The sequence below is a fragment of the Piliocolobus tephrosceles genome, chromosome 15, assembly GCF_002776525.5.
Source record: "Piliocolobus tephrosceles isolate RC106 chromosome 15, ASM277652v3, whole genome shotgun sequence".
Classification (NCBI taxonomy): domain Eukaryota; kingdom Metazoa; phylum Chordata; class Mammalia; order Primates; family Cercopithecidae; genus Piliocolobus; species Piliocolobus tephrosceles.
Window position 1 is genome coordinate 23,870,407 of NC_045448.1, and position 68,031 is coordinate 23,938,437.

Genomic DNA, 68,031 nt, shown 5'->3' on the forward strand with positions numbered 1-68,031 from the left:
CAGAAATCTGAATCCCACCCAGAGAACCTCATTTTTAATGTTTCTATGTTTAATTTTAGGCATTGTACTTAAGAAATAAAATGTCACATATCGTGTGAATTATTTGCATTATGTCAGCCTGGAATCAACAACCGGATGCAAGAATTTCATGAAGTTAGAGTGAATGATACTCTTCAAGGGTACTGGGCCTAATCTATGCTATATATTTTAATTTAATTTATTAATCTAGTACAATACTAATAGCTAATGCCCGCTGTTTGTTCCCATGCATTAATTGATTCATCACTGCATTCAATTATACAGTAAAATAGGCACCGAACACTTATTATGGGCATGATGCTGTAAAAGGCACATGTTACTTACCAACCATCATCCTTAATGTTAAGGTTTCTGAGGTTCTGCAGAGGTCAAGGGCACACAGACTAGTAATTTACTTTGAGAAACCAATTGCCTTAAGGAACCTTTTTACACACACAAAAAAAGTTATCAAGCCTAGATGAACTTAGTGGAAAATTTGTTCCCTGAGTTTGTATGTAATATACTGATATGATCTCACTATGTGTTCCCACCCAAATCGCATCTTGAATTGTAATCCAAATTATAATCCCATGTTGCAGGAGGGACTTCTTGGGAAGTGACTGAATTATGGGGGCAGGTACCCTGTGCTGTTCTCCTGATAGTGAGTTCTCACGAGATCTGATGGTTTTATGAGGGGCTTTAACCCACTTCGCTCTACAGGTCTCTCTTTCTTCTCCATCCTGCTGCCATGTGAAGGAGGACATGTTTGCTTGCTCTTATGCCATGACTGTAGTTTTCTGGGGACTCCCCAGCCCTGTGGAACTGTCAGTCAATTAAAACTCTTTCCTGTATAAATTACCCAATCTTGGGTATTTCTTCATAGGAGCATGAGAAGGAATTAATGCATATACAAACACTGGATGATTGTATATCTGTATTGTCCAGCAGGGTAGTGACTAGCCACAAGTCAATGTTGAATGCTTGAAATGTGGCTACTTTTAATTGAGGTGTGTTGTACGTGTACAACATACATGTAATTCTGAAGACAGTGCAAAAATAGCATAAAGTATGCCATTTATAATTTTAAATGTTAAAATAAGGTTTGAGACATATTGAATTAAGTAAAACATTATCACAATTGATTGTCTTTCTTTACTTTTCTCACGTGGCTATCAGACCATTTTTTAAACTCTTATTTTAGGTTTGAGGTTACATGCAAAGGTTTGTTACATAGGTAAATATGTATCACGGGGGTGTGTTGTACAGATTATTTCCTCACTCAGGTTTTAAGCCCAGTACCCAATAATCATCTTTTCTGCTCCTCTTCCTCTTCCCACCCTTCCCTTCAAGTAGACCCCAGTGTCTATTGTTTCCTCATATATATGGGTTGCATTATAGTGCTATTGGCCAGCAATTGTAGAGATTTGTATCCATAGCAGATATCGTGGGTTTGCTCACACGTCTATTCCTATGATATATTCCTATAATGTAAAAGCTAAAACTAAATCTACTATCTCTAAAATTTCTTGCAGCTGTGGTTTCAGAGATGATGTACCCCCATGAATCACAAGCACAAGCAAGAGGCTGAGATTAAGACTACAGAGGAGAAATACAGACTATGGACACCCACTTTTTTGGTCCAAATCATAAAAATAGTGACAGGGTTCTGAGCTAGCAGCTGCATCAATGGATTGCCAATCCCACAGGCAAATGTCCAGATTATGGCAGAATAATCAACCTCCTTCGTGGCTCATTTCTATTGTATAACTCCAGGAATTACTCTTAGAATGTCCTTTTAGCCTTGCCAACAATTGTATAAGTCATTTGAGAACCTTTAAAAATCCTATGTCTTCTTAAATTACCTAAAGTTGATTCTGTTCTCTGCAAATTGAGCACTTCCCAAAGCAGCATTGGTGGAATAGGCATTATTCAACTAACACTAAATATGCAAGTTAAAGCACACATACATATAAATCACTTGTTAATATCTGTTTCTCTGTTGTCTCTTACAGGCACAGACAGGTACAGAAGAGCATTTAATAAGCATTGAATGCATTTATATAAAATAAAGAAATATAATCAAGCAAATGACCTGTTATAATTTTAGTGTGACTTCTTTAGTACTAAAGTTTAAGTCATGATCAAATCAACTCTAAAGTATTGCAAAAATCACATTATTTTCTATAATGTGTATACCAATATATTTTTTCTTAAGAAGTAAGTCATCAGCTGGGCTTTGAGTATTCTTACTTATATCAGAAGTGTAGTTTGTTATCTCTTTCCATTTTCATGACTATACACATTGCTTTTGATATGACAGAACTAATTCAAACCTTTTAGAAATGGCGGCAGATTTTCAGATAAGGACATGACCCTGATTTATCTACCTAAGGGCTTGGAACCTTGGTTTATCATTTAGTTCATGGCTTGGCACATTATCAAGAAAATCAGAAAATATTCTGTGAAAGTCCCATAAAGTTCTCATAAAGCTAAATCTAGCCATGATCCAGCATTTGTAGGTGAAACAGAGGGCAAATGTGTTAAGTATGGAGCTGGACTGCTCTCCTGCTGGCCAAAGTCTAAGACACAACTTCCTTGGGACCCTAAGTGCTGCAGGTCGGAAAAAGCACCAGACGATGCTGTACAATCAAAAACAACAACAATGCCAGCTCTGAAGGGTTGTCTGTTTAATGTTCCCAGATAATTAGCTCTAAAAGAGGACTCTGAATTTTCTGTGCTTTTTCAGCATGTAAATTTTTAGCTTTCCAAATCAGTGGTAATCATACTAATAACTACTTTGTGAAAATAGAAGAGATGTACTTCTGTAACCACTTGCAGTCTCAGTCTGGCCACTTTTCTGCATAACTCTTTTCTATTTTTACCTACTATTCCAATTGTGATGTCATCGCCCCACTCCTCACACATTTACTGCCTACCCTCCATGAAGTAGAAAGGGTGAGCAGAAGAACTGCAAAAATGTCAGTGTGCAGATTTTCTTGCTTTTAAGAGGTCTGACTTTATAAAGGGGAAGAGCAACAGAGTGGCTAGAAGAAGATGCAGTATTAAGTGAGAGATTTTTGGTGAGTCCCTGAGTGTGAGTTCACATGCATGTACATGTTAAGATCAGAGATAAACAAGTACATAAGATTGATAAGAATGACCCAAAAGAAAGATAGTATGAAGATGCAGAAGAGAGGAAATGAAGATTTGGGGAATTGAGTTTGACCACACTTAAGTCATTGTCCTCACCGTAGGCAATGCTGCTATAAGGCTCTATTTAACTCAGAGAGATAAAACTTTATGAAATAGAATTTTATAAAAGCCATTTATCTCTACAGAGACCTAACTCAGCCCTTAGGCATGATTAATACTCCAGTGGACCTGACCCAAAGTGAAACCATTAAAGCCAATATGGTTCATATGTTGGAATGATTCATTCCTACAGGAAATAGAGGAATAAGGAGAATTATATAAATAAAATGATCAATCCAAAAGAGGAACTGGAAAGTTTAAAACTCATCTTTAGCTGCCAGTGGAGGCTATCCATTGATCTTAGCATACATAGCACTGATATCAATTAATCTCTTAATGTAGAGCAATACTTCTCTCTGATCTCATAGATCTAGTCCCTACCTGGATTCAATGATGCCGTGAGAAAGCACTTCAGCTTTAATAGCAACTCACAGAGGCATAACAGCTGCCAGTAAAGTCCTCGGAGACCTCTCGCCTTATTGCCATTACTCATCCTGAGTAGACGGGCTGTGTGAAGCATCTCTTCTTTCATGGCAGATTTTAAAAGCGTAATATTTTGATTTTGTTTTTTGGGGGGTTGTTTTTGACTCTCAATTCACACCTCATGTCCCTCTTTTGGGTCCTCTGGAATCTTCACTAATCTCCAAAAAGTCAGCATACTGGGAAAACCTCCAGATCACTTTAAAATATCTATTCAATTAGGATTGCCCCACCCACCTCGTAACGATGGATATTTTATCCCTTTACAAACCAAAGTCCCATTCATTATTGCAGTGGCTTGAAACTGATGTTAGGAAGAAAGTAGTGTTTTGAAATCTTTTTGCAGTATGGCTGATTTTTAAGGAAATTTTGTCTGCCACTGGACATTCTCAGAGACTTGAACATTTTTGATTATAAATGCTGTAAAAGGGATTCCTATTCTTGGTGGGAGGTTGGACTAGACCCCTGAGGTCTTTTCAATCTCTAAAATTGGAAATTATGAGTAACCTGTGGACCACTCAACTTTCTCAGTGTAATACATGTTTTTAAAGAGAAGGCTGAGATGATGAATATAGAGTTAGGTTTCAGGGGCCCATTCCCAGCTCAGAAACTGTTGGAGGGAAGACAGATCATATTTCTATTGCTATTTCCACACCTGACTTAACACCAGCCCCAGGAAGACAATAATATATCATCTTTTTACTCAGTCAGGGTCAGATAAAGTCTATAAAGTTCAACAAAATGCCAGAGCTATCGTCATTTTTCTCTTCTCAATGTACTACCCAAGTCTCTGGGATCTTGACTCAATTACAATATAATTTAGGGTCAGGAGAAGAAGAGAACAGGACTGTTGTTAGTCCTGAAATTGGAATAGAGTTGTTCTATGAGATATTAGCAATTGTGGACAGTTAAACTATTTTAAGTTAACATCTCTACCTCCCTGGCATTTAGCTGTTGGTAGAATGTGTTCTATTGTGGTAGCAACAGCTGCAGCAGCTGTGAGGAAATCACAGCCACCAACCAACCACTGGATAAATCAAGGACTGAAACTGGGATGAAAAAGTAAGTACTTAACAGCTCTGGACTCAACAGGTGTCCTTAAGATGGACTAGAAGGAGGAAGGAGCAATGTTACAGAGGAAGTCACAAGAAAATGGGTAAGCCTTTATATAATAGCCCTAATAAGATTTCCTTCTTCAGAAAACATGTAATTTGCTTTCCTTTTCCAGACAAGGTACTTGAGATATCTTATCCATTATTATCCAAGGCCATTTCTTTAGCAGATGAGAAATGACATATCTCAGTTTGACTCAAGATCACTCAACCCAGCATTATGAACAATTCCTTATGTTTTCTGAGCATAATTATTTCCTGTGGAGATGCAATAAGCAGCAGCTTTCAGAAATAACTCAGTCCTAACTCAGGCCTGCATGGGGTGGGTGATACTGGCGCTCTCCAGTGTAATTTGAAATTTAAAATAATCTCACTTGGGCCTGGATTTCTGTAACTATTATAAGAATGTATTTTAGTTCATGTGGCTTAGAATTTGAAAACTTGGTCAAGAGACTGGAAAATCTCAGAGAGAGTGTTCACACTTGGACCCTTCCCATTCTGTCTCACCAGTGAATTTCCTTATAGAAAGATATTAACAAGAATACAGAGCACTTAAGAGTTGTAAAGGGTTCTTCTAGAAACTGAGCAGGGGAGCCAGAGAGAAAGGTAGAGTGGGTCAGTAGGTGTAATATAGTTAACTTGAATAAATGTGAAAACCTGTGAATGTTTTGGGTAGCATTTTTCCAGAGTGTGCTGGTGGAAATCCCACCTGAGAAAAATCAATCACACAAAACACATGAATAATAGCAGCATTTATAAATATCCTCTAGATTATTAGTAAAAATAACTCTATTGAGCAAGCTTAAAGGAGAAACAAAAGCAATATATTTCTTCAGTGAACAGAGAACCACTTAAGTGCCCAGTAAGGCCAGTGTACCTGGAATGCTGACTTCCTCCTTGGCTGATGCCTCTAGGATGGCCCCCCTGTGATCTGAATTCCTACCTTATTTTTCCTTTTCTCCTACTCCAACAAGATCAGTGTACTTTACTATCATAGTCATGCATCAAGTAACAGGGCAAGGGCATGTGCAGAGGGGACCATCTCTGGCAGGTAGGATTGGCAGGAGGCAGTGTACTTAAGCATGGACAAAAAAAAATTGCTAAAGTTTTTAGTGAAAATCACACACTCTATAGAACAATTTATTTCTAATATGGATTGAGAATGTTGAAATGTAAGGAAATTTTCAGAACCACAGATAGTAAATTAGGTTGCTTAAATTTTGGCTAAGATTCTCAAAGATAATATCTTCTGGCAGATTCACAGGCAGTATAGAAAATGATTTGTTTCACCCCTTCTAATGATCTATTAGTTCCATTCTCTATCTTTACAGTATGTACCTTCTTGAGATCTAAGACATTGTTTCTAACAGCCTAACAAATGTATTATAGCAAACATTAGGAGAAAACAAGATCAGGTATTTATGTTTTAAAGAAAATAAGTTTAAGGACTCTGCTCTTCTGTCATATTTCATCCAAAGCAGAGGTTGGAGTTAAGCTTTTTTCTTTTTGGTAGTCAGAGACATTTAGAATTAAACTCAGAATCTCTTTCAAGAACAGATTTGATTTCAAAGATGCTGCACAGCCTCTATTTTATTAAATGTGATCTTGCAAGCACCTGCAAACTTCTGAAAAATTACTATACCTCAAATCTCCCAAATCCAGTGTGCCTTTACAAAAAGAGAGATAGAGATTAAGGACACTCTAAGTACTACATTGCCAGCAAAACACATAAAAGTGAAAGAGCATCACCTAAAGCCAGTCTGGTCATGGTTGAATTGCCACCCCAAATTAGTATTCATGAGGGTCTCCCTGACAAATGGAGTTATTATCCACAGATGCTGTAAACATAAATCACGAGGATATCATCAATAATGTTGTATTCTCTTTGTCCTCATTGTGTTTACAGATCTTGCTTTGAACAGCACATAAATACTTGGAGCATATTGTGGGAAACATGCCACTCATCTTATTAGGTTTCTCTGGCTCCAAGCTCTGACGCTGATCATCCCGACAGTGTTTGCCAACAACAAAAGAAGCCTATTGATCACATTACTTCTCTCTTTGGCAGCCTTTCTGCCCACGATTACCTTGCATCACTTGCCTTAAGCCAAATGTCATGGAACAACTTACCAGGGATGTATCTATCTAATACAGCAAAATAAATTACTATGAGTATAATTAGAGGAAAATCTTTTGGTATTGTGAATTGTTTACAATTCATAATTTTATTTCTTGGCATTAATGAACAGTCAAAATCAAAACTTACTTTGGAAGCTCCAGATCCATAAAATTGTACTCATTTACAATTTATTTTCTGAACAGTTTGCAGAGTCTCAAATATCTTGGAAACTGACCCATCAATCATTCTCAGAATCATTCTATGTATGAACAGTTTTCTCTGCTGGTATTTTCATTCTATAACAGAGTATCTCTATTGAAGTTTCCTGATAATTTTTCATCTGTGTCATAGCCTTCATTTCTCTTTAACTTATTTTGGATAGATACTATGAAAGGATACATTACTTTTTGTTTAAGTTGAAAATAATACTTTGCAGACCGAGAATTTAGGAATGTAACTAGGATATACATACTCAATGTGAAAAATAGAAAGGCTGCTGTGTGATTATTTGGCAGGGAAAATAATATTTGTATTGCAGTATTATAGAGCACAGGTGCTTACATGTAAAGACAGTCATTCCATAACTGGTCTTCCTGACACATTATATTCTTTATCCTGTTACCTATAATTTCTAGGGTGTTAGACTTTCCAGAGGAACTGGCTGCCTATATCTGTCTTAATATGGAGCAATTCTCCTTCACTGAAGCATATGCCATATTTGGCTGTTAGTGTGCACTTTCAGGTCTATATCCTCCAAACACAAATCATGAAGAATGCAGGAACTCAGTCCTGTTTGTGGCTGATCTTTGCCTGATCCTTGTGGCCATCCTTAGGCACATCTTGAACCTTCAACTACTTTATCTGTTCTGTTTTGGTTGACTTGACTCTGCTACCTAGCTTAGTATTCAATCCGAGTATCTGTACTCAACTATCTACATACCCCCATGTGATGTCGTCTCTGAAAGGAAAAAAAAAAAAAAAAAAAAAAGGGTGGGCTTAATAGTATCAAACCAAGAGAAGTCTTCCTGACAGGAAGGGCTTATGATTGAAATCAGAAAATGAAGAGCTGTATTCCTATGTGCCATGTTTAACTAAAAAGACTTAGTCACCTCAAAGTCATAAATATGGCAGAAATGAAAATCATGAAAGAAACTACTGCATAACCTGCTGAGTGCAAGCTGGAGGAGACACTTTGGGAAACATGGATCCCTTTGAACTCTCCTGGAAGCTACTGAGACTCCATACTCTAAAGACAAAATAGTTGCATTGGTGTCATTTTAGAAAAGACATAGCTAAGACATGTGTAAGCCTCTATGTTATTTAGTAAGTGCCTACTATGTGCTTGACAATTTTCCTTCATTATCTCATATTCACTGCTCAGATTTTTTCCTTATGGCTTTAAACAAGTAAAGCAATTTCCCACTTGTTTTTCCTGATACTGTCCTTGAGCTCTTTCTCTTCTAAGAAGCCCTTTCTAAACTATCATGTCAGCCAGTTTGAACATTAATCATTTTGTTATTGATTCATATCTGATATATCTGGTCTGGACTCCCGGACCACTGCTTTCGTATGGACTTTTTCTGTCAAAATCTGAGTCCATATTATTCAGTGATTTATTAAATTGTTTATTAAGTTATTCCTTCATTTAGAAAATGAGAGATAAACGTGAGCAAGACCATAACCTGGAATCTTTTAGTCAGCAACAAAAAATAATAAATTGTAGCATAATATCTAGTATTATCATCTTTTTTTCTTTGCAACCAGGGCTTCAGATCCTGAGGATGCAATAGTATCAAGACTGTAGCTCCAATCCTGAAAAGAATGTATACTACACTGTTCCCTGCAAAACTCAACTTTTTCAATCTACCTCCTTTCTTTTCCTAAGGATATTTGGTGAATAATTGAAATAATTGCAGAGATAGATATTGAAAGGCTTTTTGTAAATCCAGGGTATTATTGTCTCTATAATTAGGCCATGCACAGTATATAGAAATCTTGATTAGAGCATTGCTTTTTCAAAAGCTAATTAGCCTGCACAACAATATGTTTCCTGGATGTGTTTTAGACGATTGTTTTATATTTTCTTTTCACTCCCATCTCCAGAGCAAATGAATTGAAGTGTCCTCAAAGGAAGACTCAGAGCCCTGAAGGGTAAAACCTGCTGAGTGAGGCTGATGAGGGGACATTTCCCTGAGGTGGCTTAGAATGAAGTATATAGAGTATATAGCTCCTGAGCTGAGGCACACAGATGACTAGGCTATGGGGGGGGGGGGGGGGCTGTTGGCTCGCCAGCGATTGTGTCAGAGGCAGGGAACCACCATGCTCCATGGTTCACCTGAAGAATACCTTTGGGAATTTTCTGTCCAATAAAAAAACAAAACCTTTTTATTCTGTTCAAATGTCTTAAATCCTCCTCTGATTTTTCAGGGACTCTGTGCCCCCATAGCATTTATTTTACTTATCTGGTGATTATTTGTTTGATATGTCTTTCTCCCCTTCTAGACAAGGATCTCGTTAAAGGAAGGGATTATTTCATTTTCCAATCTCTATGCCTAGTTGAAAGAAAACAAGAAAATATTTTGCTTGAATTTTAAGTCAGTAATCCTTGAACCGTCTGGATCTCAGACTCAGGGGAGTCCATTGATTCCTTCCTAAATGAAGTGCATGTATTAAAAATTCATAAAATTGTAGGAAGCATATAGACTATTCTTGCTCCTCAAAACGGATACACTTACTCCAGAAGAATCCTTTTACTTTTTCTCCTCTGCTCTCACTCCGCAAAATAGTCATCAGATTCTGATACAAGCCAACCAATTGAAGGTAATCTTGGTCTTGCATTTGAGTTCTACTGTAGTACAGCAAAATCTCGTTGTGTTTTGTATCTCTTAAGAAATTGATCACTATTGTCTTCAGGTTGCAAATATTTACTTCTGAAATTCACAGGAAAAGAACACATGGGCTACTCCAGTACTCAGAGCCACTGTGTGAACCCCACATACGTATGTAGATTAATGTTGGATGTGAGAGTTTAAGACCATTGCTTAAATTCAAATCACTTCTGCAGGAAATTCACCTTGGTAGCTTGACTCAATGTATTGCTATAGCACCACCAATGCACTCATCACAGACCTCTCCACTGTTAACATGGAATGATTCTCAACTGCTATTAAAGGTGGAGAATAATAACAAAGTCACTCAGTAGGCTTTTATCACAGTACATATACCCCATTTTCTTCTTCCATGAGAAAGGGACATTCAAGGAATGTGTATTGCTATATTGAAAGAAGTGACTTTCTAGGGCTAGGGAATACTGAGCTATTTTCTTCAGATGGGTGGGCATTTATAACTAAAATAATTTCACAAAATTAAGTTACAGAAATTTATGGAGAACTTTATACATGCAAGGCATTATTCTTAGTCCTTTATTTTTATCATGCTTAGTACAATCATTTTATGACATAAATATAATTGTCTTCCATACTGGGCCAATAAGGAAACAGAACCTGAAAGCTCACACAGCAAAGTGGCAAACCCAGATGTCTCATCATGGAGCATGTGCTTGGAATCTTCATGCTACCCGAATCTCTGTGTAATGATGATTTCCCCACCCCCATCTTTAGGCAGGTGAGAATCACTATGATAGGATTCTAGCTTTGGAAAGTAGCAGAGCATCCGTCCACCCCCAAGAAACAGCCCCATCATCTGAAACTCCCAATTATCTTTCACCCTCCCTGCCCCCTCTGCCACTTCCTCGAACATTGACCATGACTAGAAAACACAGATCCTCATTAAAGGCCATCCCTCCATCCTATTTGTACAAATTAAAACTAGCAGTGGCCCGTGCAGTGAACTCAGTAGGATCCTAACTAATCATTTTTGCAAATTGAAAAATAGGCTTTTTCTTCATAAGCACCATCTGTACCCTCAGGACATTCTTATTAACACTTTCTCTCCCGGGCTATCCTTCTACTGAAAACTACTGAAACAAAGGTTGCAGAGTTTCCCATTGATCTGGCCCCTGAGACCTTTCTAAAGGGCTTCAGGCAACCAGAGGCTTATCTGGCCATTACAGCAACATGGTGAACCCTGTAAGCTGTGTGCTACTATTTCCAAATTACAGATGAGCCTGCAGAGGCCCAGAGACTTGAAAATGATATGCCCATTCACCGAGTAAAGGTTTTGAGTGCTCACCACATATCAGGCATTATTCAAGGTTCTTCAGGTATGGCACTGAGCAAAACAGAGAAAACTCTGACTTCATGGAAAATAATTCCAGTGGAAAAAACCTTATGTCATAAATGGGGCTCCTTTCTCACCTAACACAGCTACAAAGAAGCAAAGGTTGCTTTCTTCAAGCCCAGTCTCATACCAGAGTCTATGATCCTAACCACCATTTTATCCCATGCATTGTCATGCAGCTGGCTAGTAGAAATGGATTCAAGACACATCTCCTGAATTTTGGTCCAGGTTTTCAACACAAGACTAACTTTCTGAGAGAAAAGACAAGCGTACCAATCAATTTCTTTGGCTCTATTCAAAAAGGTTTTGTGTATTCTCCATTTTCCCATTTGAGTAGTGGCCAAGTGTGTTGAGCTTCTGGTCATATTAAGATATGGCTCAAATGCACTCTTGCCCTACTAAATAACTGAGTGTCCCGGATAAGCCCAAACCCTCCAAGCCATTCTTAAATGGAGCCTCCACCTCACAAGTCTGTTTTAACTATTAAATGATGTATGTAAAATACTGGCAGTGTTTAGTAGAGAATAAGCACTCAAAATATTGTAATTATTATATTTCATATTAAGTGATAGATCTTTAGACTTCTCCAATGACTTCCTGTTCTCCAACTGCCTCCCATTTTGTTTAAGAGAGGCTAGGACCACAAGGAAGCTGTGTCAACACCAGAACAAAGGGCTTCAGCCTCTACATCAGGGTGTCCAATCTTTTGGCTTCTCTGGGCCACATAGAAGAATTGTCTTGGGCTACACGTAAAATGCACTAACACTGATGATAGCTAATAAGTCAAAAATATCACAAAAAATCTCATAGCATTTTATTTAAGTTTACAAATTTGTTTTGGGTGGCATTCAGAGCTGCCCTGGGGTGCATGCAGTGCATGGGCCACAGGTTGGACAAGCTTCCTCTTTACAATACAGCAGCTAACTTCACTGATGATTCTGAGGAACACAAGGATCACCTGGAGGTCTGAAATTTCTACCCAGCAGCTCGTGCTACTGCTTAGGGTTCAACTACTCCATCATCAACTTTCACCATGTCTTCAAACCATGAGCAAAACCAATTGATTTGAATTTGATTAAATAAATTGATTCAGCAAAACTATTTTCTGAGATCTATTCTGTGAAGGACATAATGCTAAAGAATGATGATGATGATGATAATGATGATGATGAAGAAGAAGAAGAAGAAGAAAGGTATGGTTTTTGGAGCATCTACTGTGTACCAGACACAATAACGTTGCTTCACCTTCACTATTTCATTGGATGCTAACAATATTCCTGCAATATAATTCTAATTTTGCAGATGAAGAAAACAGGGTTTAAGAGTGACAAGTCCCGGGTTCAAGATCACACAATAATAAGTAACATAACCTGGACTGAGTCCTTAGACTATCCAACTACAAAGTCTCTAGGTTTTTCTTGCTTGTTTGAGATCTGGTAACTGATCTCTAATAACCTATTTCATATAGATACTTCTCTGCCACCCAAGCCAGGGCAGATATCACCAGTGCCCAGGGCATAGGATGCTGGGTTCAAAATAGACAAAGGTACTGAAGAAGCTCAGAAAATGAAAAAGGCAAACTTGCCTTTGACATCTTGGGAAGAGACCTGCAAATGTGCAAAATGCAAGTCTGGGAAAATGTATTTTGAGAATTAGATGGAGCTTAGAACATTCTTCACTGTTTCTTACACCTCGGATTGTTGGGAATATTGACTCTTTCTCCGCCCCTTTTGTAAGGGGATGGTGAGAGGCAAATGCCACTGCTGTCCCACTCCATAGACCCTCAGCTTACCTGTCAGTCCACCTACACTCTGGGGGACTTTTCAAACATGCAAAGAGCTGCCTACTCCAAACACACACAGATCTCAGGTCCTCTGCTTGAGGGCCCTCTCTGAAGCCAGGACCTTGCAGTCCAGAGTGCTAGGAGAGTCCCCTCTCTAAAGGTAAACCTTAATCAACAAGAGATGGAAATCCATACATGTGCATTTCAGTGCCTTGTTCCTTAGTGAGACAATACTGACAATACTGAATTTCAGTCTACGCAATTTTTCAGAGGATCCCCGGAGAGATGGAATCCTCATTGGTAATCTGCTTATTAAGGCACCCTTGATTGGCTTTGTACCCTTCCCTGTCACCTTTGCCCCTCCCTCATCTAAGGATTACCACTTAAAGAAAGTACCCGCTCTCAAGTTCTTGTCTCAGCATCTGATTTTGAGGCCAGCCTGCCTAAGACAAGGTGAGAGAGATTCCAGATTAAGGACATCTGCCATTTCTTTTGGTGAAGTTATTAGAGAAGTTCCTATACTTAACACATCTAACTTTTCAAAATTTACAGCTTTACTATGTATTAACTCTGGCCAATTAGGCCGCCAACATCAACCCAGTTGCTGGTGGCACTGAGGCTAGTGCCGCCAGCAGGCAGTGAAAGAAATGTCACACCCTGGGCCTGTCCAGGAGAGGTTTATAGTCTGCAGGGAGAAAAGGGTGACTCTCATGTTCCAATTAAAAAATAAAAAGACAGCATATAATCAGGTACAAGTCTAAGAGACAGCTGCTCTGCATGCTTGAAGACTTTAGAGACAGTAGGGAAGAATAGAGGCTCTAAATAATGCAAGTCTCTCCAGATGTGCCATAAGGGGGGTGTCCAGTGTTCTATGGTTTACAAGATGTAAATTGCCTCTGCTCTTCAGTTTCCATCAACTTCAGGCACAGCAAGTTAAGCACAGCAAACAGAGGCATGGGAAGTCAGGAAAAGATTAATGAAGCACACCCAATAAGAGTTTCAGATATCCTCAGGGGAGCTCAAACCCCCACTTCTACAGAAGGGAGCTGACATCCTGGGACACACAGGAAGCACCCCCCTCAGGCTGCCCCTGAGGGGCAGGACCACACGTCACACACCACACATCACACACACAGAGCCGTTGTGCAGGGCTGAAACCAAGTAAATCCCAAACTTTGCTCGGCCCAGATTTCCCAGTAGAGTTACATGGGATGTGACTTTGGTCTCTGACAAATTAATGGAAATGGGATTTATATTGAAAACACAACGATGAGCAAATGAGGAAACTCGCATTTGATTTAAGTCACATAGGCTGTGAATTGGTTGTGAATCTGTCTCTGTGGGCAAAAGGACTGAATGAAGAGGGTCAGGTGTCTGAGCTGATGTGTGAAGTTTTTAGATTAGTTTTGATCCAGGGCTCATCAAATAATCTATACTAGGAGCCGGGTACAAAATAAAGTGCTTCACATTTCTACTCTAATTCTTGCAACAAACTCATCAAATAATTCTACATGCATTTCTTGAGTTCAAAAAAAAAAAAAATGCTCAGAATGGTCAGAATGGTTCAGAAAAGGCAGAGCCGAGACTTTAGATAGTCATCCCAGACTGGCTCCTAACCACTCTTCTAATTATAATCAGCAAATAAGTAACATTGGACATTTGTGCACATACATGTTAATGTGGGTGTAAGCTTTGATACATGTAAAATGCATTTACACGCATACATTAATGTACATATCATAATAGAGTTAGCTGATAGAAAAGTTAACTTTCTCATTTGTGAACTTGCACACTTTTGCTTAAAAATTCCTTGTCCATTGCAGGAGATATGGTTGTCCTCTTTCATGTTTGAAAAGTGAATGAATGAAAGATTTAAAGTTAACTTTCCTTTCCAATTCCAAGGCCTTTTCATTTCATTTGCATTAACCCAAATGCGTACTCTTGTTCAAAGCACTATATGTTTGTCTTCTCTTGCTGTGCTTTTTTGCAATTGCAGCAGTGTAACTCGGGCAACACTTCCAAGTAGCTATTGAATAAGTAAAAGGGATAACACTTCATAAAATTAATGAAGTTTTTTTGGTGGGTTCCCTAAGTTTTCTTTTCTGCTACAAACATCTCTTATAAGGATGCTTATTTATACTTATTTTACCTTTTTTAAAAGCAGTTTCACATAGATTTTTGCACAACAGTGATGTAAAGTTGGTAGGGGATTATAATGCCCATTTATAGCTAAGAAAATTGAGACTCAAAGGATTCACAAATCATCTGAATACTACTCAGCCAGTACTGGAGGCGAGTCTTTACTTCAAAATGTATGTATGTGTATGTATTTGTGGTTATGCACGTTTTAATGTTGGTCAATACACATTTTCTGAACACTCACAGTATACCAGGAAATGTATAGAGAAGCAATGCGTAAGTTGTGGATTTTGCACTCAAAAATTAAGCAGAAAACCAGGTAAGAAATCATTACAGTCACCTGTATTGTAAGAGAGATGTAAATAAAGTGTGACAAGATTGTGGACAAGGGAGAGACTAACAGTGCCTAGGGCTGAAAACTCAGGTAAATCTTTTTAGAGGTATTTTAGTTAGCCCTGGGAGAAGAAGATAATTTGTACAGGTAGAAAAATTAGGGAGAAAGAATTATATGCAAAGAACACCAGATAAGGACAATAAGGATATCTGGAAGACAGAGAGTGTTGTAGGATGGCTGGAGTCCAGAATGCAAGAAGGAAACTGTGAGGAGTAGAGATGGAAAGCAAAAGGGTGGCAATGTAACTAGTGCCTCTTAAGGGCATGCCAGAGAGTTTGGACTTTATTTTACAGAAGTTGTAGAGGTTTTACAATTTCCAAGTGAAATGGAAAAAAAAAAAAAATCCCATGAGAGGAGTAGAGAAGAAATCGGAATGGATTGGTGGAGATGTCACGAGTGACTGAGAAAATATCCCTTCCTCTGTGAATCATCCTTCGACTCCCCCAGGTGAGGGCAGTGCTTTGTCCTCAGAATCAACAGTACCTTGCCCTTGTGCCTAGAACAGCACTTAGTGTATGGGTTTTAGGTTTCTTGTACCTAGATCTGCCTCAATTTTGTCTTCCCACTTCCTCTGCTCCACACAAATCAAATAGAGAACAACTGGACAGAGTTTCTGCCATTCGTACACAATTAATCTTTATACCCAAGGATGCTGCACATTGATTGGCTCATGGTACGTGCTCAAATAAAGGTTTATTAGATTTCATTGAACGGAATCCACAGGCAAGGAGACAAGGACAGATGAAAATATCAATGAATTTTAGGTAGAATGAAAGTAAAAAAAAAAAATCATGGCTGAGGGTCATTATTTTCTCAGTGTGATAGGAAGCAAGTCATCTATTGTAGGGGAGAGAAACAAATTATGTGGATTTCTTAAGAAAGTCAGTAAAGATTTGGCTTCAGAGGATACAAAAATAAATCGAAAATAGAAAAGGGGGAAAGGGCATTTAAAATTGCTCTGTACATACATATGGGAAGAGAAAGCATTGCTGTAGGGTATTTACATCTGATTTTATGACTTATTTCCAAAGAAGAAAGATGGTCTGATGGCCCCAGCTTGGGGATCTATCACATGCTCAGGTTCAAGTAGTCGAAAGAACTGAGGATTTTGGAGAAGGACTGGTTACAGTATCATAAATGGATGGAGAAGAAGGGTAAGAGAATGTGGAGTGGAACATTCCACTAAGAAATTTTAAGAGATTGACTCCAGGATAAAAATGAAGAGTGTGAATACTCAGTAAATAAAGTAGAAAGACTGACTTTTAAGACAAGTGAAAAAGCAGATACTTGGGAGCCAAATAGACAGTGATTTTAACTCCAGATCTACTACCACATATTAGCTGTGACCTGGCCTGAATTTACTAATCATTCAGCAGCTTAATTTTCACAAAAGCAAATAGCTACTATCACATGATTCGGAAACAGAAGTCTTCTGTGCTTCCAAGTCAGAGCTGAGAACAAAAGGATCCCAGGGAATCACCAAAAGTCGGAATCAGTGTGTTCAGGTAAGAAGTGCTTCTAATAGAAATGACAGGCACCAGCAAACCCGTCATTCACTGAAGTCGAAAGAAAGAATATCCAAGTATTGGTGAAGAGAGATCATCATCCCCTCCGTTGCTGAGGTGGGTATCCCCTGCTTGTACATCAGATCCTCCCATGCTGAGGTGGGCATCCTCTGCTTGTGTACATCAGACCCTACCTCCACAGTCCTTCACTCAGCTCAAGGCTCTGAGATGGTGGCATCTGTGAATTGCAACACCAGGATCCCTTGCCCTCTAGATTCTGGTTGTTTTCTGCCATTGTGAGACACCAGCAGGAAACTGAAGGGCAAAGAAGAGAGAGGTCAAAGTAGTTATCCCCCTGGCTGACTTCCTGCCAGGTCACTAGTTGCTAGTGACAGTGTTTCTACAACTAGACTTCCTACTGGGCAGAGCCTTCCATAGGTACAACTCTTTTTATTCACATCCCTGCTGAGTAAGGAGACTATAATGGACAATATCTAATATTTCTTTATTGATCAGTTGACTATCTTGCATATTCTTAAGGGCATCATTTTGAGGATCATTTTTTACGGCTCAAGGCACAAAAATCATAGAATATTTCATTGAAATGTACCTGCCAGGCTACATCAATTGTTTCAATGTGGATGCGGATGTATATCGTGTGGTGTTGTATTATGTTGAACCAAATTGTGCATTTTTTGCCAAGACTTTCTCTTCATCCCCAGATGGGTATATAGCTAAAGGCAAAAGCAAAGCCACTGAACTGAAAGTTCTGTTTTATTTAATTCTGGTTAATTGAGGTTGTCAAAAATAAAACTTCTTCCATGAAGTTCTGCCTAACGAAAATAATAGGAGTTACAAATAATGCCTGGAAAAAAGCAGTCTGCAGGACCTGGAGAATATCAAGCATTAAGTTTTCCTTGACTCTGAGACATATTTTAGAGAAGAAAATTCCCTGGGCTTCTGAGCTACTATTGATGCCATTATGAGACCCTTCTGCACAGTAAGCACAGAGAATGCAGCCAGGACTTCCTGATGCTGCCTTTGTTCTAAGTGCAACTGCGGAAAGTGGGCCCAGCAAGCCCTTTGCAGCTCACCTCGCAGTGGCTATAGTCTGTAGTGCTAAGAAGCACACAGAAAGCCTAAAAATAAAATCTGTCACCTCCAAGTCTACTTTCCTATTCACATTTCACTCAGGTTAGTTTCCCACTGCTCTCTACTTGCTAAGGATGACAATGGCAGAGCAGTCATTAATTAGTTATTAATAAAAAGCATTTTATAACCTCTATCACAAATATCAAATATTCATCAGCTCTACGCAGACAGCCAGATTCCTCTCTGGGAGCAGGCAGTGGCTGAGTTAGAGTTTACTTAACTTTTGAAAGGGGAGAATAGTAATTATGATTTTTTAAAAAAATTATAATCATCTTTCAATAAAGCAATTTTTCAAATTATAAATCATATTTATGTGGAAGAGATTGGCTTAGATTGATCTCTAAGCATTTATGTCTACCCTGATCCAACTACACACAAATCACATGAAAGAGTAGAAAATGTGCTTCTAAAATAAATGACTATCCCAGTGCTGTTAACAAACCAGAAAGTTTCAGGACTTCGTAAGAGATAGATGGCAAGCAGAATTGGATCTATGTAAAAGCAAACCCAGAGAAACTATAGCCAAACTCATAGAGGAATACTGTTGCAGAGCCAAGGGCAGTTCTGAGGAACTTTAAACCCAGGCTTAATAGAATCCAGGGCAGTAAGGGAAGGATAGAATTTAAATAGGGGATGATTTGGAGAACTTGAGAGCCAAGCCAGCTGGATTTTTCTGGATTGAGTGCAGCACAGGGATGCAGAGAGATTTCCACCTTTACCAAGGCAAGAAGAATGGTGCTCCAGGAACAGAGCATTGTCCCTGAAAGGTCCTAATCTCCAGAGAGGTGTCAGCATAAAAAGTAGTTGGGTGATCACTATCCACTATCTCTGGCAAGCTCCCCCTTCCCTTGGAGTCGCTGAAGACAGACAAGGAATTTCAAAATTAACCCTCACTCATCATAAAAGCAGAAGTGAGAAGACAACCAGAGATGTCTTTTCCTGTATTTGGGGAGTAATTGACTCTATTTTTAAAATCTTTAGGGAATTCTTTTTGTTTCAATAGTGAAAAAAGTCTGTATTCCTGAGTTCCCAATTTGACATACCTTTATACTAAAATAGCATCAAATTAAAGTGGAGATAATTGCTTTAATAGTTTGTATTAGCTACTGATACATAAATAACAATGCATTTTTCTTGTATTTTAGTCTATAATCTAGCTGGTTACTTACTTTCAGTAAACACTTGTGTAGATACTAGATACTGTACACTTCAATACTAACAAAATATTTGACCCATGGAGCACAGTGGCAGCTACTCAGGAGGCTGAGGCAGGAGGATTAGTTGAGGCAAGGAATTTGAGGTTGCAGTGAGCTATGATTGTGCCACTGCACTCCATCCTGGGTGACAGAGGGTGGCCTCTGTCTCTAAAACAAAAAACAAGGAAAAAACATTTTACCCAATGTTTGTGAAGTCACCCTTTCATTTAAAATCTGAACCAATTTCTAAAGTACAAAATGAATCAACAGAAATAATATAAATTGTATCACACTTTCAAAGAGTTTTTTATTATAATGATCATTCTGCATGAAATTACCATCGCAGGAAATTGTGAAAATTTGAGTATTCTTAGTCAAGCACAAAATATAACACACAACAACTATAAAGCTGAGATCCTTTTATGGTAATCAGATACTCATGAAGTCTACACAATTCAAATGCAAAGCAATACTCTTTAGCTGAGCTTTGAGAATTCTTGACAGTCATATTGGTGTACATTGGGGTATCACTATACATGACTTCCATAATCAGAGTCACGACACTCAGGCTAAGAAGCAGAATGTACACAGATACAAAGAAAATTAGTTACTGGGAAGATATAGCCAAGGGATTCACCTCAATTCTCCAATTATGCATACAAGGAAAAGTAGGTGGAAAGTCTGAGAGTGAAATTTAAGAGACATGAAGGAGAGATTCAGAAATTCCAGTTAAAGAGAACAGAAAGTAGAATAAGAAAGCATCAAAAAATAACTGAAGAAAGATACAAATCTTCTGATTTAAAGGTCAAGCAAGATTTTTTTTAAAGATCACATGCAGATACTTCAATGTCTTGAAAATGAAGGTTTAGAGAAAGATATGCCAAGCAAAAGATAAGGGGAAAAAGGATGATATGATAGAGTTAAAATAAGTTTAAATAGAATGCAAAGGAATAGGGGGTTGTAAACTAGACAAAATAAAACATACAAATGGATTCACCCAAAAAGCTATAATATTTTAAGATATTTTAAAATTGCTATTATAGCTTTGAAATATTTAAAGCAATGTCATAAAAAAATGCAAAAAGAGAATGAGAAATCCATAATCAGTACTAAAGAATTTAGTGTCATCTCCCTGTATTGGACAAAACAAATAGATAAATAAAAGTAAATAAGGATATCAATAATTAAAACAACAGAATTGCAAATAGAAAGTCTTACCCTGAAAAATAAAGCGCCATACCCTGGCAAATGGAAAATAAACATTTCTTCAAATACACATGAAACATATTCTCATATATGATAGCTTAAAAAAGAGCTCAGTAAATTATAACCATATTCTTCAAGTGCAGGCCACCAAAAAAAATATAAATTAAATATATATTAGACTACCATAGAATCTATTATCTTGGGAAGTTTTACACTGTCTTTTAAATAACTATTGAGTTGAAAAGGCAATATAAAAAGCAATCTGGTTAGAAAGGGAGCTTCAAAACTCTATTTGTAAAGCACTTTAAGAAGGAGAAAAGTCTCTGCCTATGTCAAATAGCAGGTTTGAAGACCCTGATGGGGTTTATGGGAATCTCTTTCCATCACATATGCTCTAAAACCAAACAAATAACCAAACAAAAAACTAACCTCTGATAATCAACTACTGACCAGCTTTGAAGAAAGGAACACTTTTATGCACTAATAAGACTTTACATTGTTAATTCTTTAAGAAGGGCAACTTTTTCGTACTGGTAATAATTGAAAGTGTGCATACCTTTTGATCTAACACTCTTTGGAAACAAAAACAGTACTCACACATGTATAAATATTTTATAATTAAGAATATTATTTACAGCACTACTTTTACTAGTAAATAGGAAACAAAGAACTATAAATCAACGGAGAAATGGTTACATAAATGATGTTTAACCCATTCTATGACATATGAGGCAGATTTTGTTCTATTTTATTAAATAAGGATAACAATATGTTTCAATGCGGAAGTAAATTCCAGACATATTATCAAGTGAAAAATGCAAGTTTTATAATAGTGCATATCATGTGAGCTCATTGAAAAGATGTGTATTTGTGTACATATATTTAGAAAAACGTAAGACGACGACATGATAGACATATTTAAAGGCATGGGGAAAATCCCCTGCATAATTTACAGTGAAATGTGAACATCTGAACTTCCTGACATGGGTATCTTAAGGAGAGTCTTAGGAAGCATTTTCATCTCTTGAATATTTAAGTAGTACCTGGACCTTAAACAGTGAAAAATGTATTCACATATTATAGCTGAATAAGCACATGAAATTATTACACTATAATAGTCAATTGGTATCCATGGGTTCCACATCTATTTGGAGTCAATCGATTGTGAATTAAAAATATTAAGAAATATGGATGGTTGCATCTGTACTGAACATGTACATTTTTCTCTTGTCATTACTCCTGAAACCATACAGTATAACAACTATTTACCCAGCATTTAAATTGTATTAGGCATTTTAAGTAACCTTGAGATGACTTAGAATATGAGATTATGTCACAGTTTATGCAAATACTACACCATTTTATACAAGGGACTTGAGAACCCATAGATTTTGCTATCACTGGGAGTCCTGGAAAATGCAAAGTAGCAAAAAAGCAGGAAAAAATCACCAAAATTACACAAAGTTTACTGGTAGCAAGCACAGTGCACCGTATATATACTGTTTAATTTGAAAATTTTGAAATCAAGCACTGTGGTTCTATTTGTCTAGAGTCTCCGTCTTGCATATCTCATGTCAGAGGCCTGAATAGTGACAACTGATATTCAGAATAATAACAATGACTCGCAAGAGCATCAGGCAGAAAAGAAATACTCAATTTCTTCATTATACTCCACTTAATAAAGCATAAAGTAGATTAAGACATTTTATTTTATTTATTTATTTTTTTTTTTGAGACGGAGTCTCACTCTGTCGCCTGGGCTGGAGTGCAGTGGCCGGATCTCAGCTCACTGCAAGCTCCGCCTCCCGGGTTTACGCCATTCTCCTGCCTCAGCCTCCTGAGTAGCTGGGACTACAGGCGCCAGCCACCTCGCCCGGCTAGTTTTTTGTATTTTTTTAGTAGAGACGGGGTTTCACAGTGTTAGCCAGGATGGTCTCGATCTCCTGACCTCGTGATCCGCCAGTCTCGGCCTCCCAAAGTGCTGGGATGACAGGCTTGAGCCACCGCGCCCGGCCAGATTAAGACATTTTAAAAGACTTTCTGTGAAAGTTAATGTGTACAAAATATTAGTGTATCTCTATTATCAAAAAAAGTTCAAGAATACCATTGAATTATTTCCATTTGTGCAGCAAACTTCTTCCCCAAGTCTCACACTTCAAAGAAATAGCTCCAATTTAGTATCACCTTTCTTTCATTCAATAAGGAGTCCTCTTTCCCTCACATTCCACGTCCAATTCAAATTCCATGGCTCTTCTCTGAAAATATATTCTGAGCTGATCCTTTTCTTACCATATCTATTAAATGCCCCATAAAAAACACCAATATTCTTCCAAGACTTCAGCCGTCGTCTCTGTAGTCTACTTTCTCCAAGATCTTTTCTTCATAAAGGACCCAGCCTTTATCCTGTTTGATTTTCCCCACATCAAGTAGCTTACCTGGTTTAAAGGTAACACAAGCACATGCTAGTTGTCAATCTAACTAAAAGGTAGGCTCTTTCAGACCAGGGATCTTGTCTCGTTCAGCACTTTGGTCTATATTGTGCCAAAAAGAGTGACACGCACATATAATGTAATTCTGGCGCTCAAAGAAAACCTTTATAAAACGAAAGAGCAAGAAATAAATTGCGGGGGAATTGCTTAAGAAGTTAAGGAGTGAAAGTAGCTTGGACTATGGTGATGGTGGTAGAGAGAAAAGCAATCAAATGTAAAAGAGTTTGGAGGTAAAACAGAACTGCTGACAGACTGGATAGCAGGCATGAAGAAACTGATAGTGATATGGTTTGGCTGTGTCCTCACCTAAATCTCATCTTGAATTGTAGCTCCCATAATCCCCACGTGTTGTGGGAAAGACCTGATAGGAAGTAATGGAATCATGAGGGTGGGTTTTTCCCATGCTGTTCTCATGATAGTGAATAAGTCTCACGAGATCTGATGGTTTTGTAAAGGGCAGTCCCCTGCACTCACACTCTTCCTGCCATCATGGTAAGGTCATGTTTGCTTCTCTTTCCACCGTATTTGTAAGTTTCCTGAGGTCTCCACAGCCATGGTAAACTGTGAGTCAATTAAATCTCTTTCCTTTATAAATTACCCAGTGTCAGGGATGTCTTTATCAGCAGCATGATAACAGACTAATACAGAAGGTGTTAGGAACTGAGTATAAAAACGGGATAGATCATTGTGTCCTTGACTGAGATAGAATACACTGAAATGTGTCCAGGATGTGGAGATGGGAGACAGACAGGTAGTGGAAGGTGGAAGTTGACTTTCACAGTCAGTTTCTTTCCAGAGAGAAGACTGTTCTCTGGTAAGGTTTGTGCTTCTGGGAACATCTCATCAAACGTCCTGCCAGCGGGTTTAGTACTGGAATTTGAATATGGGCTTCTCTTTTCATCAACCAGCTGTGTTGCTGTCAGCTTTTATCTTGGGCTGGACACTTTGGAGTGTTTAACTGAAAGCGATGAAAGGTAAGTCAGGCATGACCAGGCTGCTGCCATAATACCCAGGAAGTCGTATATTGTTAACCCAATTTGAGAGCTGCTTTTTTTTTTTTTTTTTTTTAATGAATGTGTTTAAAGTACATTTATTTTCAAAACTCTGCCTATATTAAATTCTGTAATCCTGTTTCACACTTTCTGGCTGTGCTTTTTCTGTTTTGTTTTTGCCACTTTGCTCTTTCATCTGGCTCAGCCTTTGACCGCATGGGCTATTTTTTTTTTAATAACTTTCCATGGGATTTTGGAATGCAGACAAACATGTAATTCTCCTAGTTATGAGTTTCACATTTTTTAAATGGCAGTCAAACCTATATTTAAGTAATTATCAGAATTAAAAATAAAACAATAACTTTGCATCTCCTGTTAGGAAGGATTACAAATTTAATATGCAACATTTTCTTTCTCTGTTCATGTTCCAGCCCTACAACAGAGTCATCAAGCTAGAAATATGGAAGGCATCACTGAGCCCTTCTTACCCATCTTACTCATCAGCCCATCTGTGAATTATTTAATTCTATTGTCACACCTGAATATTTCTCACATCTATCCTGTTTTCTGCTGTAATTACTCCCTTCTATCCCAAGTCTTTTTTATTCCTTACCCAGACTTTGACAATAGCCTTTCAACTAGTCTCCTTTTCTCTTGTACACCCTCTGAGAAGAAAACAGTGCTTCATGTTACATGAAAATTTTCCTTACCCTACATAAAACTCTTCATTGATGTCCTGTCACCTCAGAATAAAGTGTCTACTTCACAACATGGCACAGTCTTTGAAACTCACTCTTGCCCACTTTTCTGGCCCTGAGCTTCTTAGCTCCCACCTTGGATTTCTTTGATCCAGAAACAAGAAACTGTATATTTTCCCATAGCATATTATCTGATTATTATTATATATTCCTCTATATTGTCCTGCCGTCTTGAATAGCTATCCTTTCCATCTCCCTACATCTAGTGCTTGGACATAATTCATGATTTACATCTCATGTTGTCTTGAATGCCTGCTCCCATAGACCCATTAAGCCCCTGAACCAATAATTTGCCTTGCTTTGGTGCTACAACAAATCCGCATCATTATGTCCATCACTGACTTTGCCATATATTAGGTAATTATATTTTTATGTGTTTTTTCCAATACACTTCTAGCCCCTTGAGGGAAAGGACTATATTTTGCTATCTCTTTCTTATCAAAGTACTAAACAATATATATAATATATGTAACTTTCTAGCAATATATAAGTGCTCAATGTTATTAAATGTATTTTTGCTTCAAAACATGGCAAGACTATCTGAAAACTGCGATGTTTTTACAGCATAGGAAAATATTCTGCTGTGATTTTGTTGTTTCAGCTTCATTTGTTCTGCTTTTCTCTCTGTAGATCCATATTATTCACATACCAGCTCTCTGCTCTTTGCTCTCCCAGCTATTCTTTTCTTTCTTCATATTCATTCCCGTGACCTTTTTCTTCATTCCGACGTTTACCTATACAACACTGATTTGATGTTTTTGCAGTGGAAGTTCTGTGCTTTATTCTTTCTTAAGGGATTTAATTTTACTTTCCTTCCCCCAGGATCTGTTTAGTGGGTTTTTGTTTTCTTTAATTTTATCTGGAGAGAGACCACTTTGGTGGTAGAGACCAGCTGTTTTGTTATCTGTAAAATGGACACATTAAATGTGCCTACCTCATGGATTTGTTGTCAGGATTAAATTGAACAAAATGTAAAAAGCACTTGAAACTAAGCATGTTATAACGTTGGAAGAAAGGACATAAAACCCCACTGATGTTTTCTTCCATTTAAACAGGAATCTAATAGAGAAATACGTCCATCTCTTCTCCTCTCCATCTTTTTTTCCTCCCTTCCAGTTGCCTGAAGGATTGCTTAGGGATAAATTCTCATCCCCTTTCCTTTCTTCCTTTTGGAATTTCTTTGCCTACTTGAAGAGAGCAGACATGTTTTCTTGATTGCTCTTGGTCATAGTTTAAGTTCTTAATGTGTTACTCTGGTTTACTTACTGTATTTTCTACTACCTTTTCCTTGGTTCGAACTCAGGTGGAAAAAAAAAAAGCAGTGCGTTTGTTGGCTCACCTTAAATTCCCAGTATTTGGTTTGTTAGGCTGGGCATCTTAAAGAAAAGAATTTGGAATGCATTGTGAGAGATAAAAATTATGTCTGGAGTTTGAGGCTTATGGCACAGTTGATGTGCATGGCTGTCAGCTGGGGAGGCGCTATGCTAGACAATGGCCACGTGGGAATTTTCCTTTATTTTTCACAATAGCTGTAATATATATTTAATACTTCAAGAGTAAATTCTGTAAATGCTTCTAAACTGAGTTTAATGCTTCAAAGAGTAAACTAGGCATTCCAAAATGAGAAGAAATGATGGTTTGTTTCATGGGAACATAACCCTACTTTCTATTCCATGTTCAATATTTGTTGTCTTTATTGTGTTGTTTATGGTTCTTGCTGACATTTGAATAACAATGAGTAAAGATGATATCTCATAGAGCGTACCTTGCTATATTGTTCTTTGGATATGCCTAACTCATAGTAGAGAATTTCTCTGAGCTTGAGGCAATCATTGATGCTTTATGCCTTGCTGACATGCTGGGGAATGGCTTAACCCATGGAGAATGCCAGATGCTTGATGGAAAAGCTTCTGTAAACTTGTACACTTGTTTTTCACGTGGCTCATCAATTTAGAAGGTTTTTAGCAGTGTTATGTAGTTTTAAGCCTCTCTTCTTTTTATTGATGCAATTCTCATACCATAAAATTTGATTCAATGCTTTTTGTGTATTCACAAAGTTGAGCAATCCTTACCACTAATCCTAAAACATCTCCATCAGCCCAGAAAGAAGTCCTTGTACCTATTTGCAGTCATTCCTCATTCACTCTGTCCCCAGCTGTGACAACCACTAATCTACTTTCTGTCCCTATGTAGTTTCCTATTTTGGACGTTTAATACAAATCAAATCATCCAATATGTGGTCTTGTGTCTTCTTTCACTTAGCATAATATTTTTAGGTTCATCTATGTTCTAGAATAAGTCATGTCTTCATTCTTTATATGGCTGAATCATAATCAAATGTGTAGGTATACAATATTTTGTTTATCCATTCATCACACGTTTGAGGGAATTTTTGACCTTGGTTTGTCACTGCCAACTTTTTTACCTAAGGACAAATGGTTGTTTCTGTAGCAGTGGAACTGTATGCACCAGCTTCTAAGCCAAACTTGTCCAATCCATGGTCTGCTGGCCATATGTGGTCCAGGATGGCTTCCATTCAGCCCAAAACAAATATGTAAACTTTCTCAAAAGATTATGAGTTTGTGATTTTTATTTTTAGTTCATTAGCTATTATTAGTGTTAGTGTATTTTATGTGTGGTCCAAGACAATTCTTCCAGTGTGGCTCAGGGAAGTCAAAAGATTGAGCACTCCCACCTAAGCAAAGCAACTTATTACTTAGCAAACTTGAGTAGGATGTACAGGTTCAGAAAAAGCACAGGGAACTAGGTAGATAATGGGAACCAGCCCAGTGCTGACAAGGCTAGTGGTCTGTGAGGATACTAACAGGCAAACTTCTGGCTCCAGTGGGTCCAGGCAACCTCATGTAGCCTAACAGTCCTGGTGAAGCTTAACCTCAAACTATATAGATGCAGTGGGGGTCTGGTATTACAAGCTAATTTGCACACATTTGCCTGAATTTATGTAACAAAGGTTTCTTCTTTTAACCAGCAAAATAACTGAGCTTTTCATATGCTTCTGAAACTAGCAAGGTTCTAGCTATATATTGTTAGGATCAGAACTAGCTTAATAGTCCTAGACCAGTTGCCAAATTCCATTCTGCATCCAGGGCCAAGGAAAGATCATTAGTGGACTTTCTGTGTCTTTTCCAGAGACTCAAAAGTCATGCCCAATAGCTAGTATCAAGTCAGCTCTGGTCTGGTTTAATATAGTATGTGTGAGAAGATTCCCTAAGAGATAGCTCAAGGGTCTTCAGGTCAAGGAAATTTATAGCAAGAGGCAGTGGAAAGAGTGTGGCATAGGATTACAGATGCTGTGTCACTAGATATAGCCTGCCCTCAATTCTGTACTCCAAAATGAAAATAAAATTGAAGAAGTTTTGAATATATTAACTGAAAAACAAATGCACCTCGAATAAGCCCTGGTGACTGGAAATGCTATTATGGCAAATTTCTAACTTTACTATGAAGGTCTCAATACCTTAAATGCTACTTTCACAGAAAGGAGACATTAGGAGAATATGGTAAATACATAATAACAAAAATCAGTTTCTACTGAGAATTTTTTTCCAATTGAATTTACCACAGGACATAGATGAGCTAAAATTTGACGGATATATAAGGATCTCAGGAATTAAGGCATTTAAAATATGAGAAAGTAATAGTCAGCAGCTGGTGATATTGAAGTTCCCTGAAAATCTCTTCAAGTGGCAGATCTAGTTACTCATGCAAGCATTGGTAGAGCAATTGGTAACAAGTGACCAGCATTAGCCAAAAGTAACCTCTTGTTAAAAAGTGTCTCCTTAGTTTTCCTATGAATTATAGGCAACTGAAATCAACTTTTTGACATCCTAGATGGTAGGAAACAGTGGGCCACCAAGGGCGGAAGGGAGGCAGGGTGTATTTGATTTAAAACACAAATGCTCTACTCAAATGGGTCCTAGAAAAATGTTTTACATTGAGCTAATTGCACTAGGAGGCAGGAATTAGCTTGTTTTCATAATTCTATTATTTGAGATCAATGTTATGTTTTTATCTCCCACAATTAAAAAAGTGAAACATATAGGAGAATGGAATTGAACTAACACAAATCTGAAATAATCTAGGCTCTATCTAGTACACAAGAATTATTCTAACTCAAATTGAGCAGCATGATACATTTAGGAAAATACTACAATATTAATCATCAACACATAGTATCAATGTCAGGCACTGCACTAACAATCTGATTTATAGTCATTCATTTAATCCTCATACTAATATCAAGAATAAAATTTTCCTCATTTTATTGAGAAAACCAAAGCAGAGAAGCATTTAATATCTCATATATTATACCAATTAAGTGATAGAACAGATATTAAAACTCAGGTATCCTGACCCAAAAGCCCATGTTCTTGTTAATTCTACCATACTCCTTTCTGTAGGATACATTTCAGAGTTAAATTTCTTTGGACTTGTTTCTCAATAGGAAAATTTTTTTAAAAAATTCCATCTTTATTTCGAGTTGTAAAATGCAAAGGGGTTTAATATTTGAAATTAATTTCTTGCTCAGAATTTGATATCGAAAAGTATGTTCAAATTTTAAACACCTGTAACTTCGGTCTTTATTATTCTGCAGAAACTCTGATAGACTATGTTGGGAAACCTAGTTATGTCTAGTTTGGATAGAAAAGTTATAGAAATCAAGCTTTGTATACAGAATAGACTTTGACTTAATCAATTGGTGTGTTTCTCAGAAGCATTTTAGTGCCTTATGGGGACAAAATTTCTATTTCCCACTGATAAGCCCAGGAAAATACCCAAAGAACCATGTTTATTATTGGATGAGTGATATCATGAAGTATGAATATGACTTTCCCAACTGTTGACTTTTTCCTGTAAGTGGAATGGTTACACCTCTGATCGCCTATGGGCATGATGGGGGTAACTGGGGAAAAAGTGTATTACTAAGGTTTACTCTCCTATGGAGAGTCACCAATACTTGTAACACTGGCCTCCTTCCAAGCCTTCAGTCACCCCTATCTTTTGTGAAGAGGAAGCATTCACCTTGCTTAGGAGTTAGGTTTAAGGAGTTTGCATGCTCATCCTACTCTCTTCCTTTTGCAAGTTGTCTGTTTAGTACTACTACCCCCTTAACCTATTTATGCCTGAGGTTTCAATTTTTTGAATTTTTGCATGAGTGAAAAATCAAACCTTGGTGATGACCTTGAGCAGTAGGATATAATAACTCCCACATGCTTAGCATTTCAATAATGAAACACTGGTCATTAGTGGGTTAATTGCTCCATGTTTCCAGGTCTTCCTGGGCCTGCACCATTGACTAGGGAAGTCTAATTTTGAGATTCAGCATTAGTATTAGTACATCCTTGCCTGTAAGGGAAGCTACACCCTCAGTTATCAATTTTACCTGTAAGCAGCACAATATTTTGGCCTATTTGTATTAATACACACATTTATATATTTTAACAATGAACTCAAACTTGAATGGAGAAGGAGGGTATTATTTATTGGATCATCTTGAACTCCTCATAGTAATCAAACTAAATAGTGAACATGATTCTTAGTATCTGCCTTAGTCAGTTCAGTGGCTGTAACAAGGTATCATAGACTGTGTGGCTTATAAAGAACAGAAATTTATGCGTCACAGTTCTGGAGGCTGGAAGTTCAAGATCAGGGTATCAGCATGATCAGGTTCTGGTAAGGGACTGCAGGTTGCAGACTGCTATCCTCTCCCCATGTCCTTACATACTGGAAGGTGCTGGAGAGCTCTCTTATGTCACTTTCATAAAGGCACTCATCCCATTCATGAGGGAGGTAATTCACAACCTAATCACTTCCCAAAAGCTCCACCTCCTAAATGCCATTGCATTGGAGGTTAGGATTTAAATCCAAAGGATACATTTTGAGAAGACACATTCAGTCCATTGCAGCATCATTGGTGTTGCTGGTGTCATTGGCATAGTTGTTATCATCATCATCTCAGCTGGAACCTTTCATCCCAGTCTGTTTCCTTTTCATTTCAGCTTATTCATTCCTCATAAACTCATCTTTTGATTTCATGAACTTCTCATGTAGTTCTCATATTTTCACAGAATTAGCTTCATGAATAATGGTTTACAGAATGTTCTTATCTTTTATTTATAGTAATCTATACCAATGGTACCCTTTTACTTCTGCAACCTTGTGTTCTTTTTCCATTATTTTTATATTTATAATAAAACCTGAACTTTGTTATAATCTTTGAGCAGTGTCAGTTCTATCTATCACCAGTGTTTGTCTTAGAATATGCAAACTGTGTTTAGTTCTGACCTAAAAGTGGAAGATGAGGTGATGTGAGAACTTCTGGTGTGATTTCTAAGGAATTATTGGGAAGGAAAATGTAATGTGGTTCAGTTGGACTTGTATGGTGTTGTCGCCACACCAGAGAAACAGGATGGACCTCCATCCCAAATTTGCTTTGTATCTAGACTGTTAGGCCACACTTGGAACAAGAGAATAAAAAGATTTAACATTCACATATAAAGGCTTTCTAATGCAAGCAGAAAGCCCTCAAACAGATCTGAAAATGACCTGAGAGCCAGAAAACGCCCCATACTTAGGCTCAAATTTTTCATTGAGGTTTGGAGCTTGGTCTTGGGTAAAGGTTCCCACACACGGGAAAGGGATCATGTGATTTGAACCTCCCTCTGGAGACAAAGGAGGGATTGCCAGGGCTTTTTAAATTTTTTTAATTTTATTTATCAGCTTTCCCAGATATGGGGAAGAAGGGAAAAAAAAAAAGGATAAGGCTTTCAAACTGTCAGCAGTTGGGCATAAAAAAAAATGCAGCCAGACATTTTTTAACCAATGAGATTGTCCACTGTTTCCATGTCCTAACTTTTACATGGAAGATGTTCATCTTGCATACCGTAAAAGAGAAAGTAATTTTACTGTTTATTTAAGCATAATCCATGCAAGGTTTTACTGATGAGATTCAAAAGCCGTCATCATCAAAACAATAGTCGAACAACAGAATCGGGTGAGGTGGAATTTTTGGACAGAAGTTATGCTTAAAACTCTATCTTATTTTGTGGGAAAGAAGAGAGATATGGAATAGCTAAGGACTCATGTTTGAGATATATAAACTAAATAACTTTGTTAAAATGTAAGAATAATCATTAAACAATAGAAATAGCATGCACAACTTGCAAATCAATCTGGAGAAGAAAAATGAATGAAGAAAGTCAGTCAGGGAAACTGGAGGAAAAGGAAGAGGGATAAAAAGATAAATGGAGAATACAAGTAAGATGACAGAAAAATAACAGATGTATGCAAAACAAATCCCCCACTTTTATTGTAATTTCATCTGTGAATAAACAAAATCTACTCAAAGGAGAAACTTATACTTATGTTGACGGGGAGACATGTCCAATGTTACTGACTGCATCGTTGTTTGTAATAGCTGAACATCTAGCAAACTTAAATGCCCATAAGTGTGGAAGTGTGGAAGTGGATCACAGTATATGCATACCATGAAATACTGTGCAACAATTAAAATTAATGAACAAGATCTACATGTATAAATTAGATAGATTCCAGAAATAATGACGGGTAAGAAGATAAACAGCTAGTAGAATGATGCATACATTATTGCCACCCTTAATTTGTTTTAATTAAGAGTTAATTTAAAAACCATAAATACTATATAGTTTTTAATGGATAGACTATGTGTCCTAGAAGTATAAAAAATACAAGCAGGAATAACGCACACAAACTTCAGGATAATAGTTATCTCTGGTGGTGGGGGTGAAGAGAGAGAAGAAGGAAATTAGAAAATTCTTTAACAGGATTCCTAATATTTGGGGGCGTGTTTTGCATTTTTAATAACCAGAAGCAAATATGGCAGCAGGTTAAAGTAATTTGTACATGGATATTGTCATGTTACTCTCTATTTATTTACCCACAAGAAAACATTACATACTTGACCTTGTATAAATTTAAGATATTTTCTATAACACAAAAATTTTTTTTAAATGTGAACAGGATGATAAAAGGCAAGAAAAGGGATGGTAAAGAGCCACTGGAGAAGGACATACAGGAAATGAAGTTGAAAGGGGGCAGCATGTGGCACCCTGGCCTTGATCACATGTTAAGGAATGGATCCAAGGAACTGGAAGAATTGGACTTCCACTGTAATAAGTGGAACTGAAAAGAAAAAGGGAATAGAAAGAGGCAGACATATCGACTTGGCTCATCTGTAGAATGAGAAGTTTCACATCCAATGAGTTCTATTTTCTAGATAAATCTGAAGCTCAGGTTGACTACTCGAAGACTGAGAAAGGTAACAGAATGTTGAGGCCAAGATGATTAGAAATTTGAAGACAAGAGAGAAAGTTTGAAATGGTTGCTGGGGGCAATGAGAATGAGAACTGAATGGGTAAACAAGCAGTTATGTTTGTATGGTGCGCATGAGTGTAACCCTCTATTTTTTGCATTCCCAGTTGACCTGGGTGTAATTTGCTGAGCTGTTATCAGCAGCCCAGACTTGGACATAGAACTATACAAATTTCCACAGTTAGAGTCAATCACAGTTGAGATTTTGCCAGTCATATATGATAATCACAAGTTGGTTTAGCATATTGACAAGAAAATAGCTAAAGTAGTAGATCAAGAACTTAATCTGGATAGAGAGGAAACTAAAAATTTAAGAGGAAGGACAGAAAGACAATAGTAAAACAGAAAAATATAAATAAAAAAATTTCACAAATCTCTCTTCTGAACAACCACTATAACACTTTGGTGTATTTCCTCTGAGTACTTAAAAGTTATGTGTGTATCTATGTGTGTGTGTATATATATATAAAATATTACATAGGAAGAGAAAGACATAGATATATGTATGTGTACATATATACAAATACATATACTCACATATGTACCATATACATGTTTATTTTGTAAGTAAAAAATATACTATAGCTAATACTTTATACCTTTTAAAATTGTATGTGACTATTCTTCCAAATTGATAAATATTCAACTAGCATTGATTTAATGAACATATAATATTGCATTTGAGGGAAGTAAAATAATTTATTTAATTCATGTTCTACAATAAAAATAATCTAAATTATCTAATGCATTTATGTTATCAGTTGTTTGATATCATTCAATGCTGTTTTAATAATCAATTTGAGATTCAATCTTTCATATATCTGAATTACTTTCTTAGCATACATTTCTAAATGTAGAATTATATCAAAGGGCTAGCACATCTTAACTACAAATTGTGCTCTAGGAAGTTTTTACGTATGTATAAACACACATATATATATTTGGTATTTTCAAATATATATACATATATATTTGATAAGTTGCCTTTAAAAATTCTTTAGGACTCTCTAGGAGAGAAAGGTTTATAGTACCTCAGAGTACAAGTGCTGGGACCAATAAGTGACTTTTTCTCTATTCCTTCAGAGACTGAGAGTCAGATATCATAAGGATACAATGAACACTGAACTGAACTTAATTCAGTTCCATAAATTCCAGTCTATTAAACATCCTGAGACTCAACACAACAAGGAACAATCAGTTCACATTTCCTCCCTTGGTTTAATTCTTTATTTTTGAGAATGATACAATATTCTTTCTGCTACCCAAGTCAATCACTTTATAGTTATTTTCCCTCCTGCCTGTCAACATCTAGTCAATTTTTCTGAGCACACAAGCCATTCATCTAGCAAAAATATATTGGGCTGACCACGCAACAAGCATTTTGCAAGGTTTGGGAAATAATGAGATGTTCAATTATACAAAATGTATACTCTCTCTTCAATATTTCTACAGAATTTATTATGTGTACTGCTCTTTCAACCTTAAGACACACAGGCTGTGGCAGGTAGATTAGGTTTCCCAGAAGACAGATTCCAAGATGGAGATTTGTGTGCAGGTGGTTTATTGGGGAGTGCTCTCAGGAAAAACAAGCATCACCAAGGGAGGAAAGCAAGACTGGGCACAGGGCTATGTTGAATGGTGATGCATTGCAAGAGGGGCGCTCGCCAGTCCCAGAGAGAGAGCTCTATAGCTAGAATAGCCCTTCAGAGGTATACTCAATGGAGGCAAGGGGGCTGGGATTCTGCATCTCCCCATGGAGCAGTCATTGAATTTATATTGCCCTCAGAGAGATAGAGTAACTTTGAACAAGGCAACTACCTTAGGCCAAGGATAATTCTTGTGGAGTATTCATCTGTGAGCAATCAGAGGGCAACACTCTTGAGAAATTGATACCTAGACCCTAAAGAGACAGAATCTGAGAAGCCATGCTAACTTGGATTAGTGAGCTGAGCTCTGGTTCTTGGAGAACATCAGGAAAAACAGCTGTTAGGTGTGGGCTTAATACCTGGGTGATGGGTTGATCTGTGAAGCAAACTACCATGGCACACGTTTACTTATGTAACAAACCTGTGCATTCTGCACATGTACCTGGAATTTAAAATAAAAATTGATTTTCAAAAATGCTTTGGGCTCAAAATATAGAAAGAAACCACCATATATATGTAAACAAAGAACTTGCTTATGAGCAAAGCTTGTATCATCAATTGAATTGTAAACACTTGACAGCTACAGAAGGTATATTAAACTTCTGTTTACTCTTAAGTCTATCATAATGTTTCATAAGTATTAGTTGCTCAATAATACCTGCTGTTTGACAAAATCCTGCCTCTTAGTTTTATGAAGCACTACCTGTCCCCACATTTACTTTCTCACCTATAGCTGCCATATTAGTCTAAGCATTCATAATTTCTTGCCTGGACTTTGTTTAAATCTTATAAATAATTCATTTTACCTCTTTGATAAAATCTCTCTGGCATAACACAAATATGGTAGACTGTATCTTTATGGTTAATCAGTGTGGTTACTGAAATTTAAACATAATATCTTATAGTGAAGCCATGTATTAAATATGAACTTTCTCCTCTTGTATGACCTACATATTTACATGGTTTGGTTTTATGCATCTGATGCAAGGCCCATGTTCTCTAACCCTCTTTGTTTAGCACTGATGTACAAACATGTGGTCTTCTAGATGAATAGTTTACAATGTGCTTCATGTAAAGTCTCAAGGTAAAAGCTGAGAGACCAGATAAAGCTGAAGCAATAGATATTAGGGGCAACAGCCATACAAGTATTCTGGCCCAAGTCTGATCAAGAGGCATGGCCCTTAGCGACCAACCCTACTGCTTTCGTATAATTTTCTTCTTAAAATCCTAGTTCTTCATCTTTTCTCCCCAAAGATCAGAAGCCACAGCTGTGTCAGGTCTCTGTTAATAGGGAAGATGATACTTAGAAAACCCAAAGAGAGGTACATGTGCTACCATCCAGGAGGCAGATGAGTCAGGGTATGTGTGGAATCCAATGTACACTCTGAGTTGACTCTGCAAAAATTCATAATTGTATCAATTTCTCTATGCTCCAAGCATTTACATGTTTGGAGACACAGCATATAAATTTTCCATCATCTGTTTGATCAATAAAATTGCTAAATTCATTGTATTTCTGTTTCTGTCTTTTTCTCATTTTATCTTCCTCCATTCATTATTTTAAGATACTCCTTGCCTATTATGAACCAGAAACCATATCAACTGCAGTACAATCAACATCTCAATGTTGACATCTATCCTTATTCATGATTATTTCAATTATACAGTAATTGAGACTCAAAGAGATTTTGGGTTTTACCAAAGGTCACATTTCTGGTAAGTTAAAGAAATGAAAAAGTATAGAATAGTTCATACTTTTGCCAATGCCCCATCCTGTCTGTCCACAGACATCTGGAAGGGAAATTATCTTTGTGGTCCAAAAATATAAATGAAATATGTGCCCAGTCATTTGGTACTCTAGCGACCTGCTTTAGATCTGCCCATTCTAGAATCTGCCTGCTCCATCAGGGCAGAGGCCTGCTAAGTGTGTGTCCTTGGGTTGGCAGGTGAGAAAGAGGAAGCCCTATCTGGAACAAAGCAATGTAATAACAATGTCAGACATGAATTACACTTTACACACGTTCCATTATAGATATCTGCCACAGACAGTGCTGACTTCTTAAAAAATATCACAAGTGGGTGACCGCTATTATACAAAGCTCTGTGAAATGGAATGACTAATCTATAAACATAAGCATGAGGTTGAATAAAATATATATAAAGAAATATATGCAATATTAATTTAGCATAGACAGTATCATATCCCATAGACCTTCTTGCACAATGCAGTGACATACCACTGTGTTATTAATGCTTTGGAAAAATTTATTTATTCTATTCCATTAGTGTATTTTAACAAACATTGCTCTGGGACAGTATGCCTGCCAATTTATGTTTATGAGACTGTCAACATAATTTACATGCAGACAAAAATATGATACAATATTGCCAATGCAGAATCGCCTTGTCAAATGATATTGTCACAAAAAAAAATGAAACAGTACCCCAGCTGAGGAACCAAGCATATTCATCACTGTTGGCTGCAGAGAATTTGAGGTGACACACTGAAATACATTTAATGCCTTTTTTTCATGCATCAAATGAATAAAAAGTGAATGAATGAGGTATTTCTGACTGCCATATACTGTGCAAAAGCAAATAGATTTCTTGTTTCCCTCAGAAAAAAAAAAATAAAAATAATACATAGGTTCCCGAAATGTTGACAGAATTATATTTATTATTCATCTGGAAAACTGAGTATGCTACAAAAATCACAATAGTTCTAAAGTGTTTGGCTGCAATGATTGAGACTGTCATGGAAGGAGATGATGGCAAACTGAGAGTTCCTAATCCATGCAGGATGAAGAGCAGGGGCAGTGTGGAATGATGGTAGATATTTGGCCTAGGACCTTGTGTTAAATAATACAAGAGATTTTAATAAGACTGCTTTTTCTAGAAGTTGAATAATTAGATGTATGAACTTGTCTTTTCTCCACTTTGACAACTCCAAGGCTCTAAGGGCATGGTTTCTGGACACTGGTAGGTTCAAGTCCTGGTTTGAGCTGTACATAACTGAGCTTCAGTAGTATGTGAATGCTTCAGTGAAAAGGTTTTCCAATTTTCCCTGTGCTGATGGCTTGTAAGCTCCAGAGATTTCACTGGCCAGGAGAACATCCAGCTTGGTTACAGGGAGGCCAACCAGGACGAACACAGAGCTTTACCAGTCTTGAAGGATTTGTTCTCCAGGTACTACCTTTGCTCACTGATGAAAGGCGGTCTGTGCTGGAGGCATCTTCCTTGCCCTGGGCCATATCATCAAAGGTGAGCCAAGTATAACTATGGCCTGTCTGCCACAAGCCTGCTTGGTACCAAGGGACCAAGCACCCTTGTTCTCAACATAGTCATCCTGTCTCATAGGAATTCCTAAAGTAAGAGCATAATGGCTCTAGTAAACTTCCTGTTGTTAGAACATGTGTGCTTAGAAGTTATGTTTTTAAGAGGAGAAGAAAGAAATATCCTGGGTTCAGGAACAATGAAAGGAGTTCACGTTCAAGGTTCACAATCTGCATGGTGCTGGATTAGCAGCAAATTAAGGACCCTGAGTTCTTTCCTGAAACTTTAGTTTAACAAACAAATGTATGAGTAACAAAAGAAGACTGGGGGAGCGCTTTGTGTAGGGGTAGGGAAAACATGCACAACTTGAGTCTGAAACCCTACTCTGCCACATACTCCACAAAAGACACTCTGATCCTTAGTATCTTCATCCATAGAATAGGACTAATAATTACCTCGCAGTTTTGTTGTGACAATTAAATACGAAACAGTCGACTCACATGAAATGCCTAACATTCAGCCATTTTCTATGTACCAAAAAAAAAAAAAACTGGCAATAGCATGTAATTCACCTAGCATGGTCCCAAACATACAATAAATGCTTACTGGATACCAGTTTACTAAATATAACATGTTAAACATTGAAGAAGCTATGCAAAAGAAAAAAGTTAATGCATTAATATATTACTACTACCGCTACTACCACTATTACTACCACTAGCCTGCTGGTCTTTGTCAATGATATTTGAAATGGAATCTTAAATATAACATTCCAAATGTCTCAGTACCATGTAAGGCATGTGATGAAACATGAGATAGTCTATCTCAATATGAATTTAAATTTCTGTAGCATATATATAGAACCTTGACTATTTATCTTTAGGCTCCATGAACATACAAATTTCTATGAGAAAACATTTTTCCTGAAATTGACCTCTACTTCAAGACACTGAAAACCCTGTTTAAGCTGATGCCTCCCATTAGGTAGAACAGAACTTGTCACTTTGCATTTTACACTCTCATTGACAGTATTGTCCAAACAGCAGCTGGCTTCTGCAATTCACACTGGAATTTTACTGCGAATTAATAGCCGGGCAGAATAAATGGTGGTAGGATGATGTGGGTACCTAACACACCATTAGGGGTGAAGGCACAGACAGAGCTTCTGAGAGTGAGAGTTCCCAAGCCCAAATGCATATCCAATTCATTAGTTAAGGGGGAGAGGAAAAGGGCAGGGTATGAAGAAGAAAAGTAATGAAAGAAAGAGACATCGAGACAAGGAGTAGATAGAGGAAGGAGCGATCATATAATGGAGAAAAATTACTGTAGAAGAATAGGATGATGCATAGTTAAGAGTAGTCCACACCGGCTGGGTTTGAGCGAGGAAAGTGTGTGCATTAGGCACCAGTTGGAATGAATTATATGACACCTTTTCTTTGGCCAGAAAAATGTCTTTCCGACCCCAGCTGGTGATTGATCAGATGGTGCCCTGGAGAATGAAGATGACTATCTCTTGTCATTTTGATCTCTGCATTGAGTATTACCATTTCTATCCTTACCAAAGATTTAAATCAAATCAATTTTAAAGAAACTGTATTCATCAATTTATCTGAATAACTTGTAGCCTAATGTATATGGGATAGTTTGGGGTGACAAAGGCAGAATTTAAAACAAAGAAAAAGTACTCTTTCATGCCCCACTGGAATGACAAATTAAATTATATTTCATCTTGTTTTAATTGCATGGAGTGATACACATGTTGGTCAAAACCACTACTGAATTTGATAAATCATTGAGTCTGGAATTTTTCACTAAAAATGCAAATAGATTCAGATGATATGCTCCAAGCATATTTGCACCTAAATCAGAAAATTTATCGTCTCCAGAAAGACCATTGAAATGTAGAGTCAGATATAAGCTCAGCTGAGATAATTATAGCATCCGATGCTAACTAAGAGCCAAATAAACTATGTAAAATAATATGAACTTTTTAAAGTCAATGCAAATATGCCAAAACTAAAAAATGTCTCTGAGTGACAGAACTTTTACACAGCCTTCATTATATCAGTCAATGGGCTTAGATTGTGGCTTCCTATATTATCTGGTGCTCTGGCCTTAGTACAGAAAGTGGAATCACAAATGAGATATGCATTTCATTGTGGTCCTACCTACAACTATATTGACGACTAGAATCAATGTGTTCCTAAAAGGGACTACTGCACTATTGGTGAATGGCTCAGATGAGAGTTTTGACACACAGACCAAAATGAGTTTATATAGAGATTTACATAAAATCTATGCTATAAAATTTATTTTAAAATAAATTTATGTAAATACAAATTATTTAAAGAAAAATATTAAATTTATTGCATGTTAATATGTCAAAATATGTCACAAATTGTGTGAAAATTGTGACTTTGTTCCCTGAGTGATTAAAGTTTGCCAAATAGGACTTTAGATGAAGGCAGAAGTGGCTGTTGGCCAAATCTCCAGATGGTTCAAATCTAAGAGGGATGGAGCCAACGTCTGATAAGGGAGCCTTGATGGAGGGGGGAGCACTAGGCTGAAATTAACAAGAATAAATTAAAATAGTATGAATGTAATTTTTTATATTTTAGCTATGAAACAACGTCAGAACAAGCATGAGGTCATGGGGCCTCTCTTTACTACAATTGATAAGAAAATAATTTATTAATATTATAAAGGTCTTGTCATTGTGCTGGTCTTCAGTGTATAAATTGTATTTGTCTAACTTTCTACTTTCACCTTCTATCAGTATAGCTCAATACGAGTCGAGAACTTCCTAGAAGCATAATTTAGGATCTAAATAGAAGAACATAATGGAGAGAAGGGCAGTGTTTTTCCTACTCCAAAAAGAGAGACAGGAAAATAAAATCAAGCCCTGTCATTTCAATCACTTGTTTGATATTGGTGGTAAAATAAAATGTTTTTAGTTCCCCATCCTTTTATAACATGGAATCTTCTTTTGTCCTATACTTCTACCTCTCTGTCTGTGTAATCTTGGAATTTATAAATACGTCATTTTTAATGTATCATTGATTTGACAATGTATTTTAAGACTTAGACTTAGTTTTTTAACTAGTTACAAAATTTTTTTACTTTTATTGGAAATGGGTTTTCTTCCATCTCTTTATGTTGTAACATCTGCATTTCTTACTTTTGGCTTCTATGTCTTCTTCATCTCCTTATCAGAAGGCTCTATCTTCAAGAGCATATGTATGTGCACACAGGTACCTGTATGTTTTGAGTGTACTTGGCTGATGGAAGAGCTGAGCTTTTGTATATCTAAAATTTTTTTCCTATACTTTTCTACATAAAGCAAAAATCAAGAAGTCTGGGTAAAATAATCTCAATTTACAAAAATGTTTCTTCAAAGTCCTATCAAGTCTCATCTATTATTATCTGACTGTTGGTGTTAAAGAGCAAAAATTCAATAATTTTGTTACTTTAAGACAATATATTTCTAGTTTTGTCTTTTTCCCGCTAATGAATTCAAATTTTGATCAATAAGTTTGTAGGTATTTTAGCTGATCATGCCTGTAATGTTGTGAGACTCTTCAATCTACGTAGGTCTTTCTTTAGTTGAAAACATATGTTTGTATTTTGCCCTCCCTGCTACCTGTTTGGTAATTAATTAGTTTTATCTTGTGTTGCCATTCCCTGCCTACCATATTTATCATGTTTTAATTTTTTTTTAATTTTGTTACCCTATGGCTTTGCACTTTAAGATTTTTTTTGACGGAGTCTCACTCTGTCACCCAGGCTGGAGTGCAGTGGTGTGATCTTTGCTCACTGCAACCTCTGCCTCCCAGGTTGAAGTCATTCTGGTGCCCAAGCCTCCTGAGAAGCTGGGATTACAGGTGCATGCCATTATGCCAGGCTAATTTTTGTATTTTTTTTTTTTTTTTTTTTTTAGTAGAGATGAGGTTTAACCATGTTGGTTAGGCTGGTCTCGAACTCCTGACCTCAAGTGATCTGCCCGCGTCAGCCTCTCAAAGTGCTGGGATTACAGGCATGAGCCACTGTCCCAAACCTCATTTTGAGATATCTAAATTGTTTTTTCTACATGACAGGTTAAATTGCCGCGTCATCACACCTACCTCTTCTGCCTCATGACCCTCTTTGTGCTCTCAGACTTCTTGAGAATTTCCCTCATCTCTCTTTTTCATAAGACGTTACCTGTTACCTCTCCAGCACATCACATTACTCCCTCTCCTAATAGTTTTAATTTCTGTTTTATAAAGAGTAATCTTTCACTCTAAGAAGAAAGACAGTTTCCTACAATTTTCTTCTGGAACTTAGAACACAATATCTTCAGAAATCTTCCCTAGCTTCTCCTGTGTCTGAAATTGTTTATTTTGGCCGCATAAAGAACCTTCCTCACCCACACAATTTCTCCTCTTCTCATCCTTGAGCCAGTCAAGAATAATTCACAGCCATTATTTGTCAACAGAATATGCAGCTTGTCTCCTTTCACCAAATTTATCATTGCCTATTCTCTATCAAAGGAAAGGAACTACTACCATTGCAATTGTATTAAAATTTTTTTAAAAATTAGAAAACATTAAGAACACTTAGGGATTGTATTAGTCCGTTTTTTAAACTGCTATAAAGACCTGCCCAAGACTGGGTAATTTATAAAGGAAAGAGGTTTAATTGACTCACAGTTCACCATAGCTGGGGAGGCCTCAGGAAACCTTACAATCATGGCAGAAGGCTGAATGGGAAACAAGACACCTTCGCAAGGTAAAAGGAGGCAGTGCCAAGCAAAGGGAGAGAGCCCCTTATAAAACCATCAGATCTCGTGAGAACTCACTCACGATCACGAGAACAGCATGGAGGAAACTGCCCCCATGATTCAGCTACCTTCACCTGGTCTCTCCCTTGACACGTGGGGATTTTGGGGATTACAATTCAAGATGAGACTCAGGTGGGAACACAAAGCCTAACCATATCAAGGATCAACCTTGATACATCTTTCTTGCTATATTCTGGTACATTAGCAAGTCCTGTGCGTTTAACCCTGTAAATATATCATTAATATCTTCACTTCTGTCCTGCCATCATAATAATCTAAGGCACCATGATTTCTTATTTGAACTGTCTAGATAGTCTCCTAATTTGTTTTTCTATATGTACTCTTCTCTTGCCCAAAACGACCTTTCAAAACTGCAAATGAACTTATGGCTCCCCAGGTGAAAATTCTTCAAGAACTTGCCATTGTTCTTAGAATGAAAACTCAATTAACTTCACATCATCTACAGGATTCTTTATATTCTAGTACTTGCTGCAATCACCAGACCCATCTGGTGCTCTCCCTGTCTGAGCTTTTCCCAGTCTCCTAAATAGAACCTGTTTCCTTTCTGCCACAGGATCTGTGCATTTAGAGTTTCTTCTGCCAGGAAGCTCCCTACCTCCACCCTATACAAAACACTTTGTTAACACACAAACTCCAGTCTGTCAGTTCAAATGACATACTTCGGGGAAGACACTTCCTTGAGATTCTAGATAAGAATCAATGCCCCTCTCACCTATTCCTAGACTACACTCTCATTTTCCCTTATAGTACATTTCACAGTGTCAACCATACTCCTGCCATTATTTCACTGTCAGTGTCTTTCATCTCATTAAAAACCCTATGCCATAGTGACTGTTTCTGTTTCAATCAACATTTGTTGAATTCATTATTGAATCTCTGTGTCCTCTTCTCAAAGATACAGTTGGAAAACAGGTTAAAGTGCAGAATTCCTGATTCAATCCCTTATTTCAAGTAGGCTTTTAGCAAATTCTTGCATTCTCTATTGAAATGGCATCTGATGTTTGAAAAATTGCAATTCCTACCATACATTAGAAACAAGGTTCTTCAGCTTTGCCCACTATGACTTATATCTAAGGATTCACGTCCAGAATGTTGGCTCCACCAGGTTACTGCCCCAGACCCAGTCAACTTTGGATCTAGCTGAGACTTATATCAAAAGTCACCTCCCTGCTATTGATAAACTGGCCTCTTCAATTCACTGCATTATATCTCCCTGTTTTATTTTCTTCTTCATAACTAATAATTTATTGGTATTATTTGTCTGGCTCCTCCACAAATTTCTTTAGCATAAGGAACCTACCTCTGTTGTTTCCACTGCATTCAATCGCAAAGTACAACTGGAGAAAACCAGACTAGAACGAGAGATATAGGATCATTATAACATCATCAACAAAACCTGGCTTAATTTGAAGCTGCTTTGTGCTCTCTTTGCTTTCCTCTAACTATGCTAATATTAACAAAGAGAAGCCCTTTTCCAATGCATTCATACCATCCTACACAGACCCAGACCATGGGCCCAAGCTAAGATATATTCATGGAATTATGTTGGCGAGGTGAAGAAAATGACAAGAAGCGGGAGACTTTCTCTGATCTATTCATGTGTTTTTCCCTTCAAGGCACTGGGGGAGGCAGAAGAGCAGGAGAGGTGACAGCTGACCAGAAAGAGTATGGTGCTGCAGCCTGGGCAACCTGTCATGGAAAGGTACGATAGCTACAGGTCTCAGACCTCTCCAGAATCACTCTCATGAACATGTTTGGGAAAGAAGTTATGAAATAGAGGCAAGAGTGTGTTACAGGTAGGAGTCTTTTTTGGGGAACAATAAGATTGTCCTCTTCTTAGAAATAGCTCTTCTGGCCATGATCCCTTCTTTCTCCTACCAGAACTGCTTAATCCCATTGCCTGAGCCTTTGAGCCTGCAGATTATCCATCATGTGACTAAGAATGAGATGACACCTGTACAGATACATGATTTGCCTCTCAGCTGTTAGCTGTTTCTACAGGAAGCCTGAGCCATTAAGGTATTCTCAGGGCAGGAATGACCTAGAAGAGATGGAATATAAGCTCAAGACAATAAGATGGGGGCCTGGTCAAACACCCTTCCTTATGGGAACTAGGAATCTTGGTTATAGCCCACATTTTTCCTTCTTCTCCAAACCCAGGTGATGGTTTTGGTTTAAGAGGCTCATCTATGAGAATTCTGTATCAAAATTATTGCAGGGAGAATAGACCTCTGCCATTACCTAGAACAAAAGTTAGTACTTTCCCCTATTTCTTCTCTTTTCTTTCTTTTGTACTTCCTATTACTTTTGGTGCTGTAGAAAGATTTCTCTGTCCAAAAAGATGTGAAATATTCCGGACATATTGCACCAAGGGTGTGTGTAGCACAAAATCAACTTGCCTTGAGCTTCTCTGATATATAGCCAATGTTTTAATGTTCCCATTTATGCCGATCCATAATACATCTTCATAGCGTTGGCTTAATCACAAATGACAAGGGTGGAAAATGTAATAAAGACAGGGGCACATTAATCTACTTTGTATGAAAATGTGGAAAGGTAATCCAATTTTGAACTGCTTGCTCTTACAAAATATATAAAAGTTTGTACGATTTCTGCATCTTAGGTGGGGAGATGGTGGTTAATCCTAAAGAGGTATATTTCAGGTAGAGTCCTCGGTCCCTTAGATGTAAGCACAGAGGTAGTGGCCCATACTGAGAAATAAAGGTGGGGACTCTGGGGAGTGAGTTGCCTGATGGAAGCCTGTATATCAGGCAATATTCAGGAGTGTCCATTCCTTGTGGATCTTAGACAGATATTCCAATGTTAGGGATGTTGTTGTGTCTTCCCCTGCACAGCCCCTAAGGCTAGTTCATATGAAAAGTAATTCTGCCTCTGCTCCCTAAAGACAAGCTGGAGTTCATATGGTGAAAAATCCATAGAAGGGAGGTAGACTCAACTAGAAAGTGTGTTTCTAGCAGGGGAGTTGGTGTGAGGGAGAGAATAGTTACGATGAAGTCAGGCTTGTCTTAAACCACAACTGATGTCATTCCAATCACTGTGTGTGTCTGCACTTGCGGGTTGTGTGCATGGCATGCATGAATGTTGATGCATCTGCAGTGCTCTCACCTAGCAGACAAGCATAAGAGAAATGTGAGCTCTGGACTTAAAGAGCGCTGAGTGTTAATATCAGCTTCTACTTGCTCTATGACATGGCCAGTAGTCCACCTCCTCTGAATCCCAGTTTCTTTATCAGTAAAATAGATATTGTACTAGTTATCTCTTAGGATTAGTAGAAATACAGGACCCGGCAATTCTATTCTTAGGTATCTACCCAAGAGAAATAAAAACAAAACATAGGCAAAATGTGTACAAAAACTTGTACATGGATGTTCATAGCAACATTATTCACTATAAAGAGGTAGAAACAACCCAAATGTCTATCAACTGACAAATGCATAAACAAAATGTGGTTTATTATTGAAATAAACAATGGAAAATTATTCAGCCATTAAAAGGAATGAAGTACTGATGCATGCTACAGCATGAATTTGCCTTTAAAACATTACACTAAGTGAAAGAATCTTGTCACAAAAGACCACATATATGATCCCTTTGTATGAAATGTCCAGAAAACAGAAAGATGTAGTGACAAATGAGATTCATGACTGGCCTAAATTTTTTTCAGTAAAAGCAACTTTCCTTCCTGTTTAAGGAGGTTCATTTTTTCTTTCTTGTGAACTTATAATGGTTTTCCTGCCACATTCTTGCCTTACAAAGGGCTTCTGATTCTTCTCAGGACATATCTCCACCAAGGTTTTTCTCTTCCTCAGCTATAACCAGTATCATCCTAGCAAGTGACTCCCAGAAGATGAGGTTCACAAAGAGACCTATAAAAAATTACAGTACACACCAAAATAATCGCATGATTTTTCCATTTATATCAATAGAATCCATGTGTGTGGGAATAGATCTTAAGGCTGTTGGATAATGATGAAAGGAATATAATATTGGACTGAGGATCTGGAAATGATCCTGCTAGCTTGTTTGCTGAGCTGACTAAAAGCTGGACATGAAATTGACATAAATTATGTTAAATGGAAATGCTAAAAATCCCCTGGCATATTGTAAAGGAAAATATCTATTGGCTTAGGAAAACTAGAACGCTAGAGTAGATTTTATTATGTAAAAATATGCCCTGTTAGTGTATCCCCTAGAGGACACATTCTTCACCAGTGCTTTGAAAAATATGTTGATGAGCAGTCCCCTTGCATCCTTGAAGAACTCTGTGATAGATCCATTAAGTACATGAGGATCGACAGAGGAAATTATTGCCATTGAAACTAAGCTCCCCAAAGCCACTGGGGTTGATGGGCTCCAAGAGTGGCAGGGCCAAGTGATCATCACCAAGATCAAGGTGGTAGTGGGTGTTTTACCCAACTGCAGAGTCAAAGCAGTGATCAGCTTTATTTTTGGTAAGCTGATAATGGGGTCCCTAGAACTGAAATCAATAGGCAGACTAGTAAAATCTTACTTGATATGTCTTAGTAAAAATCTCTAGGTCTGAGAAGCAAAGTCTGACTTGAATGAGTACAAAATAGAGTCATGGCCCATCAACCAATTCCCAGTTTGGGGCCAAATCACAGGTGCATTACCTCTTGAATGATGGGGCAGCTAAGCCCCCTCGAGGAAAGATGCTGCCACATTGCCAAAATTCATACTGCAAGTCTTTCTCTTAACCTTTCCCAAAAGAACTTGTGGCTTAGCTATTTACCAGGAGGAAATTGCACTGGAGAAAAGAAACTAATCACACTTTTCAGAGATTACTGAAACAGGTATGAACTTACTTTAATTCCCAGATACCCAGAACACTGCTTTGGTCCACTAATCAGAATAGTGAGGAAGGTAGAATGATTAATGGAACTTCGCTGAGTTCTGACTTGCAGTGGACCCAATGGGTCACCAATCACACCCTGTGTTTATTTCCCCTGTTTTAGAGTACATAATTAGCATAGGTATATCCAGCATCTAGCAGAATCCCCACATTGGCTCTCTAACCTGTGGAATATGGGCTATTACTATAGGAAAAGTCAAGTGAAAATGATTATCACAATCTCCTCCTGCCAAAATAGTAAACCAAATTTAATACCACATTCCTGGAGGAATTGCAGAGATTAATATCACTGTCAAGGATTGAAAGATGCAGAAGTGGTGATGCCGTCTATGTCCCCACTCAACTTGCCTATGCAAAAGACCAATTAATCTTGGAGAATGACAGTGGATTACTGAAAATTTAATCTTGTGGTAACTTCAACTGTGTATGTTGCTTTATTGTTGGGGCAAATCAACACATCCTCTGGTAACCTGTACGTAGCAGTTGATCTCATAAATGCTTGTTGTCTATACTTATTAGTAGAGACCGTCAAAAACAGTGACCTTCAGCTGATAAGGCCAACAATAAACTTTGCTAGTCTGCCCAGGACTAACCTCCCAGCCCTATATCATAATCTCGTTCTTGTGGTCTCTGATAGCCTTTCTCTTCCATAGTACATGATGCAGGTCTATTATATTATTACTAGGAGCTGGTAGTATAGAGGGAATAAGTGATAGTTTTTCTCTGATCTCAGACCAGGCAGCTATTTTAGCTTCTAACATCAGAGGTTATCAGATTCTAACCACGTGAAGAATTACTAGCTTCACAGCTTTGGGCCAAGACACAGTCTTAATGAGACTTATTTTCCTTATACAGAAAAATGAAGACACTAACAGTCCTTCCCTCGGAGTAGTTGAGAAAATTAAATGAGATAATGAATGCAGATACCTAATGATTGCTAAGTAAATGTTGGTTATTTATCTTGGAAGTAGATGTGTTCCAGAAGATAGGAAATAAATCCTACAAAAATTCAGGAACCTGCCACCTCAATGAAATTTTTAGGTGTCTAGTGGTCTGTGGTATATCAATATACACCTTCTGAGAAGAATAAGTTGTGCCTCCTGCCCCTCTTACCATTAATTAAGGATTACAATGCTTATGTGTCTTTTTGGATTTTGGAGGTCACATATACTTTGAGCATGCTATTCCATTCGTCAAGCAACCTAAGAAGCTGCCAGCACAAAGGCCCAGAACAAGAAAGACTGCAACAGATATAAGGAGCCAGGCAAGCTCCTCTGCCACTTAGTCCATGAGCCCTGGAAGATCGTACAGTGCTTGAAGTGTCTGTGGCAGATAAGAATGCTGTCAAGAGTCTTTGTCAGACTTCTATGTGTGAACTTTAGCACAGAGCCTTGGGTTTTAGAAGCAAAGCTTTGCCATACACTGCAGATAACTGTTCTCCTTTTAAAAAGCAGCTTCTGGCTTGCTACTCACCGTTAGTGAGGACTGACTATTTAACCATGGGCCACTAAGTTACCGTGCAATCTGAGCAACCAATCATGAGCTTGATGTTTTCTGACCCACACAGTCATCAGTGTAGGTATGCAGAGCAGCATTCGTTCATCAAATGGAAATGGTATAAAGATTAGGCTTAAGCAGATCTTTGCGATCATTGGAGATACATTTACCCAGGATACAGATTTGCCTTCCTCACTACCTACAAGACGTTTTCCAAACTCACCATCCTTATTTGTCATTATGGCATCACACATAGCATTGCTTTTGACTAAGGAACTCATTTGAGAGCAAATAAACTGTGGCATTGGCTCATTCTTATGAACTCCATAAGAGTTACCTTATTCTTTATCACCCTGATGTAGCCAACCCAAAGGAACAGTGGAGTGACTTTATTTTTCTTAATTTTTTATTGTTATAAAATATAAAAAACAAGAAAGTTACCATTTTAACCATTTTTAACTATACAGTTTAGTGGTAATAAGTACATTCATATTATTGTGCAATCATCACCAAAAACCATCTCAAGAACTCTTTTCATCTTGCAAAACTGAAACACTATACCCATTAAACAATAACTCCCTATTCCATCCCACCCCAAAAAGCCCTGCAATCATCATTCTATTTTCTGTCTCTATGATTTTGAGTATTCTAAGTACCTCATATTAATAGAATCATTCAGTATTTGTATTTTTGTGATTGGCTTGTTTTATTTACCATAATGTCTTCAAAGTTCATCTATGTTGTCAGAATATTTTTCATTTTAAAGCTGAATAATAGTCCATTGCATGTATATATCACATTTGGCTGAGCCATTCGTCTATTGATGAATGGTTAGATTGCGTCTATCTTTTAGCTATTATGAAGAGACGTCTAAAAATATCTCATAGCAATCCCGCTTTCAATTCTTTTGGATAGCTGTACCGAGGGCTGAATTGCTGTATCAGATGGCAATTCTATTTTTTAATTTTTTTGAGAAAACACAACACTGTTTTCCACACAGCTGTACCATTTTACATTCCCACTAATGGTACACAAGGATTCCAGTTCATTAATATCCTCACTAGTACTTGTTATTTTTTTGTTTTCTCGATAGTGGACTTCCTCATAGGTATGAAGTATGAAGTGGTATCTCATTGTAGTTCTGACTTGCATTTTCCTAATAATTTGGGATGTTGAGTGTTTTTTCATATGTTTATTGGCCATTTGTATAACTTCTTTGCAGAAATGTTTATTCAAGTTATTTGCTCATTTTTTAATCAGGTTGTTTGCTTCTTGTTGAATGCTGAAAGTTTTCTATATATTCTTAATATTAATCCCTTAGCAAATACATAATTAAAAATATTTTCTCATATAGTTTGCATTCTTACTTTGTTAACAGTGTCTTTTGATATACAATTTTTAAAATTTTTTCATAAAATGTAACTCACCTATTTTTTTGGTTGTTTCCTGTGCCTTTGTTGCCATGTCCAAGAAATCACTGCAAAATCTAACATTGTAAATCTATCACCCTATGTTTACTTCTAAGAGTTTTATAGATTTAAGTGTTACACTTAGGGCTTTGATCTATTTTGAGTTAATTTTTCTTTATATAGTGTTAAGTACAGGTCCAACTTCTATCTTTCGCATTAAGATATCCAGCTTTCCTAGAACCATTTGTTAAAAGACTCCCCTTTAACCACTGAATGGTCTTGCCACCTTTGCCAAAATTATTTTATCATATATATTAAGGTTTATTTCTGGGCTCTCTGTTATGTTTCTGTGTGTATATGTCTGTTTTTATCCCAATATCACACTGTTTTAAGTACTGTAATTTTGTTGTAAGTTTTGAAATCCATAAGTGTGAGTTGTTTAGTTTTGTTCATTTTCAAGATTGCTTTGGCTATTTGATGTTCCTTGAGATTCCATATACATTTTAGGATGGATTTTTCTACTCTGCAAAAATAGCCATTGGAAATTTGATGGGAATCATATTGGATATGTAGGTTGCTTTGGATGATATTGATATCTTAACAATATTATTCTGATCCATGAACATAAGGTGCATTTCCACTTATTTATGTATTCTTTCTTTCAACAATGTATTATAGTTGTCATTGTATGAGTTTTTATCCCCTTGATTAAATTCATTCTGAAGTATTTTATTCTTTTTGATGCTATTGTATATGAAATTATTTTCTTAATTTTCTTTGCAGATTGTTCCTTCTTTGTATGTAGGAATGCTACTAATTTTTGTGTGTTAAGTTTGTGTCCTGCTCCTTTGCTGAAATTGTTTATTAATTTTAAATTTTTTGTAGGAAATCTCTGGGGTTTTTTACATATAACATCATATCATCTGCAAATACACATGATAATTTAACTTCTTTCTTTCCAATTTTGTTGCCTTTTATTTGTTTTCATGGCATCATTGACCTGGATAGAATTTCCAAAGCCATGTTGAATAGAAGTGCTGCAAGCAGGCATTCTTGCTTGCAGGGATGTTCCTGATCTTAGAGGTAAAGCTTTCAGTCTTTTACCATTGAACATGATATTTGCTGTTGGTTTTTCATATTTGGCTTTTATTATGTTAAGATAGTTTTCTTCTACTCCTAGTTTATTGAATGTTTTAAAATAAAATGGTGTTCAATTTTGTCAAAAGCTTTTTCTACATCAATTGAGATAATTATGTTTTTTTTCCTTTCACTCTGTTAATGTGGTGTATTATATTAATAAATGTTTATGTTGAACCATCCTTGGATTCCTGAAATAAACACAGTTGATCATGGTGTTTATTTCAGTTTAATATGTTTAATCAGTTTAATATGCTGCTGAATTCAGTTTGATGGTATTTTGTTGAGATTTTGTCAATGTCCATAAGAGATATTGGTCTGTAGTTTCCTTTAGTGTCTTTGTCTGGCTTTGGTACCAGGGTAATACTGGATCTATAGGGTAAGTTAGAAAGTATTTCCCCTTCTTTCTTTATTTATTTTTTTAGTTTGAGAAAGCTTGCTGTTGGCTCTTTAAATGTTTGGTGAATTCACCAGTAAAGCCATCAAGTCCAGGACTTTTCTGTTTTGGGAGATTTGATTGAATCTCTGACTAGTTATAGGTCTATTCAGATTTTCAATTTTCTCATAATTTAATCTTTTTATGCTTTGTGTTTCTATGAATTCATCCATTTCATCTATCTCACCAAATTTCTTGGTATACAATTGTTCACAGTACTCCCCTACAATCCTTTTAATTTCTGTAGAGTTAGTAATAATGTTCCCACTTTCATTTAAGATTCTGGTAAGTTGAGACTTCTTTTTCTTTTCTTAATTCATCAAGCATGTTTGCCAATTTTGTTGATCTTTTCAAAGAACAAATTTTCATGTAGTTTTTTTTTTTTTTTTAATTTCAACTTTTATTTTAGATTCAGGGTGGGGGTACATGTCACATGCGTATATTGGGTGATGCTGAGGTTTAGGGTATGATTGATCCCATCACCCAAGTAGGTAGTGAGCATAGTACCCGATAGTTATTCTACCCCTGCTCCCCTTCCTCCGTCCCTCCCATCTCTAGTAGTCCCCAGTGTCTGCTGTGAACTTTTGATTTCGTGATTGTCTCCATAGCTTTTCTATTCTATATTCTCATTTTTTCTCTGTTCTGATTTTTATAACCTCCAATTTATTTTATTCATTTTAACTTTCATTTTAAGTTCAGGGGTACATGTGCAGGTTTGTTACATAGGTAAATTTGTGTCATGGGAATTTTTTTGTACCGATTCTTTCATCACCCAGGTATTAAGCCTAGTACCCATTAGTTATTTTTTCCTTATCCTTTCCTTCCTCTCAACCTCCACCCTCTGATAGGCCCCAGAGTGTATTGTTCTCCTCTATGTGTCCATATGCATGTGTTCTTATCATTTAGCTCCCAATTGTAAGTGAGAACATGTGGAATTTGGTTATAATCTCCATTTTTCTGCAAGCTTTTGGTTTAGTTCGTTCTTTCTCTCATTTCTTTAGATGCAAAGTTAGATTGTTGATTTGAGAACTTTTATGTTTTTTAAAGTAAGCATTTATAGTTATAAATTTCATTTATAGTTGCTTTAGCTGCACCTAATAAGTTTTGGTATATTGTGTTTCATTTAATTTCTCTCAAAGCAGTTTCTATTTTTTCTTGTGATATCTTCTTTGATCCACTGGTTTTTAAGAGTGTATTGTTTAATTTCCAAAAGTTTGTGAATTTTCCAGTTTTACTTCTATTATTTACTTCTAATTTTACCTCATTGTGGTTGGAAATACTTTGTATGATATCTATTTTTAAGTCTATTAAGTCTTACATTGTGTCCTAACATTTGATCTCTCCTGGAAATTTCCCTGTGAAATTGAGAAGAATGTATATGATGTTGTTATTGGATAGAATGTTTTGTATATGTCTGTTAGATCCAGTTGGCTTATTGTGTTGAGCCCTTCATTTTCTTACTTATTTTCTGTCTCGTTATTCCATTTATTATTAAGAATTGGGTATTGACATCTCCAACTATTATTGTAGAACTTTCTATTTCTCCCTTCGATTCTGTTGTCTGATATATTTTGATGGTCTATTATTAGGTGCAAAAATGTTTATAATTATGATATCTTTTTGCTGTATTGAACCTTTACTAACATATAATGTGCTTCTTTGTCTCTTGCAATGTTTTTTAAATTTCTAGTCTATTTTGTCTAATACGAGTATAGTTGCCCTTGTGGTTTCAGTTAACATTTGAATGGAATACCTTTATCCATCCTTTTACTTTCAATTTATTTGTGCCTTTGGATCAAAAGTGAGTCTCTTGTAGACAGAATATAATTCAATCATGGCTTTTAAAATTCTATTTTGCGAATGTATGTCTTTTGACTAAGAATTTAATTCATCTACAACTACAATAATTTCTGATAAAAGGGACTGTTATTTTGCTATTTGTTTTCTCTGTATTTTATAGCTTTTGACATTTTTTGTATTTTTCTTCTACATATTCCTTGTTTAGTTGATTTTTTGTAATGATATGTTTTAATTCCTTTCTCATTTCCTTTTGTGTATATTCTAAAGATTTTTCTATGTTTCCATGGGTATTACGTGTAACACTAAAATTATAGAACTGTAATTTAAATTTATAACAGCTTACCATACAAAACTATTCTTTTACAGCTCTGATCTCACACTTTTTGGATACTGACATCACAAAATTGCATCTTTATAAGCTAATATTCTCTTTGTTACTACACTAATCTCTTAAACTATGTAGAAACAAAGTGTGAAGTTATAAAGTTGTTATAATACTAGCTCTTATAATTGTCCATGTACTTACCTTTACTGAGATCTTTATTTCTTCATACAGCTTCTATTTGTTCTTTAGTGTCCTTTCATTTCACTTGGAAGGACTCCCCTCAAAATTTTTCACAGAGCAGGACTAGTGGTAACAAATTCTATCAGCTTTTGTGTCTCTGGGAGTCAATTTCTCTCTTATTTTGGAAGGACAGTTTTGCCAGATACAGGATTCTTAGTTGAGGTTGTTTTCATTATTTTTTTTTTCTTTTAGCACTTCATATATGTCATCATGTTGCCTTCTGGCAACCTCCAAATTTTCTGATGTAAAATCTTCTGATAATCTTATTAAGGATATTTTCTTGTTTGTGACAAGTTTCTTTTTTATTGTTGCTTTTTAAGATTTTTTTCTTGCTTTTGACAGTTTGATTTTAATGTGTTTTGGTGTGAATCTCTTTGATTTCATACTACTAGTATTTTATTGATCTTTTTGGATGTTCATATTCATGTCTTCCATCAAAGTTGAAATATTTCGAGCCATTATTTATTCAAATATTCTCTGTGTTCCTTTCTCTTTCTCTTTTCATTCTGAGATTAGCACAGTGTTTAAGTTGGTCTGCTTGATGGTGTCCCACAGGTCCGTTAGAATCTTTTTAATTTTCTGCAATTATTGTTTCTCTCTGTTCCTCAGACTTGATAATTATCTTATTTTCAAGTTCACTGATTCTTTCTTCTTTCTGATCAAATCTGCTTTTGAATCCTTCTAGTGAATTTTTATTTTAGTTATTGCATATTTCAGCTCCAGAATTTCCTTTTGGCTGTTAAAAAAGGTTTTGTGTATCCTTACTGATATCTTCATTTTGTTCATACATTGCTTTCTTGACTTTCTTCATGTATTTCCTTCATTCTTTGAGCATTTTTAAGACAGTTATTTTAACGTCTTTGTCTAGTAGATCTGGCATCAGGCCTTTCTGAGGGACAGTTTCTGTTGGTTTCTTTTTTCTTTTGAATGAGATATATTTTTCTGTTTCTTTGCATGCCTTGTGACATTTTTGTCGAAACTGGACATTGGCATCTAATAATGTAGTAACTCCACAGATCAGATCCTATCCCTTCCCTGGGGTTTTCTGGGTTTTGTTTGTTTGTTTGGTTGGTTGGTTGGTTTGGATTGATTTGATTGCTATATGATGTATCTGTGCCAAGAATAAGCCATAGGTGTCCATTTAAGCTCCTTTCAGGCATTCTTTTGGCCTTGTACCGTTCCTTGGGCATGCATGGTGACTATCTAATGTCCCCCATATACGGAGCTGCTTTGAATATCCTAATCTTTAATGTATGACTTCCAATGGGAAAAACATAAATAAATGAAGGGCAAATAAAAAGGTGATAGCCCTTTAATTCTCTTGAAAGACATACCACCTGGAGCGGGAGGGGCTTGCAAAAATGAGAGGAGGTGCAACAATGTGTCCCCAACTCTGTGTCTGAAACTCTATGATCAGGAATAACAATTAGTGATCAGAACTTACATCCCCAATATTTGGGTGTCCTTATTGCCCACTCTGACTCCCAGAAGCTATGTGTCAGCTGCTCTAGAAACATGTGCAGTTTCCTGTTACAAGACTGGGAGTGAGAGATCAGTAGTTACTGCCTAGCTAAGAACTGAAATTAAATAAAATTAACCACAATTTACCATTTAAGCCTTCTCCCTGGAAGCCTTCAATTGTCTCCAGAGTTCCAAACGAGTTGTATCAGAAGATTCCACCAGTGTAATTATTATCTGAGTGGGGACACAGATTTCTAGTATTTCCTGCTCTGACATTTCCAAGAATACTCCTAAAATGACCTTTTGAAAACTCAGGGTGCTTGCTGGGATAATGTCGTCAAGGATGCAGTACAGACCTAAATTGGCAACCAACAAATGGTGTGTTTCTCCTATTGTCAATATTCATAAGCTCAGGGAACGAGGGGTAGAAATGGAAGTAGCTCCTCTCACTATCATTCCTAGTGATCCACAGTGAAATGTTTGCTTCCTGTTCACACAGCTTTGGGCTCTTATATTCCAGATGTCTAGAATTCTTCATTCTAAACTGATAGTCATTTCTACCAGGATACTCAGGTGGTTTCCCTGACTGAAGGTTAAGCTTTCCCCTGGCCGTTATGTGAATCAACGGGCAAAGAAGGGAGTTATGCATAGATATGCATAATTTATCCTATCAAGAGGACATTGGATGACATCTTTACAATGGGGTTAAGAAAGAATATGTATAGAATGCAGAGTGAGGTCCACTGAATACTCCCATGTCCCTTGATTAAAGTCAAAGAAAATTAATGTAAAAAAATATCAATAGGGAGGGCTGCTAATGACCCAGTTTTCAGGTACAAAGATTTGAGTCATCTCATTGGCAATGAAGCAAAAATAGCCAAGGAGCTTACTGAAGGCAAAAGGAATGTGCAATGGACAGTAGAAGAAGATAATTATAAAAACTAACTATGATCAAGGGATAAATTGTAGAAATGAGATCTGTAACAGTTATGTTTATTTGTTGTTTTCATACCAATATGTTTGTGTATATATCATAGAATTTTTATTCTCTCATTTCTCTACCATTTAACATAATGTATGCTGATAGTGAGTAGAGAGAAAAACAACAAAGAACACTTGTGTGTGTGTGTGTGTGTGTGTCCATGTCCCCACAATGGCCAATTCAATTCAGACACTAATTGGAGTTAGTGCAGGCCCCACAAAGTAGGAGTTCAATCCTACAAAACTGGCCCTCACTTCAGATGCCAATTGGAAGTAGCAGGTCCCCAAGCCAACCACAACTTCTGTTTGACTTGCTACAGATTGGAGGTTCCCACAACCTCCTCACTATTGTCGGCTTATTATGGAGTATTTCTTAATGCATACAATTGAACAGCCAGATGAAGAGATTCACAGGGCATGGTTCAGAAGGTTAGCAAACGTAGGAGTTTCGAACCCCTTGGAATTGAAGTGTGCCTACTCCCCAGCCTGTGGATGTGTTCTTATTCACCAACCCAAAAGCTCTTTGAACCCTGTACCTCAGGAATTTTTATGGGGGCTTCATTATGTAGGCAAGATTGATAATTAACTCATTATCCAGCCCCTTTCTCCTTCCTGGAGAAAGTAGGAGGTAGACCTGAAAGTTATAGGGTTCTAATTATGGCTTCATTTTTCTGTTGGCCAGCCTCCACCCAGGAGTCCACCGACTCATCTCATTAGAACAAAAGTTGCTCTCATCACCAGGAAATGCCAAGGAATTAGGAATTCTGTGTAGGAAGTAAGGTCAAAAACAAAACACGCACCCAGCACAAAGGTTTTAGGAGGTCTGCAGCAAGAACTGAGGGCAGAGACAAAAATTCCTATTTTTTTTTTTTATTATGTTGCAAGTAATTAACCTCACATCTTACTATTTAACCTATAGGATCTCAAAAATATAAATATAACTCAGTTAGAAAATAAATATATTACCCAAATATGGATAAACAGATTTTGTATCTTCCTTTGGGGAAAGAGTGAGCTTGTTTGTACCCTAGGTTGTACAAACGCTATTTGTATACTGACCAATGAAAACATGATTTTGCCACTGTATTTATTTGGAAATTAAATAAAGTTTTTAAAGATGATGATAAAGATATGAATGCAAAGCTAAAAAGAGGTAGACTATGGTGGATTCATCTTGTGTCCATTTAGCTAATATGGAGCATGTTTCTTGTAATTCCTTACCCTGAATAGTTCTATGTCAGTATAGGCAACTGGAGACATTTTACATGAGATTTGGAAACTGGAAATGAAGGAGCAGTCATATTCCTCTTAGGCTTCAAAAATCAGTGTAGGGCGTCTGGTTTTGCCAGGTAGGTACTTTGCTGATTATCTGCTGGCTCACCTTGTTGGCATAGAATAGCAGCAAGCCTTGCTGTTCCCCCAGCTGTCAACCATTCCCTCCTTCAGCTACCCTGACTCATGGGCCATGTGTGTTTAACATCATGAGGAAGGGAGCAAGCTTCTACCATAGGTGACCCATATCACTGAAGACAGTGACAGCTTATGCTGATTCCAGTCTATCTTCATGGGTTCTGGTTTATTCTCACAAATTTCAGTTTCTTGTTGCTCTGCCCTACTTTATGTCCATGTTTCTTTTTTAACTTTCTGCCATTCTGATTTCAGACCCCTGTAGTAGACACAGAAGCAATAACCTTAAAAATACTGTTCAACCAACTTCCATAATTGTATAAGGTCAAATCCCTACAATAAATCCTTTTTTATGTATCATTCTTGTTGGTTCTGCCTCTCCTATCAAGTCCTCATTGACATATTGACATGGCAGCCATGGCACTGAGGCTAGAACACACCCACTGGACTTCTCACCTCCAACCGGACATCAGTGAGCTCAAAAAGTTCCTGGGCAGGAAGGGACTAGGTGCTTTGGATAAGACTTCCTATTAAATCCAAAAAGTGAGCATTACAGCCTTGGCTCCAATATTGAAAGAAGTATATGATAAGTTCCCAAACCAGAAGGAAAGATAATCCAGTTACATTTAGAATTAATTTACCATGATGTTTACAGTCAAAACCTAAGAAAGGTGAGAGAAATGTGTCCACCAATCCATGTGTTAACCAAAATGGCAGGAGTCCATCCTGGGCCAGATGACTCTCAGGGAACTATAGCTAATTGTTATGGTCCATGCAAGCAAGTTTCAGGTGGGAGGACCCTGAAGACAAAGCCCAAAGACAAACAATATTATCTGCGAATAACCTCAAACCCCATGCTAGGCTCACAACCTCTGAGCCAGTGACAGTACTGAAGTTTTCTGGCAGCAGAAGAACATATTGAGGATAATACAGGCTGGCCAAATCTATGAAAGGCTACAGAAGCACTGATTCAGGGAGAATTCTGGAATGGAGTCGTGATCACCTTTTCTAGAGTTTGTACCCCATAATTATCTGCCAGAGGAGTCATTTGCATCCAGTGGCTGTGAATGCTGGAAGGAGAGCCAAGAACACTCTAAAAGTCTGTGATTTGGGATTACACCAAGGGGGCTAAGGGTGATTTACTGAAGCCAGACTCCTGGAAACCAGGGCAGGTTTTCTGGGCTGATCTATGCTGGTACCATGTAGTCTGGTTGAGTAGGTTCAAGGTTCAGGACAGGATTAGCTGGTATAGAGGACACTTTGGCACATTTAAGGGCAAATTTTCATGGCTAAAGTTCACGAATAGATATCTAGAGCTAAAGGGAATAAACAGACAGAATAACCAACAGTAAATGCTAATATTATCTTAGATCTGCACAAATATTTTCTATTTTAAAAGGCGCTTCAAATATTTATTGAGCCCTAATGCTGCAGGCATAGTTCTATACACTAGAGTGTTGTTGTGATGAAAAAAAAATAAAGATTCTGTCTTCATAAAACTCACTCTCTTGTTGTGAAAGGCAGAAAATAAACATATAAGCAGATAATTGGTGTTATGGACAATGAAATGCAGGACAGGGGTAGAGGGTAGTGATGGGAGTTCTATTTTATAGAATAGGCTCAGGTAAGATCTCTCTCAGAAAGCAGCGTTTGTGCTGGGTCCTGAAAGAATGGAGGATGTAAACCACACAAATATCTGTGGGAGAAGAGGGAAAGGTGTGTATAAGATACAAGTGACAAAGTTGGGATTTGAATCCACAGTACCTGATTTATCAACTTTCATTTTTCCTTCTTCCTTTGGCAACACTCTTATTCTCCATGAATGCTGACTTCAATCCCTGGCAGATTTTTCTTTAAGAATTTTGAGTACATTAAATTAGTATTTGACGATCTGGACCAAGCTATGCATTGTGTTTATACTTGCTCCCAAATTCCTCCCTTCTGCCTCCCAAGATAACTAAAGTTCATTTTAATAGGGACAAGGGTGTCTGATACAATGAATCTCAACACAAGTCCTCTAGAGATAAACCAGTATATGAAAGGCTATGAGGCATTCTGTAGCATGGCCTTTCTGACATTAAATTGCCTCTGGAACCCTTTTATCTGTGGCGTCCATCACCATCATATGGCATGAATGTTATAAGAAATACACTTTTGAAAACATGAACGTAAAGGATGGGAGCCTCTTCTGAGCTGAGTGACCTTGGGCAAATATCTTTTCCAGCTCCAGACTTTCCAGGTTTCCAGACGATGGAATCTTGGACACTGCAAGGATCTCACAGTTGCCTGATGTTTGAACCTCCTTCCTTAAATGGCTTTTTGATTGCTGTTGTATGTAAAAGGGTGCAGCAAAAGTTCATTTCCTTTCTCAATTTTGTCAGAAACTACCTGCATAGAAAGCACATGCAGAAACTCATTCCATGGGGAAGGGAGAAAGATGTTAGTGAGGAGAAAGATGCTCATCTGCTTCTATTATTCTGCTCTCTCAAATCACTAGCTTTCCTGGAACAGAGCAGAGGTCTGAATGTGGTTTCTTTCTTCTAAGCATTTTTTTTTTTTTTTTTTTGGAAACTCTTAATTGAAATATAGCCTTTTTAAAAAGTGCACAAATAAGCATAAATGTTGGTGTTGGTGAAATTTTAAATCCTGCTTTAAGAAAAATAAAAACCATCACTAACATCTCAAAGTTCCTATTGAAGTCTCACCTATACCTACCCCAAAATATACCAGTCACTCTAATTTAAATACCGTATTTTAGCTTTATACAAATTGAACTGTAAATTTTCTGCCTGGCTTCTTTTGTTCAACATTATTCCGTGTGACTCATCTATATTGTTACCTGTAGCAGTAGTTTATTCATTCTCTTTCTCATTGCTGTGTAACATTCTGTTGTATGGATTTCCTACCAGTTCTCAAACCAACCTGCTATGTTTAACAGAGTGGTGTCTGACATGGGTTTAACTGCAAAGATGTCAAACTAATGACCTAATTTATTTGAGGAAATATGAGAAAAATGTGGGGGAAGGAGATAATGTTAGAAATTCAGTCTGGATTATTCTTAACACAAAATTATAATGATTTTTTATTGACATGAGGGACATATTATTTCAGTAGAGTATTTCACTTTCTACTGAGTATGGACCATTTGACACACTAGATTGAAAATGAATTTCAGTTCACACTGATCAAACCTATAATTCCTTGGGTGCTTCTGCTGGCCCCCCACATTAAGTAGCTGAGATACTGAGTTTTCCTGTAAGGAACTGAAACAAGAAACCACTGAATCAAGAGAGTTACTGGTAAGGAAAGCTGAGATCAAAGCTGTGGATCCCAGCATCTGGAATGGATACACCTGAGAAACCATTCTTACAGAAGGAGATACATCATCTATTGCTCTATGCATGTTCTTTGTATCAAATAAATCTTCCTCCTCTCACTGTGGTGGTCTTCATGCCTGACATTTCACATTCTGGTTATGAAGACTATGCAGCTCTCTAAGCCTACATTTCCGAATCTGTAAAATGAAGATAATACCTATTTCCAAAATACTGTTGAGAGAACTAAATAAGTCAATTTGTACACAACGACAGGTATTATAAATGCCTATTTAAAAGTAGCCTTTCAGATCTTTAGATATCTTTTCAGCAGACATTGTCCAATTAATATTGCAAATATTAAATTGAAAAACGTCAGAGAAAGAATAAACTACTGATTTTCTACTTGATGATTAATTTGTGCACAGAGTTAAGCACTGACATTCTGTATCAGACAGAAGCTAGGAAAGACATTGAGATGTCATCTCTGGCATCGTCCCTGCCCTGAGAGACCTGCCCAGAGCCCCTTTCACTCTGAGTTATGGAGTACTTGGTCTGGCAGCTCTATGGTTCACAGAGCAGGGTTAGGGTCACCACAGTCCTGGATCCTTTATGAAATGTCAAATACTGAAGGCCGTAAGGAACTGCACAGGACATGTGACCCAACATCCTCCTGGGGGGTTTGTCTATGGCATTCTTGACAGGGGTCTTTCACCTTCTGTTCTGATGCCATTGGTGACAGAAAGTGCTGTGCCTTACAAGGCAGCCTGCCCTGCTCTTGGGCTCCTCTGATTGTCACCTGCTTCCTGCTCACAATAAACTGAAATAGTGTCTTCCTGTAAGTTCCATCCATTTGTCTTCCTTGTGACTTCTGGAGGCCATACAAACTGTCTGCACCCTCTTACATGTGACAGCCCTTCAGAAAGATTTTCTCTCTGTTTGGAGATACATCATTCACCAAAACGATGCTTCACAAGTGATCCTCAGTCAAGCCCCTGGGGAGTTATATAGTGTCTCTTGAAGAGTATCTAGAGTAGAGAAGTGTGCATGTGTGTGTGCGTGTGTTCAATTTTATATGTATTTGAAGTGAGATGTTCGTAAATGAGTCACCAAAAACTTGTGTTTATATAAATATAACTTGATAAGGAAATAGAAATAGTCCCAAATTAAAATTCATCAACATGTTGAGTCTGTACTGCTAGAGGATCTGGAAGTGGTGATAGTTTTGTAACAAATGGGGAAAAGGTGCCTAAAAATATTGGCTACAGAGTCAGGCCGGGCATGGTGGCTCACGCCTGTAATCCCAGTACTTTGGGAGGCCGAGGTGGGCAGATCATGAGGTCAGGAGATAGAGACCATACTGGCTAACACAGTGAAAATCCATCTCTACTAAAAAAGTACAACAAAATTAGCTGGGCATGGTGGCAGGCGCCTGTAGTCCCAGCTACTTGGGAGGCTGAGGCAGGAGAATGGCATGAACCCAGGAGACAGAGCTTGCAGTGAGCCAAGATCGTGCCACTACACTCCAGCCTGGGTGATAGAGTGAGACTCTGTCTCAAAAAAAAAAAAGAAAAAGAAAAAGAAAAATCAATTGGCTACCAAGTCAAACTGCTTCAGTGAAAACTTTGATTTTTCTCTACCCTTTAATAGCTCTGTCACTATGAGCAAAGTTCTTCTCTCTCTGAGCTTCCATTTCCTTATATATAAATTGGTCTTTTTTGAGAGAATTACATAAAACTATTAGGAACATTTTAGCTCAGTTCAATGCATAGTAAACAATCAATAAAAGTACATTTTATAACAGTTATTATTTAAGGATTACCCACATTCTTGAGCATCTATGACCTCATGTTAGCACAATAATCTGAACTCTATTCATTTCCCCCAAAGTCCATCACTTATCCAAGGCCACCTAAGTGGCAGGAGTCAGGGTGAGAAATCAAGTTTAAAGCACTGGACTTTAAACTTTGTGCTTTTGTTACTAAGCCCATGCTGCCTGTATGTTACAGGCCTGATGAAATAAGCAATTCTTTGGCAAAAATGGAAACCCATTCTTCCAAACAGTCCCCATAGGTGATAATACATATATTACAGGATTTCAGAGCTGGTGAGAACATGTTTTTTTCTTTTTAAAATTTTCAGTGGTAGCAAATTGTGTCCTTTGTTGCTACAAAATACAATTCACCCTCATCAGAAGCCATTCATTCAACTGTGATTAATAAACCGGGTGATGAAGCAGAGGGATAATTTTATGTCACATATGGCAACATGCCTATGAAGTTGAGCCTAATTTCCTTATGTGACACATAAATGGGCTCCAAAAGCTGTCCCCAAAGAGGAGTTTCTCCACTAGATTAAGCCTACACTTTAGGCTAAAAAACAAAATATTTTCAGAAAAGGCAGCATTCATTTGAAGTCGTAAGTTCCTGTTTATTTGCTAACAACGTGTCAACCTCATTAATTTGCCCGAACACATCAATTTTATACAAGGGGTCTTAAAGACATTATGCTAAATCTTGAAGATATAAAACAAGGTCTCTTCCCACAAGGAATTTAAAATGTAGCCAGGGAAAAAGAAAGGAGAGTAACAGGGTCATAGGGATAGATTTATGCATAGGGCACTGAGATTACTAAGGAGGAGTTTAGGCTCAGGGAGGATGTTGCTGGCCTTGTTGGAAAGGGTGACAACTTACTGGCTTTGAATGGATATCTAGGAGTTAGCCAGCAAGAGAGTGAAGAGAGAGGAATTCTAAACAGATAAAGCAGAATTAACAGAAGTCCAGGGATGAAACAGAATGGAGACTTGAGCAGCTACAATATTATAGCTACAAAAAGGGGACTGTTTCTGGGGCTATATTGAAAAACATTTACAGAACCAAGTGGGAGTAGTATCAACCAAAGGTTGTACTTGAAGTGTTTAGAAGTTTAGCTTTAACTTGGAAAAATTAGCAAGACTGTGAAAGTCCAATTTTACAGGTCAGAAAAATTATTCTAATAGCAGCGTGGAGAGACCAGAGTGAGGCAGTACCAGGGAGAGGCTGTAGCAAAAATAAAATTGAGAGGTCATGAGGACCTGGAGGAAAGTGATGATAATAAGGATAAAAAAAAAAAAAAAGGCGTGGATTTTAGGTAGGATTGATAAGAGGATGAACTAAGAGAACTTGGGAACAAACTGGAAGTGGCAAGTCAAGGAAAGGAGAGAGATACACAAAAGGCATTTTTAATAAAAATTAAAAGAAAAATTTGGCTCACTTACGGGCCCTTCTATGTTTTGCAAAGGCTTAACATTATCGGGGGGATATCCATGTACTAATTTCTGGAAGAGTCTATAGAACACACAACACACACACACAAATAAATAAATAAATAATAAAAATAAATAAATAAATAAACTCTGCAGACTGAATACATTTCATTATTTTTAGTCAATCTCAGGGCCATTACATAGAATGTAAGTGATGCATGAGGCCAGAAATAATTTTAGACCTCTGTGTTTGGCATTTATTTAAGGTTATTATCAAGAGATAATAGACTATGTGCTCCTTATAATAGAGCTGTAGAGTTTTTAGAAATTAAAGTAGCAAGTAGTGAAATGCCTTGTGCATGGCAATGATATTTAGCTTCTTTTACTTTCTTTCTGAGATACCAGGTCCAAGGTGATTTTAAAAAGAGTCCTTGGAGACTGCTGTGAGTTCTCCATTGATTTCATATGCACAGAAGGCTTCAGGTGTGCTCTCAATAGCGCCTATTGTTAACCAGTTTTAAAGGGGGAGGCTTTACTGGGAAAAAAAATAGTCACTGTTTTTTTCTCAGGCTGTGAGAAAAACAGCAACCCACCAAAGACCTATGTTTTGTCACTTTTACAACCACCTTATTGCAGGCAGAAGAAGTATCTTAGACAAAGACACCCCTTTTTTTTGTTGTTTTTTAAATTTCTTTTGGAAGGTTTGTTCTACTTCCTTAAACCCCCTTGGCCAAAAAAAGAAAGAAAGAAAAATTAACTCCTTCCTCATGAAAGATAACTTACAGAGAGAAGAGCCCAGAAGAATACAAGGAGGGTTAGGCCATGGTCTGGGAGCAGCAGGTTTGGTTGAGCAGGAGGTGAGGTCACTAGGACACCAGGAATGCAGAGACAAGGAAGGGCACCGCAGAAGAGCCGTCCCTCTCCTAAGTTCAAGGTCTGGCCTACAGAAGGGCCTTGGTACCAAGCACCCTGAGAGAACATCTATTCAAGTAGTTCTTCTCTCTAAACAAGCTGCACTGCCTATTGGCTTCTGCAAAGTTATATTTGGCCCCTTCACTGCTTCAGGAAATTTGCTATGAAATTTCAAGACAATGAATGGAAAATGGACACATTCCTTGCCCAAACTCATCACTTGGTGATGATTTCTGAGTTCTGTCATAATGCGAACCCACTACATGAACAGGGCTATGTATCACAAAATTAGTACAAGTAGGAGCAAGGAGGAGAGAATTGCCATCAGCCTCCTGGAAGAGAAAATTTGAACAGCACCTTCATGAGTTACACATGCAGAAGTTACTTGGGGCAGAGTGTTTCACCCAAGTGGACACTGTGCTGAGAGGGCTGTATATGTCATTATTATAAAAAGCATTATATATTATATATTATTATAAAAGGCATCATATATTATATACATAATATATGTAATAAAATGTATATTATATATATTATAAAAGGCATATATATTATATGCCTACATTATTATTTGGCTTCATAATCAAGTGGCCTCCCCATGTGTCACAACTGAGTAGGTAACACCAAGACCTCCAGCACTTCCTAAAATATCTGTCCATCTGCTTAAAGGACATCACTGAATCTAGCCTTAGAGAATTAAATGGACACTTACTGATTCATACCAGTCTGAAATCTGCCAACGAATGAGATGATCAAAGGGGGTGAGAAGGGAGAAGTATTTTGGGAACCCAGAGCACTTATATTTAGAGCAGACATGGATTGAGGAGCAAATCTGCCAAGTGACAAACTGGAAGTAATTTACAGCACTCTAGGTTAAATCACAGCACATCTTAATCTCTTTTTTAGACCTTCTATTTCCTCTTTTCCTCACTTCTCAGTGTGACACCAGCATGCCTAGATTTGGTCTAAAACTTACTCTGCTTCAGGCTCTCCTGAAGATTACAGGAGGGTAAAACTGTACCATTATGTGGAGATAGACTGAAAGAGGTCCATAAGGAATAATAAAGAAAAGAGTCACGTTTGATCTCAGGACATAAGTTTTTCTTTATTGCAAGGAATCTGGCAATTCTAAAACAAAAACAAGATCTATAGACATGTAGGGGTTTCCATTATATGAAATCTTTTGAGAGACACAGATCATCCAAGTCCATCTGTTGTAAAGAGTGGAGAATGTTTGTGTGCTGTGATGGCCATGCATGAGGGTGCCATAGTGTGGGGATGTGGGTTTTAGTTCCTCCATGATGTGGGACAGGGCTGAGATGACAGGTTCTCGGCCATTCCAAGAAGGAATATATCGTGATTGCCCTGCTGGCTCCCAAGTCTGTTGTGTAAGAGTCTGCTGTGTGCCTTCCTCCTGGTACTCTGAGACAAGATAGATATGACATATATTTCTGGAGCAACTTGAATATAAAGTATTGGAGGAAAACTAATCTAAATGATCTTTCTTAAAACTGCTAGTATTTATTGAGCATATTCTAACTGCTTGGCACTATTTAGTGTTCTATGTGAACTAATTTATTTTTTCACTTCAACAATAAGATAGGAATTTTTCTGTAATCCTTGTTTTTAAAATTAGAAAACTGATGTACAGAGAAGCTGAGTAATTGGACCAAAGTTGTGCAGTAGTAAGTAGTGAAGTCAAATTGTGGACTCAGTCTATTGATATAAATATGTCGGGGCTTAAAATGTAAAATTCACACACACACAAAATAAGATTTCATGTGATAAGTCAAGAAAATGGCAAATTTTCTATGTGGGTCTCAGGGTAAGGTCCTTACTCTTCTTTGCTTCAGAATATTTTTTACACAAGAGTTAAAAACTTACTAATCTGTGTATGCCAAGTCACATATCCAGCACCAGAAAGAGGTGGAGATAAATGTTAGATATAATCCCTACTCTTAAAGAAATTGGGGAAGAAAATGAACGTACAGGCAAAAGAGCAAACAACACATGA

The 68,031-nt window shown here is 37.3% G+C and overlaps 1 long non-coding RNA gene across 1 annotated transcript; it reads left to right on the top strand.

Moving 5' to 3' along the window:
• Window positions 1–23,583: 23,583 nt before the first annotated feature.
• On the top strand, window positions 23,584–46,473 carry LOC111554414. Its single transcript, XR_002735243.1, has 3 exons — window positions 23,584–23,611; window positions 23,881–24,058; window positions 44,580–46,473. It is a non-coding gene; the product is annotated as an uncharacterized LOC111554414 (long non-coding RNA).
• Window positions 46,474–68,031: the final 21,558 nt, after the last annotated feature.